This window comes from Gadus morhua, chromosome 8, assembly GCF_902167405.1.
Source record: "Gadus morhua chromosome 8, gadMor3.0, whole genome shotgun sequence".
NCBI classification, from domain to species: domain Eukaryota; kingdom Metazoa; phylum Chordata; class Actinopteri; order Gadiformes; family Gadidae; genus Gadus; species Gadus morhua.
Window position 1 is genome coordinate 14,557,257 of NC_044055.1, and position 71,062 is coordinate 14,628,318.

The 71,062-nt window shown below is 42.7% G+C and overlaps 6 protein-coding genes, 1 long non-coding RNA gene and 1 pseudogene across 8 annotated transcripts; 6 read left to right on the forward strand and 2 right to left on the reverse strand.

The window, feature by feature from the left end:
* LOC115549189 (interferon-inducible GTPase 5-like) overlaps positions 1-359 on the reverse strand; it is a 1,621-nt pseudogene extending 1,262 nt beyond the window's left edge.
* A 366-nt stretch (positions 360-725) lies between these two features.
* Positions 726-4,972, forward strand: LOC115548652 (interferon-inducible GTPase 5-like). The gene is made up of 3 exons (XM_030363421.1): positions 726-749; positions 1,316-1,646; positions 4,344-4,972. Exons 1-3 carry the CDS (start codon positions 726-728, stop codon positions 4,970-4,972), a joined length of 984 nt encoding a protein of 327 aa, XP_030219281.1.
* Positions 4,973-8,248: 3,276 nt separating this feature from the next.
* Positions 8,249-12,786, forward strand: LOC115549180 (interferon-inducible GTPase 5). Its single transcript, XM_030364235.1, has 4 exons — positions 8,249-8,382; positions 8,468-8,536; positions 10,027-10,577; positions 10,694-12,786. Coding segments are annotated over exons 1-4 (1,251 nt in total). The 5' UTR covers positions 8,249-8,380; the 3' UTR covers positions 11,323-12,786.
* A 3,271-nt stretch (positions 12,787-16,057) lies between these two features.
* LOC115549197 (neuropilin and tolloid-like protein 1) lies at positions 16,058-20,915 on the forward strand. 2 transcript variants are annotated; one of them, XM_030364255.1, is made up of 4 exons: positions 16,058-16,516; positions 17,089-17,148; positions 17,478-17,612; positions 18,352-20,915. In XM_030364255.1, the coding sequence occupies exons 1-4, from the start codon at positions 16,492-16,494 to the stop codon at positions 18,747-18,749; spliced, it is 618 nt and encodes a 205-aa protein (XP_030220115.1). In that variant the 5' UTR covers positions 16,058-16,491; the 3' UTR covers positions 18,750-20,915. The 2 variants fall into 2 exon arrangements, with proteins under 2 accessions (XP_030220115.1, XP_030220114.1); XM_030364254.1 differs by having other exon boundaries at positions 16,059-16,516; positions 17,089-17,612.
* Positions 20,916-20,932: 17 nt separating this feature from the next.
* On the reverse strand, positions 20,933-23,880 carry LOC115549207 (uncharacterized). The gene is made up of 4 exons (XR_003977716.1): positions 23,304-23,880; positions 21,847-22,686; positions 21,487-21,688; positions 20,933-21,217 (listed from the first exon to the last, which is right to left on the reverse strand). It is a non-coding gene; the product is annotated as an uncharacterized LOC115549207 (long non-coding RNA).
* Positions 23,881-29,825: 5,945 nt separating this feature from the next.
* Positions 29,826-37,120, forward strand: LOC115549181 (interferon-inducible GTPase 5-like). Its single transcript, XM_030364236.1, has 3 exons — positions 29,826-29,960; positions 30,640-31,187; positions 36,090-37,120. Exons 1-3 carry the CDS (start codon positions 29,869-29,871, stop codon positions 36,698-36,700), a joined length of 1,251 nt encoding a protein of 416 aa, XP_030220096.1. The 5' UTR covers positions 29,826-29,868; the 3' UTR covers positions 36,701-37,120.
* A 6,044-nt stretch (positions 37,121-43,164) lies between these two features.
* On the forward strand, positions 43,165-49,276 carry LOC115549190 (interferon-inducible GTPase 5). The gene is made up of 3 exons (XM_030364244.1): positions 43,165-43,282; positions 44,016-44,512; positions 47,624-49,276. Coding segments are annotated over exons 1-3 (1,134 nt in total). The 5' UTR covers positions 43,165-43,280; the 3' UTR covers positions 48,259-49,276.
* Positions 49,277-54,021: 4,745 nt separating this feature from the next.
* LOC115549187 (interferon-inducible GTPase 5) lies at positions 54,022-56,727 on the forward strand. The gene is made up of 3 exons (XM_030364241.1): positions 54,022-54,151; positions 54,544-55,091; positions 55,423-56,727. Coding segments are annotated over exons 1-3 (1,161 nt in total). The 5' UTR covers positions 54,022-54,149; the 3' UTR covers positions 56,034-56,727.
* The last annotated feature ends 14,335 nt before the right edge of the window (positions 56,728-71,062 follow it).

The window sequence follows — 71,062 nt, forward strand, 5'->3', positions numbered from 1 at the left end:
TTCAAACCAAGAGTGCTTCAGGTACTGATCAGCTGGGAATTTGGAGGTTCCTACTCCCGGTAGATCCCATAATGTAACATTTGGGTATATAGGATGTGGGTAAGACTCAGGCTTGGTCGTTTCCACACCAGTAGGGGCCGCTCTCTCATCTGCGTTGTCTATTCCCCTGAAGGCATTAACAAATGCGGACTTTCCAACTCCGCTCTCTCCTGTGATAGCAATATTCAGTGGAATTTTATTTGTATCTTCCAAATACTTGATGTTGATTATCGACACAGCTGAGACCAAGTCAACTTTTTCCAGGGCGTTTTTAAGATCTTCAATCACTTTTGATTCCATGGCACTCCTTTAAGAATAAGAAAGACAAAATCCAGTCTTTATGCTCATTCTTGCCTGACAGGTTAGTCAGAAACACACAACTACACAGCAACCACAGTCATGTTGCTCTCATTTTACATGTCTTGGTTTATGACGCTGTATAGGCCTGTGTTCTAACAATCTGAATCAGAATCACTAGCTGCAGGCCCTCTTTATAATAGTACACCAATGTTTTATTAAATATAATTTAATTTAACAATACAGCTGATGATAATATATCTGTCTAAGGGCCAGCGTATTTTCCCTGAATGTAAAGTGAATTACATTTTAATTAGCTATAATAACATAATTAGGTACATGATTTCATGGTTATAGCGAATCACGCATTTGAGAATTCTGTGTGTATGATGATCAGACACGAACTCGTGCAGGTCTGGACCATCAGCTTCCGTGGTCAACACAGTCTCACTCCGAGAACGTCAAATACCGACTGTTGGCAAAGGCCCTTTAGCGTCGGTGACTGACGGGAAAGGTACCCTTTTTATTCGGTCGGTGACGGTAAAGGTACCCTTCGGCGTCTTCTGCATACGGAATGCGGGGTGCCTCACTACGTCTCTAATAGACGATGTGAGCATCTTTCCTATTGGATAGTTTTTAGGATATTCTTCTGTGAAAATGGCGGACATACTTTTTATCCTGGGTGGAAAATATGATATTTTAGAATAGTTACACCATTAAAGGTGTTTATGTAAACATTTTTACCGAGAAATGTGCATTTTACTTTCATAATCGTCGTTCGGCGAATGTGAAGGATGTTTGGTTTGATAGATATGACGAAGAATATTTCATCGGGCGATAATGGCCGGCGTACAGGCATCCCGGGCTCACGAAAATAGGTGACACTGTCACGTTATTTAATCTATTGAAACGTGACGCTAAAGGGCCTTTGCCAACAGTCGGTATTTGACGTTCTCGGAGTGAGACTGTGTTGGGTGAGGAGGAAACGACCTTGAAGCCTATGCCGTACCCACATCCAAAGCTCCAAAATGTTACATTATGGGATCTCCCGGGAGTTGGAACCACCAAATTCCCAGCTGATAAGTACCTGGAGCACTTTAAGTTTGAACACTTTGATTTCTTTATCATCGTATCAGCTGATCGCTTCACAGAGAATGATGCCAAGCTTGCTAAGGAGATCACGAAAATGGGCAAGAAGTTCTACTTTGTCCGCTCTAAGATTGACCACAATCTAAGTGATGCAGAAAGGAGCCAGAGGGACTACAATAAAGAAAATAAACTTCAGCAAATCAGGAAAAGCTGCATTCAAGGTAAGCTTTTTCTCAGTGACTCAGTTTCCAATATTACAAGCTTCAATCTTAAGAAGAAATAAAGCAATTAATCGTGAATCATCACAGCAAATTGTGCGATTAGTAAAAAAATAATAGTCGATTGACAGCACTAATATATATGTATGTATATATCTCATCTCATCTCATTTTCGTCCGCTTATCCGGGGTCGGGTCGCGGGGGGAGCAGCTCAAGCAGGGGGCCCCAGACTTCCCTTTCCCGGGCCACATTGACCAACTCTGACGGGGGGATCCCGAGGCGTTCCCAGGCCAGTGTTGAGATATAATCTCTCCACCTAGTCCTGGGTCTTCCCCGAGGTCTCCTCCCCACAGGACGTGCCTGAAACACCTCCCAAGGAAGGCGCCCATTGGGCATCCTTACCAGATGCCCGAACCACCTCAGCTGACTCCTTTCTAAGTAAAGGAGCAGCGGCTCTAATCCGAGTTCCTCACGGATGGCTGAGCTTCTCACCCTATCCCTAAGGGAGACGCCAGCCACCCTTCTGAGAAAACTGATCTCGGCCGCTTGTACCCGCGATCTCGTCCTTTCGGTCATCACCCAGCCCTCATGACCATAGGTGAGGATAGGAACGAAGATCGACCGGTAGATCGAGAGCTTTGCCTTGCGGCTCAGCTCTCTTTTCGTTACAACGGTGCGGTAAAGCGAACGCAATACCGCCCCCGCTGCTCCGATTCTCCGGCCAATCTCACGCTCCATAGTACCCTCACTCGCGAACAAGACCCCGAGGTACTTAAACTCCTTCACTTGGGCTAAGGACTCATTTCCTACCTGGAGTAAGCAATCCATCGGTTTCCTGCTAAGAGTCATGGCCTCAGATTTAGCGGTGCTGATCCTCATCCCAGCCGCTTCACACTCGGCCGCCAGCCGATCCAGTGAGTGCTGAAGGTCACAGGCCGATGATCCAATGAGGACCACATCATCTGCAAAAAGCAGTGACGAGATCCTCAGACCTCCGAACTGCAACCCCTCCCCACCACGACTACGCCTCGATATCCTGTCCATGTATATCACAAACAGGATTGGTGACAAGGCGCAGCCCTGGCGGAGACCAGCACCCACTGAGAACGAAACTGACTGGCTGCCGAGGACGCGAACACAGCTCTCGCTTTGGGAGTACAGGGATTGGATGGCCCTGAGGATAGACCCCCTTACCCCATACTCCCGCAGCACCTCCCACAGTTTCTCCCGGGGGACCCGGTCATACACCTTCTCCAGATCCACAAAACACATGTAGACCGGATGGGCATACTCCCAGGCCCCCTCCAGGATCCTTGCGAGAGTGAAGAGCTGGTCCGTAGTTCCACGTCCGGGGCGAAAACCGCATTGTTCCTCTTCAATCTGAGGTTCGACAATCGGCCGAACCCTCCTTTCCAGCACCTTGGAGTAGACTTTACCAGGGAGGCTGAGAAGTGTGATACCCTGGTAATTGGCACACTCTCTCTGGTCCCCCTTTTTGAACAGGGGAACCACCACCCCGGTTTGCCACTCCTTTGGCACTGTACCCGACTCCCACGCGATGTTGAATAGGCGTGTCAACCATGACAGCCCCTCAACACCCAGAGCCTTTAGCATTTCTGGCTGGATCTCATCAATCCCTGGGGCTTTGCCACTGCGGAGATGTTTAACTACCTCAGTGACCTCCACCAGGGAAATTGACGACGAAACACCATCAACCTCGAGCTCTGCCTCCAACATAGAGAGCGGGTTATTCGGATTCAGGAGTTCCTCAAAGTGTTCCTTCCAACGTCCGACGACCTCCTCAGTTGAGGTCAACAGAGTCCCATCCTTACTGTACACAGCTTGGATGTTTCCCCGTTTCCCCCTCCTGAGGTGCCGGATAGTCTTCCAGAAACACTTTGGTGCCGACCGAAAGTCCTTCTCCATGGCCTCTCCGAACTTCTCCCACACCCGCTGCTTAGCCACCGACATGGCAGCAGCTGCAGCCCTTCGGGCCTGTCGGTACCCTGCAACCGAGTCAGGAGTCCTCCAGGATATCATATCCCGGAAGGCCTCCTTCTTCAATCGGACGGCTTCCCTGACCACCGGTGTCCACCACGGTGTCCGAGGGTTACCGCCCCTTGAGGAGCCTAAGACCCTGAGGCCACAGCTAGCCGCCGCAGCTTCAGCAATGGAGGCTTTGAACACCGCCCACTCCGGCTCAATGCCCCCAACCTCCACAGGAATGCCAGAAAAACTCCGCCGGAGGTGTGAGTTGAAGATTCCTAGGACGGGGGCCTCCTCCAAACGTTCCCAGTTCACCCGCACTACTCGTTTGGGCTTACCAGGTCTATCCGGAAATTTCCCCCATTCCCTGATCCAACTCACAACCAGATGGTGGTCGGTTGACAGTTCCGCCCCTCTCTTTAAAATCGTATATGTATGTATATGTATGTATGTGTATATATATATTTATATATATATATATATATATATATATATATATATATATATATATATATATAATAATATATAATAATATATAAAATATATTTTTTTATTTATCACATAAAATATATATATTTTTTTATCACATTTAAATGTTTCTAGAAAAGAAAAGATGACTGACATTTAATCAGCTATGCTGAGTTCCCGTATAGTCTGATAGTATTCCCTCATGCCTTTCTAACCACGTTCAACCTGTATTCCATTTCCAACAGGACTTGAAGCACTTGGTATGACGTCTCCTCGGGTCTTCCTGGTGTCTAGTTTTGATCTCCATTTGTACGACTTCCCCGCCCTCCAGGAGACCATGGAGAGAGAGCTTGATGCACTCAAGAAAGATGTTCTGATCTTAGCCCTTCCCAATGTCAGCATATCCACCATTCACAAGAAGCAAGAGGTTTTCCTTTCACAAATAAAGTACTATGCTTTACTGTCTGCAGCTGTAGCAATTGCACCTATTCCAGGGCTTTCCATTGGTGTTGATCTAGGCCTTCTAGTCATTCTTCTTACAACCTATGTGTTGGTGTTGGGTCTTGACGTAAAGACGCTGTTGAAACTTTCAACTACCTCAAGCATCCCTTTAGCAGATATAGAGGCAGAGTTTAAATGTCTTTGTTCTGGAAAGGAAATCGATAAAGGGCTTATTATTACTATGCTTGGTTCTCTATCATTAATGATGTCGGCTGCAGCATTAGAGGAAGGTTCCAGATTTATTCCTTTTTTTGGATGGCTGATAGCCGCTACAGTTTCTTACACATCCATGGTGTTCTTTTTGAAATTTGTTCTTGACCGCCTATGTGATGATGCAACAAATGTTCTGAAAAAAGTAAAACACATTAAGTAATGTCAGGTAATGCCGTAGCCTGAACAATGGACACTTAAACTAAAACAAATGTTTGAAAATGCAAAAGAGGAAAACTAATTAAATTGTCAGTAATAGAAAGTGTGTTTGTTCATCTTCTGAGTTTATTTTAAGTACAGGTGAAACATGATGTTGGGAAAATCATTTGGTTAAAATATTTTTTTAATGGGCATGCTATGTCCAGGCCTGCTCTGAGTAGAAGTGATGTCATTGTGCTCATGCGTGTCTCATTTTTATGTTTACCCATATATGTGGTAAAGGTCATTGTTTCCTTTTGATTCTACATGGCACCTCTCATAAGCACATGTGGTATAGCACGTCTGTTTTAATTAATAAGCTGGATTTTAATCACAGTATCTCACTGCTCTACATATGATATAATTGTAATGTAGAGCAGTGAGATACTGTGATTAATGTGTGATGTGTTAACTATTTACTTTGTAATCTACTGAGAATTCAGAGAAGGAGCATAAGTGCATTTACTTGATGGGGGGAGGTGTCCAATTTCTAGGCCCGGTGCATAGGGTGTTGTGATTGGTCAGGGCATGCAGGGGGAATTCAATCATTTTAGAAATATAACCTGAATTCTTTGTCAAACCGATGCAATTACGTGTTTGCAAGGGACAATAAAGTATTTTTCCACCCCAACAGTCACTCATAGAGAGTGGATTCTTTATTATTTTTTTTTATTCTAACAGATTACAGTTTTACAACAATTACAGCTACTGTTATGGATAACAATCAAGCATGACAGTAACAAATTACATGACTTTGTCTGGCTGACGTTCTCTTTCATCTCATCACTAATCATATTATGTTGAAATGACTTATTGTATATGTTGTGAAAACAAATTAAATAGTAATTCCTTTCGCCAATTGGAAATATAATTTTCTTGTTTTATTTTGGATCAGTTGGTTTATGACGAATAAAAAAGTAACCATGAAATATTTACATTAAATTAAATTAAAAAAGGTTTTGGGATTAAAAAAAGTTAATATTAACCAATTTAAAGGTCCCATGGCATGCTACTTTATGGATGCTTTAATATAGATATTAGTGGGCTCCTAACACAATATTTGAAGACGTTCCCTAAATTCAACCGTGGTGCAGAATTAAGGCCAATACGAGCCAGTCGCACATTGAGCTTTCCCCAAACGCGCCGTTTCGGTGTCTGTAGCTTTAATGCAAATGAAGAGGAGAGAGCCGGGTCAAGGAGGAGGTTGAGGGTGTGGCCCAGAGCAGCTTGCGGCAACGGTACAATGCGCTCTGTTTACAGTGGATGTATCCAATGGAAGGAGCACACAGTCTTTGGCTGTGTTCTGTAAATATTCTCAAACACTCCGGGTTCTCCGCAGGGAGTCCTGGAGTTCTGTGTCTAAATAATATCATATTATACATAGATATCTATATCATCCCAGCCAAAAAGCTAAGTACACCTCCAGACGATATTATGAATCGCAAATGACTGCGTTGGGTTCTCTTACGTCTCTGGTTCTTCCACATCAATCTAAAGTAGACTGAACCGTGCGCTGCCCGCTGCCGGCTGCCCGCTACCAACACAGTCTCACTCCGAGAACATCAAATACCGACTGTTGGCAAGGGCACTTTAGTGTCGGTCGCTAACGGGAAAGGTACCCTTCGGCGTCGTCGGGTTCAATTCACTACAATGTAATGCCATCCCCGGAGATGTTTGACTTTCAGAGCGGGTGCTCAAGCAGCCCATTCACTCCTGTATCAACCCGACTACGGCTCTAATAGACGCTGTGAGCATCTTTCCTATGGGATCGTTTAGGGCTGGGCGATATGACGATATATATCGTGTGATGATATAAAAATGTCTATCTTTTCATATTATCCTCTATCGTTTATATCGTCTTTTCGCGAATCACACTCTTTACGGTAATATTTTACGTCATTTGGACGACGCTTTACATTCTTCCACACGGCACATGAACGCAACACAAACAAACATGGAGGAGGGTGAACATGACAATTCTGAATAGGAGAAGGACTCCCCCGAACAGCTCTTTGGAGTGCTTCATCGGGTCTTCAACATGAGCCTTAGCCTCCAGAAGGTCCTTGTGATATGGAAGACGTCCTGCCTCGTTACAGTGCCTAAGAAAACGCAGCCCAGTGGTTTCTCGGACTACCGACCTGTGGCACTGACGTCACATATCATGAAGACCCTGGAGAGACTCGTCTTGGAGCAGCTCAGGCCTATGGTCAGGCCGCACTTGGATCCCCTCCAGTTTGTTTACCAGCCCCGGATTGGAGTTGATGATGCCATCATCTACCTGCTGAACCGCGTCTATGCCCACCTGGACAAGCCAGGGAGCACTGTGAGGGTCACGTTCTTTGACTTCTCCAGTGCTTTCAATACCATCAGGCCTGCTCTACTGGGTGACAAGCTGACGGCGATGCTGGTGGATCCACCCCTTGTGTCCTGGATTGTGGATTACGTCACTGGCCGACCACAGTACGTGCGCTTGCGGCACTGTGTGTTGATGAAAATTGCAAATATTTTTTTAATTCATATATTTATGGATTTATATTACGGTACATTTATTTAAAACAAGGTACATATGTGTGTGGATCAGAAATGTGTTTGTGAAACATATTTTTGTTTATGGATACATTTTACATCTATACATACCAATATCCATTTGTGTGTGCATTGAAATGTAATAAATAAATATTGAATTGTAAATATAACCCACTAAGAGATGTCCACTTCTTACTTTTATTTTATTTTTATTGTATTGTATTGTATTGTATTGTATTGTATTGTATTTATTTATTTATTTATTTATTTTTTATAATCTTATCTTATCTTCTATGCTTGTAGGGTTAGCTTGTAGGGTATTTATATTTATATTTCTAATGTATGGAGCCCCTGGACAACATCAAAATACATTTAGATGAAAATTGCAAATATTTTTTTAATTCATATATTTATGGATTTATATTACGGTACAATTATTTAAAACAAGGTACATATGTGTGTGGATCAGAAATGTGTTTGTGAAACATATTTTTGTTTATGGATACATTTTACATCTATACATACCGATATCCATTTGTGTGTGCATTGAAATGTATTTGTGAGAAGAGAGTAATTTATATATAAATCACAAAATACATTTGTGAATCCTTCTCTGTGCATTCATTATTAATGAGACGGTTCTGACCCCACATTTTTCTAGTTTCAGTTGTGTTTTCCTCGTCCAGCCGTGGTTTCTTGGAAACCACGTGTGTTAACTATTATCTCGAGGCCCCTCCTACCCACTGCCTCCTCTTAAAGGAGCTTTCCTGTCACATTCACATTCTGTCTTTTAGAGACGCTTGTACCTGATCAACTTTCAAAGCATCCACATCAACAAAGGAACAAAATGTGAGGACTGCCCTGGAAGTGAATATACGATTGAAAACATCTATAGGAATGATAACCTAACCCTAACTCTGATGTTGATTCTCAGGAGTTCCGAGAAGAGCAGCTGCCCTCCAACTGTAGTTTCATCAACTTCATCAAAGGGACCCGACCTAAAGTGAGTAGTGTTTGAAATAAGTCTAACACCTGTCTGAGTCTCTTGTGGAGGAGCACTGGGTCTTCTCCAGTACTGGACACTGGTTGATCACAGATATTTACTAATTGTGGTTTGTGTCCAATTTAATATTCAAAAATTGCAGGTTGTATTAGTAAGCTTAGAAGCAAGGAATTGAGGAGACTGTCAATGTATAGTCCAATGGATGGATATGTAAAACCATTTAACGGACTGAATAGCGGCTAGATGAAAACATTTTTATTTTCTTCTTCATTTGTAGATATATTTATTTATGCAAATTTACATCCGCTTGTGTTCACCCATACATTTATTTTTGCAAATTAAATGTATAACTCTGCATTTATTTATACCCTTATTCCCTGTACTAATATTGTAAAAAGGAAAAAGACACAAAAACAACCACAATGGTTGTGTTGTGACATTTATTTCTAAAATAAATACAACCAATATATAAATACAATCATATCTCAGTAAATGACCAATAGTAAAACAGAGCGGAACATGACTGTGTTTTAGGGCTGTCAACGAATATTCGAAGTTCGAATATTCGTTCGAAATGTATCCAAAAACGCGAATTCGAACGTGAAAATTAATATTCGAATGTGAAAAAACACTCCCGCGGTACAAGCGCCTCTATCTGCTTTGTGAATGAGCCTCTGTCTGTTCGCGATGTCCCTCATAATATTCGAATGTGAAAAAACACTCCCGCGGTACAAGTGTAACAGACTAGTATTGTGAAGAGCGAATGTATTTTATCCCCTCGGGGTTTCCGTACTTGGATATAGGTATTCCAGCTCGGCTATGCCATTCAATAAGCATCCGAAGTAGAGCTCAGGGAGCTAGTAGTCTGGCTGGTGAAAGCTGCTATAATGCAATGTTCTCGGCAAAGTCCGAGACAGCTTTTTTTTCATGAATCCGAACGGTGTTTAGTGCTGGCCCTTTCGCTGGCATGGTGGAAGACGTAGGCGACATGCATTTTTTTCTTGATCGATTTCAATAGGCCTTCTCGATAAATGGTAAGCAAAGCAAGGAACGTTACCACTAGCATACTTTGTAACATTCAGAAGCGGGCGTCTTCTTCAGATTACTATAGTTTGCGCGCTTGCAGGTGTGGTGGTGAAATGCAAGCGATACAAAGTTGTGGCTTTTCATGATTAGGCCTCCACGTTACTGGGCTGTTTATAGGATATATATATATCCCACTAATTTGAACCATGGTTTTGTCGCATTATTGACATTGACGGCAACTGCGTAAAATAGGCAACCAGATATTCGAATAGTTCGAATTCGTGATTTTTTTCCAAACGAACATTCGAATGTCATTTTTGAGCAATTTTGACAGCCCTACTGTGTTTCCCTTTCTGTGTAGTTGAGTGTTTCTCCCTGACCTCCCAGGCAAAATAATAATAACTTAATAATAACTTAATTTTTCTGAATATTTTGAATAATATGAATAATTCTTATTCTTAAAGGAATGCCAAGGAATCCAAAGTGGTAGAAGATATTAAAAAGGCCATTGAAAACAAGGACTTTTTGTTGGCTGCATCAATAACACAAAAGTATTTGGAAGACACAAATAATATTCCACTGAACATTGCTGTCACAGGAGAGAGTGGAGTTGGAAAGTCCACATTTGTTAATGCCTTCAGGGGGATAGACAACAGAGATGAGCGAGCGGCGCCTACTGGTGAGGTGGAAACGACCATGAAGCCTGAGGCTTACCCACATCCAACATACCCAAATGTTACATTATGGGATCTCCCGGGAATCGGAACCACCAGATTCCCAGCTGATCAGTACATGAAGCACGTTGAGTTTGAAAAGTTCGATTTTTTTATCCTCGTATCAGCTATTCGCTTCAATGAGAATGATGCCAAGCTGGCTAAAGAGATCAAGAAAATGGGCAAGAAGTTATTCTTTGTCCGCTCTAAGATTGACCACAATCTACGTGATGCGCAAAGGAGTCAGAGGGAGTACGATGAAGAAAAGATACTTCAGAAAATCAGGGAATACTGCATTCAAGGTTGGCTTTTCTGAGTTATTATAGTGACTGTGAATGTGAATTATTTCCACATTTTTCAAAGGAGCCACACAAATGTATGACCACATTAAGTTCAACATGTATTCCATTTCCAACAGGACTTGAAAAACAAGGTGTGGAGTCTCCTCAGGTCTTCCTGGTGTCTAGTTTTGATCTCCATTTGTACGAGTTCCCCGCCCTCCAGGACACCATGGAGAGGGAGCTTCCTTCACACAAGAGAGATGTCCTGATCTTAGCCCTTCCCAACGTCTGCAAAAGCACCATTAACAAGAAGAAAGAGGTATTCCGTTCACAAATAAAGTACTATGCTTTACTGTCTGCAACTGTCGCAGCTGTACCTATCCCAGGGATGTCCATTATGGTTGATGTAGGCATTCTGGTCAAGGTTCTTCAAGGCTATTTGTTTGGGTTTGGTCTTGATAAAATGTCGTTGGAGAAATGTTCCAGTGCGACAAATACACCTTTAGATGAATTAAGGGCAATGTTGAATTGTATTTGTTCTGGAAAGGATGTAACAAAAGAGTTGGTTCTTTTAATGCTGAAATCAACTACAGTTGCTCTGATTGGTTTGGCAGCAGAGGAAGGTTCCAGATGGATTCCTTTTATTGGAATCCCAATAGCGGCAGCACTTTCTTTCACTACAATTTACACGTTTTTGAGTTCTATTCTTAACAAGCTATCTGTTGACGCAGAAAATATTGTGACGAAGGCATTGGGGATTAAGTAATGTCAGGTCATGCTCTAGCGTTTAGCAATGAGGAACAATGAACGCTTCAATTAAAACAAACCTTTTAAAACGCAATAAGAGAAAACTCAATTCAATAGTCATTAGTAGAAAGTGTTTTTATTCATTCCTCACGAGTTTAGTTTAATTACTGGTGAACCATGAAATTGGGAATATGATTGGTTATAATGGTTTTGACGGTTATGATATGCCCAAGCATGTATTATCCACAGCAGGGCTAACGGGGCCAGTGCCCAGGGGCCAAGGGCCACGACAGGGCCCTGAACCCAAAGACCAATGGGAATATAATAATTATATATTGATGATTAGATATTTTTAGTCATTGGACGAGAAAATTGATACATTTTGTTATATTATAATAGATAACAGCTTTGTAACAATTTCTGCTAGTGAAATGGATAACAATGAGGCATAACAAGAGCAAATCTTATTTCTCTTGTCTTTCTATTTCATCTCATTATCAATTACCATGATACATTGAACTTACTTTTTTGTTTGATCTGATGCCATGTTCAATTGTATTTCTTTTAGCCAATTAATGGAGCAACTATTTTTGTATTTTTTTATTTCTTACATTTGTATTAAGATGGATTAAACCATGACAAGGTTTTGTGATTATTAGCCTACAGCAACAAATGAGATACAATCGCTAGCACTTTGTCATGCTTTTCATGAACTTACTTTTTTCATGCTTTACATTGAACTTACTTTTTTGTTTGATCTGATGCCATGTTCAATTGTATTTATTTTAGCCAATTAATGGAGCGATTATTTTTCTATTTTTTTATTTCTTACATTTGTATTAAGATGGATTAAACCATGACAAGGTTTTGTGATTATTAGCCTACAGCAACAAATGAGACACAATCGCTAGCACTTTGTTATGCTTTTCAAGCACTTTGTCATGCATTTCAACTATTTCCACACAAATTTCCCAACAAACACTGTAAAGACTGGTCTCAGGACGCAACCCATATTTTGCAACAGCAATTTGATCGAACATTGAATGAATTCAGCTTGGTAAAGGGAGTAATATACATATTTCTGCCCACATGATATATACATATTACCGTCCACGCTTCGCGTCGGTGTCCGGTTTGCCCTGCCGGGGCTTTTAGCTTACTGTTTTAGCTTAATAAGGTGACGAGTGGATTTTAATCACAGTATCTCACTGCTCTGTGCCTCTGTCTACATATGACATAACTGTAATATTTAATATGTAAACTATTTACTTTGTAATCTGAGAGTTCGGAGAAGGACCATAAGTGCATTTAGTTAATTGGGCGAGATGTCCAATTTCTAGGCCCGATGCATAGGGTGTTGTGATTGGTCAGGGCATGTAGGGGAAATTCACACATAATGGAAATATAACCTGAATTCTTTGTCAAACCAATTGTAATTACGTGTTTGCAAGTGATAATAAAGTCTTTATCTTTTAAATCTTTATCTTCCCCTACTGCTCGTATTTTGTTGAAGGGTTTAAGTATTTTTAACAGTCACTCATAGAGAGCGCGTGGATTCATTATTTTCATTTTTTATTCTAACAGATTCTAGCTTTACAACAATTATAGCCACTGTTATGGAGCACGACAGTAAAAAATTACATGACTTTGTCTGGCTGACTTTCTCTTTCATCTCATCAATATTCATGATATGTTGAAATTACTTATTGTATATGTTGTGAAAAGAAGTTTAATAGTCATTTCATTTGCCAATTGGAAATGTCATTTTCTTGTTTTATTTTGGAACAGTTGGTTTATGGCCAAAAAAAAATAAGCATGAACATTTAAAATTTAATTTAATGAAAAAAAAAAGTGAATATTAGCCAATTTCAGCTTGGAAACCACAAATCAACATTGGACGAGTAGAAATGGGTCACGTCTTAGAAGTTTCTGCATTCATTTTTTTTCGCATAGCACCACAAGATATTAATTATTGAACAAGATATCATTGCATCATTTCCTTTTCTTTTTTTCTGCAATGATATTTTTGGGGTATTTTACTACGCAATGTGTCCGGTCAGATTAAAGAGAATGACAGAAATAAGATGTAAGTTGGCTACTGCAATGATTAAGGATATCCATTAGCTGTAGTGATATCTTAGCATAAAATATAACAGTTCATTCACTCTCTTTGAGTGATTTTATGTCAGGTTATGTGCGGTTACGATTTACTGGCCTGGAGAAAGGATGCCAATTGAAACAAATATTTAATAATTTTTTTTCCCCACGCCATGTTTCAGCTGTAGCCTACCTAAAGCAAATTCACAGTCACAAGATGAACAAAACATTTATATTACGGGTTACGGTCCAGAGTTTATATAATTCTAAAGATACTTTGTTGAAGGGGAGTTTAAAGCAGCATTTAGGCCTATTTGTCAAGATTATCTTGATAGACAAAATAAATTCATGAAAGGAACAAAAAAACACAAAAACAAATAGGCCTATTCCGTCCCAAAGAACGGAATAGGCCGTTCTTTGAGCCATCCATGGGTCACCCGAAAATCAAAGTTTTATTGAACTAATGAATCGCTATTCATACCTTCATTACTTTTTTCGCCGCGTCCTGCTACACGGCCCAACACCCCCATCTAGTGGCCACTGGACGCCAGTGGTCCTCATTCTCCCGACACACCTATCGGCAATCTGCAATCTGCAATCTCCATTCCCTACTTCAGCCGGGCATCTCCAATCAGCCGGAGGCCGCCAGTTCGTCGTTTACAACTTCCCAGTTCGTATCGGTCCTACCAGCATTTACCAAGAATAGTTCGTTTTCCCTGTTCTCCGCGTAACTCTCTTCCATAGTTCTCCGTCCACTCGTCACTCTGCCTATGTCGACGAACCCCTGCCTGACTCTCTGCCTTTCGCCGATATCTCGCCCGATAGTTGCCTGTCGCTGATTCCTTGACTGCCTGCCTGTCGCCGAGTTCTTGCCTGCCTGCCTGACTCCCTGTTACTGGATCGCCTGCCTGACTACCGCTTGCCTAGCCCGAGCTTGTCGTTTACCCCTTGTCCCAATAAATCCCTCTTCCTTTCACTCCGTCTCTGCCTCACCGTGTCCAGGATTTGGGTCCCCTCGACATGTCCCTTAACAATACTAGAATAAATATTGAAAGCAGGGAGACACACAAACACAACTTGTGATGGTTTGTGAGATTCATTTCTAGAATTAAACTGAATGGAAACAGATAGGCCCATCAGAATTTTCTGAATTATATGAATATTTCAAGATATAAATACTATTGAATTGAACATTGCTGTCACAGCAGAGAGGGGAGTTGGATAGTGACATTTGTTAATGCCTTCTGGGGGATGGAGCACACAGATTAGAGTGCGGCCCCTACTGGTAGAAAGGAAACGACCATGTGGCCTGAGCCTTACCCACATCCATCCAATATACCCAAATGCTACATTATGGAATCTCCCGGGAGTTCGAACCATCCAATTCCCAGCCTACCTGGAGTAGGCGCTGTTTCTTTCATCATTGCTTCAGAGAGCATCGCTTCAGCTGATCACTTCAGAGAGCATGATTCTTTGCTTTGTCCGCTTTGACAACAGTAAAGGTTTTGTGATGCATTCGTTCATGACGGCCGATCTACTGACGCAGAATTTTTTCAGATTTCAGCATTGGTCGTTCACTCATGTCAGTTAATTCTTTAGCCGTGTAACAAATAACGCTGAAACCTAAAAAAAAAAAAAACATTTTAAATTGCAATAGGGGAAAACGTAAAAAAAATCGGGCTATCCTTAAAATATATTATTCACCTGGTTTTATACCTTGTCAAATCCCCAACATGTATGACATATTTAGCATATAATTGTTTTGAAAAAGCATGTCATTATATCTGATATGTTAAATACTTACTTTGACAAGCAAAGAACAATTTATTGTGGAAAAAACATGCTTGCAACTTTACCTTGCTTCTCTCTATCACAGCCTAGGGTGCTTCCTGAATTGATGGTTGACAACAAATGTCTACAGTTGCCTTAATACAGCAGGCTCGATCAACGTACTGGCTCATACCCCACTCTCCCCCAAAATGAATTGTTTGTTCATCTTGTGAGTTTACCTTAAGTACAGGTGAAACATTACATTGGGAAATTATTGGTTACATTTATGTTTTAATGGGCATCCTTTGCTCAGGCCAGTAAATGGTAACCGGACGTAACCTGACAAAAAGTCATTCAAAGAGAATGGCGGAGACAATGAATGAACTGTTAGATATTTTACTACAGCTAATGGATAACATTAAGCATTAGGCCTACAGTAACTAGTAACTCATCATCAATAATATGGTTTAATAGCCTCCGTGTATATGTTGTGAAATGTATATATTTTAATTTCATGCCAAGTTCAATTGCATTTCCGTTAGCCAATGAATGGACGGATTAAATTCTGATATGTGCATTGTTTTTCTTGGATAGCTTGCTTTGTATACAAAAAAAAAAGAAAGTATTTTCCCGAAAGAACAGCAAAAGAACTTGGTTATGTTCAAGGTTAGGGTTAACCCTCCCTCCCTCCCTCCCCGGCCGACACATAAGCAGAGCGCGCAACGTATATGAGTATATGAGTAGGCCTATATACGTATGAGTTTAGCCTTCAGTGCTTTCCTCCAGAAAGCCAAACACATATACGTATATAGGCCTACTCATATAGCCTACTCATATACGTTGCGCGCTCTGCTTATGCGTCGGCCGGGGCGTGCGGATCAATTTTTTTTATCAATAATGCCAACCGTGCTAATAATTAAGAGAACAACATATAGGATAGGCCTGCCTAATTATGCAGGTCTTCAGGCCAACTTTATTAAACTCCAATGATTGCCTGGTTTGCAATGCGCTGTTGACGACTGCATCGTTTTACAGGATTATGATGTCCAAAGGTGGAGCAAAAAGGTGAAGCGGATGGGAGCTTAATCCGGTCGTCTTTCGGGAAGATAAAGATGACTGACGGTTTGCAAAGCGGAGTCTTTGCTTTCGGACTTGTACAATCTAGGAACAACTGAATGGGCAGCAGTGGATGGTTTTACTCAGATTTATTTTCTAGTTTTGATAAGCATGTGGCGACCACGCGATTTGATTGTTCGTAAGTTTAGAATTACTTTCATGGCAATATTTAAAAGATAGGCCTAAATAAGACGTCAACAGGGACATGGCGAAGCTTCTGCTGCATATTGGTAAGGCTATATTTCAGTAAAAAATTAGGTCTATTTCCGAATTAAAGTGTATATTTGTTTGGTTAAACTTTTAACCAGTGCACCCAATTTTCTCCTCTTGCCAATTGCTCCTATTTCCCCCTTCTCTCTTCTGCTCTCCCCCTCAATCTCTCTCTTCCCTTTTCTTCCATCCCACTCATTCTCTCTTCTCTTCTCCCCCTCTATCTCATCCTGTCCTACTCCCCCTCCCTTCCCCCCCACTCCTCCTCCCCTCTCCCCTCCCCTCTCCTCTCCCACTCCTCTCCCACTCCACTCCTCTCCTACTCCTCTCCTCTCCTCTCCAACTGCCCTCCTACTCCACTCTTTTCCTCACCCACTCTTCTCCTCTCCTCTCCCCCTTCCCTCTCCTCACCCACTGCCCTCCTCTCCTCACCTCTCCCACTGCCCTCCTTCTCCACTCCTCTCCCCCTACTCCCCTCCTCTTCTCTCCCACTGCCCTCCTACTCCCCTCCTCTTCTCTCCCACTGCCCTCCTCTCCTCACCCACTCCTCTCCCACTGCTCTCCCCCTCAAACTGCCCTCCTCTCCTCTCAGCGATAACTACCCTCATGTCAGACTTATCCGGTGCCACAACAACGACAAAAAAAGCTCAAGGTAACCTCGGAGACCGTAAAAAACGGACAGTATCATTTATGGAATAGTAATAATAAGATACCACAAATGGGTGCTTTTAAAGACAGGAAATTCTTTTTTTGCTATGTGTTGTAATTGATTTAGAGGTAAGGTTGAAGCAGTGCTGCATTTTGTCTTCAAGTCTCTATGGATATGATGAGGTGAGGGTATGTGCCTTTCACCTACAGCGGCCCTCTTGGCTCTAAACGGTAGCCGGGTGCGGTTTAAAACCAAGATGGCCGCTACAGGTGAAGACTGCCCTTCACAAGGAAGGTTGAAGCTGTGTGTTTGGCCTCCTGTGGGCGTTCTAGTGAAAAACAACTCGGGGGTGACTCCGGCCGGGCAGTGCGGGGACTGGGTGAAGGAGCTCAGCGGCGGCTCTTTCACCTCCCCCAACTACCCCGAGAAATACCCCGCCGACAGGGAGTGCATCTACATCATAGAAGGTGAGGCTGCCCACTGTGGTACAGGTGTTTTTGAATAACGTGAATGTTTTACATGGATGAGGACAATCACGTTTTCTGGGTGTTTCTAAAGCTCTTTGACCCGCGGTAAAACGCTCATTGTGTCATGCTTGCAAAAGGCACACATACACACACACATACACATACACATACATACATACATACATACATACATACATACATACATACATACATACATACATACATGCCCACACACACAGTATGCAAACATACACACACACACACACACACACACACACACTGTGTCGCACATCATTGCTTTCTATCTCTTCTCTTTCTCACACACGCAAAACACCTCTCTCTCTCCCTCTCTCCCTAACCCTCCCGTTCTCTTACTCCCTCTCTCACCCTGTGTGTGTGTCTCTCTCGCTCTCTCTCTCTCCCTAACCCTCTCATTCTCTCACTCCCTCTCTCAACCTGTCTCTCTCTCTCTCTCTCTCTCTCTCTCTCTCTCTCTCTCTCTCCCTAACCCTCTCATTCTCTCACTCCCTCTCTCAACCTGTGTCTCTTTCTCTCTCTCTCTCTCTCCCTAACCTTTTAGTTCTCTGACTCCTCTCTCACCCTGTGTGTGTGTGTGTGTGTGTGTGTGTCTCTCTCTCTCTCTCTCTCTCTCTCTCTCTCTCTCTCTCTCTCTCTCTCGTTCTCTCTCACCCTGTGTGTGTGTCTCTCTCTCTCTCTCTCTCACCCCGTGCCTCCCCAGCGTCTCCCCGCCAGTGCATCGACCTGTTCTTCCTGGAGCGCTACTCCATCGAGCCGTCCTGGGACTGTAAGTTCGACCACATCGAGGTGCGGGACGGGCCCTTCGGCTTCTCGCCCATCATCGGCCGCTACTGCGGCCAGCAGAGCCCCGCCTACGTGCACTCCAGCGGCCGCTACCTCTACATCAAGTTTGTGTCGGACGGGGAGCTGGAGGCCACCGGCTTCTCCGCCCATTACAACTTCACCCAAGGTGAGGGGTCAGAGGGGACATGGCGCCGGAGAGACGCCCACGGCAGTGGAAGGAAGAATACCTTTGTTTGTTTGTTTACTTTTAGCTTTGCCTGCAGCGTTGTTGAGGTTCCACGATGGCGAGAGAAATTCATTCATTCCAGAGAATGATTGGGTTGTGTTTTTGCGTTAAGCCCTCAGTCCTCCCTTTGCTCCCTACTGGGCCACAGATGAACTTACCTTGTACTGTGTGTTATCATCCCTCCTCTCCTCACACGCTCCCTCTCAACCGGCCGTCTCACTTCTGGAGCATCACTTCCAGGCCATCATACACTTGTTTTACTGTGGCAAAATGTTTAAACCTCCACTGGTTCAAAGCTCAGGCAGAACCTACAAAGGCGAACGCATTGTATCTGTTTAAACAATCAGAGGGCCCCTCATGCAAAAAAAAGAAATGGTGGTGTTCATTCCTATCTTTATTTGGACTTCATATTTACTTGGCACGGACGCTTCAGCTAGTTAGCCTTCCTCGGCTTCCTTCCTTTTTCAACATTTTATGTGATGTCAATAAGAATACAGAATAGGAATATGAATATAAACCATGAGACAGTGGATAAAATTGCCATTGCCTCATCTATGCGTGTGCTCACATACGCATTTTCACGCACATACACCGGCATGCGCACACACACACACACACACACACGCACACACACACGCACACGCACACGCACACACACACACGCAGAAGAGTTAATGAAAGCTTGTCTTCAGGGATGGGCGGCTTAAAGGGAGACCCAGGCAGAGTCTTTACTACCAGCACATTTTTATAAGCCACCTCCATTGACCGGAGGACAACGATTAATCTGATCTCCCATCCTCCATCTCTCCCTCCATCTACCCCTCCTCTCATCCCTCCCTCCACCCGTCTTTCTATCCCTCCCTGCCTCCTTCTTTCCCCCCCTCCACCCCTTTCTCCATTCCTGCTTCCAACCTTCCCTCCACCGTTCTGTCCTTCCATCAACCTCTCCCTCCCTCCAAAGCCCTCTCCATCCCTCCCTTCCCCCTTCCCCGCCCTCAGACTCCCTCTCTGTCCCTCCTTCCATGCGTCTCTTCATATCTCCATGTCTCCACCCCTCCCTCCATCTCATCCGTCAGGCTTCCACTTGCCCATGCCTCTATGCTTCTTATCTATTCTGTCCTTCCATCCTTTCACTGGCATGCCTTACTCTTATTTGATTAGGTATCATTTTTTGTTCATTAAAAACACACACACAACAGCAATGAGTAGTGGATAAATCTCTTCAAGGGAAGCGTCACTCTCTCACACAATATGATCAGAGCACTGCTTCTTATGAAGAGTTGCCGTCTGTGCAAATTGTAGACAGGCAGACATTAGTTAAAATCCAGTCTGCGTATTGCATCTGATAGATGTTTTTAACTTTATATCAAATATCAGTTGTGATCAGAACTATCAGGCGATATAGCCTTTTAGGCCTACAAAGCTAAATAGATATTATGCCCCAGACACAACGGCTGTAGTGTTTTTTATTTGAGGGATGCACAAGGTAATGCCAACATTGTTGAGGAGATAATGTAGGATATAATAATAATAATAATGGCAGCAATGACATTAATATTTCTAATGATATGAACAAATTAATAATAACAAATCAAGCAGGAGAGAACTCCATCCGCGACGTATGGTGACGTGTGTCCGACGCTACAACACACGCATGTATTGTATTGAGTTTTATATTATAGCCTATTGTTACATGTGACAGGCGTATGAAGCCGTACTCGTTAATATAAGGAAATAGCCAAGCATGATTTACCATAACCTACTTGCACTGTGTCTTTAAGAGATTATTTTTTCATCAGATGATTAGACAAGGCAGTTGTTCGTCTGTTTACATCCAATGTCATGAATCCTGCATGCCTTCTTGACAAATGCTAATCTCCTACCTAATTCCACTCATCAGGAGGGAATTAATTTGCTCTCACACATACGCAGACAGACGCTCTTGCACGCATGCAAGCAAGCATGTACACACACACTCATACTCAGTGACCAGCCAAAGCAAAGGTAAACCCTTGGATGGATTAACAAGGAGAATTCTGGGTGATTGTTTCATCTGTAATCTCAGCCAGCACATCTTTTTCTATTGAAATGTACCCTGTTGAAAAAATCTATTATGATGATGCTATTAGGTATTTACAGCGTATCTATGGATACCTAATTACTGATGTATGCTCATGAATAGGCCAACCAATGTGTATTTTTTTCTAAATAAAGATTCATAATACTTTGAACAATGAATTGACACACAGATGCACTTCCACTCACCTTACCCTAGCTATTTAATTGTATTTATTTTTCATTACAATTTATTCACTTTAAATAAATTATAACGTAAAATTATAGGATGAACAGGAATTGTAGTTGCTCAACACCACAGGAACAGTTAAAAACAGTCTTAACTCACGACTCCAGACGTTCACGGAATGAGAAGGGGGAGGAAGGATGGTGAACTTGCATGTTAGTAAAGGCAGGCGCAGGAAAAAAAACTGTTCAGTGTTCTGGTGACATCTTTAGGACTTTGGGGACACCTTTAGGACTCAAACCGCTTCACCAGCATCTGAATCAAATAAGGAAGAAAGATAAGGGACAGAATTAAATCAACATTCATTTTTATGATAAGCTTCCAAATGGTTTCCAGTATAGACAGAGGAGTGCAAACCCATCACCATCACAAGGTGGCAACAATACAAAATGGTGCCAAGATACAATCCTATGCAAAACAATGACATATTTTGACCTAAAAGGCTACTGATTCCTTAAAGTGACACATTTGCACATCAAACTTCATCTTTGACAAATGGGGTCTTACATAACTAGGTTTCTTACCTTCAGGTTTCTTCTTGAACTTGTATTTCTTGTTGGAGCGTGCAGCATTGAGGAGAACCTTCTCTTTCACTACATACGTGTAGAAGTCCTCATATCAGAACATCATATCGTAGAGCTCACAGACAGTCCCATCTTCTCGCTCCAGCACCAGCACAGTGTCGTGGAAAATCTTCAGCGCATTGCTGAGGAAGGACAGGTAAACCTAAAAGACGTAAAGAGAGTCAATGATCCTGTGTGCTGGCACTGTTTGCATTATCATCATTTCTCTAATCCCTGTTTCATGTAATAATACTTAGATGAAAAAAAAAAGTTGAGTGCAATTAAAATGAATTAACTGTAGATCAAGGGGGTTGCCTTCACCATCCTGGTCATCCTTGAACAGCCGCCATAGTGACTTTGGGCACCCGTCCTCTCCCAATGAGAGAAAGTAGGTCTTGATAGGAGCCCAGCTGTCGTGAAGCCTCTTCACTGCAGTCCACAAGCTCAGCCATCTTGTGGGCACATTTCTAAGCAGGGACTGGTACTCTATCTCAACAAAGGTGTGAATTGACTTAAGTCTCCTGCGTGTTTTGCACTATTATGAACGATGTGGGCCACACAGTTTGCCTTCAAAATGCAATTGTTGTTCTCTTTCAGTTTCTGGAAGACAGAGTTGAATCTCCCGTAATTCACACTAGCATGGTCAGCGGAATACGCAGATATCATGTCTAGTCCCAGTCCGTTTTCTTCCAGCTTGGTGACTATCTGGTTGTGGATCGCGGCAGATGTTTCATCACTGTCATCATAGAAATCAAGGACTTTCGTCTGCACTCCCAAGTCTGGCGTCCAGTAACGCACTGACAGTGGGAAGAGCTTGGTGGTCCCATGATTGGAGGCGTCTGAAGCCACTGAGAAGAATGGCGTGTGGGCTGTGGAGACACACACACGATGGGGTGAACTTAAAAGAGATTCTTTAAAAACAGATATTATAAAAAAATACAAGATACTGCTTTACTGTTTTGATCATTATTGATTTTATATAAATATTATCTATAGAAATATTTATACCTTTTCAAAAATTATAGTTGTTTTGTTTGTTTAGTTTGGGAGATAACGAATAGTGAAATGTTGCTCACAATCATGTAAGGATACACAGAGCCTGGTTTCACGAAGGCACGGATGAGCAGCATTATGTTAGCTAACGAATGCAATTTCAGTGACCTGAAGGAAAAGTTGACTTTTAACATACCAGCAGAAGAAGATGATTAGCTAACATTACCTAGCTAACGTTACACAAATAGCTAACACACAACAATGGGTGCCATGCCGTAATTCCGACGCCTCATTGTTCCGACGTCTCAATGGTCCGAAATATTTCCCATTAGATCGACATGCCACTATGCCGACGGTTCAATGTTACGAAAACGGAACCCATTGTTCCGAAGGGCCGTTTGTCCGATAAGTCAAACAAGAGGCGCATTAGGCCGACGGTTCAATATTCCAAATAGGCCTACATATAAGAGCTGTATATCTCTCTCTCTCTCTCTCTCTGAGAGCAAAGTGACATAAAGAGAGTGAGAGAGAGAGAGCGCAAGAGAGGTATAAAACTCTTTATATGTAGGCCTATTCGGCATATTGAACCGTCTGCCTCCTTTTTGAAAAGTCAGACAAACGGCCCTTCGGAACAATGGGTTCCGTTTTCATTGAACCGTCGGCATAGTGGTATGTCGATCTAATGGGAAATATTTCGGACCATTGAGACGTCGGAACAATGAGGTGTCGGAATTACGGGCAGGCCCCCAACAATGTTACATCCATGAACATAACTTTAACTTTACCTTTGGTTGTTGCCTCTCGTTGCTCATTCAGTGGTCTTCTGAGGACCTTCAAGCAATCTTTGACGGAGGCAGGGGCAAGTACATCCGTGACAATGGCTTCTGCCTTCGTCCGACCACAGGCCATCCTCTCGGCAATGTCCGAGTCTGGATAAATCGTTGTGGCTAGCTTTGCGCCACAATCTCCTGCTCAATATGATGTAGCGTGTTGGACAGTGTGATAGACACTCGTCACCTCTGCAGCAGTCACTTTGTCAGCTAGAAAGTCGTTTTTAGGTCTCTTTCTGTTGGACACGTTTCTTGTGAGTCTCCGTGAGTCTGTGTCGTTTGACATCGTATTCCCCTCCATGTCCGATTGAGAAGGACGTTTTGCAAAGGTCACAAAAAGCCCTCTCGGTATCCCCCTCAACACCTTTCAGCCACAAATATTCATTTTCTCAGTCTTTCTTGTACTCACACCTTCTCACCTTTTTAATTGGAATAGGCAGTCTCAGTCTCTTCCGCCATTTTTCGATTGGAAAGTGTGCATCTATCCCAGTGTGTGTCTGGTATGCACGTGCGTCCGCCTTCAAGACAACAACAAAAAAGTTGACAACAACCTAGAGACGATGAGGATGATTACTACAATGAGGTAATTAACAAGTTCGACGTGCATTTTGTGCCGAAGCGGAACACCATCCACGAATGTGCGTGTTTCCACAGACGTTCCCAGCTATAGGGGGAGAGTGTGGAGGCGTTCGTGAGACATCTTTATGAACTGGCTGAATACTGTGACTTTGGTATAGCAAAGGATGAACACATAAGACATTGCATCGTCATTGTAATACTGGATAGCGAAGTGTCGCAGAAGCTTCAACTAGAATCGGATTTAACTCTGGAAAAAGCAATCAGCATGACTCGTCAGTTTGAACTAATTAACCCTCCTGTTATGTTCCGGGTCAAATGTACCCGTTTTAAAGTTTGAAGATCTAGGAAAAATAGTTAAAAGTATTTTTTCAGTATGAAACTTCTTCTGCTTGCCTTAATTAGTGTAATCAACATATAATGTGAAAATAGTTCATCTCACATATTTGCAACCACCCCCTGCATGTTTATATCACATAGATACTGTTCGGGTCAATTTGACCCAGCAGTAAAACTGGAGGTAAAAGGGTGTCAGAAATATCAGACTAATTCTTTCTTTACAACTGTGAGACATATCAACAAGTGGACACTCAACAGGGGAGGGTCAAAACATATCAAATATTCTCTGCATGGGAGTCCTACCAACATTACACTCAGGCAGGCAGACCTTTACAAAATGAGCAGCAGAAGCAAATGGATGACAGTCCAGGAGGCTCGGGACTTCATCACTGATCATGACAGTGAAATAGAGGAGGATGTTTCTGAAGACGAAGACGATCTTGAGCTAAATTCAGATTCTAATGAATCTGATTTTGAACCAGATGAGGGAATTGCTATTCCTATTCCTTCTAGCAAGACATTCATGTCAAAACATGGTGAAATACAGTGGTCTTCATCCCCAAATATGAGTCAGGCGAAACTGTCTGCAGAAAACATAATAAAGACAGTGCCAGGGCCCACTAGGATGGCAGTGACGCGTGTGACTGACATCAAGTCAGCTTTTGAGCTGGTCATGCCAAATTCAATACAGAAAATCATTCTGGAAATGACTAATCTATGAGGGAGGCGTGTTTTTGGGGAGAAGTGGAAGGAGCTGGACAAAACACATTTAGATGCGTATTTGGGGCTCCTCATCCTGGCTGGGGTCTATAAGTCCAAGGATGAATCGACAGCCAGTCTGTGGGATGCAGAGACAGGCAGGGCTATATTTCGAGCCACAATGTCTCTGGAGACTTTTCACATATTCTCCAGAGTAATCAGATTTGATAATCGAGAGACAAAGGCTGGTAGACGGGAGAGAGACCAGCTAGCAGCTGTTAGGACATTGTGGGACTACTATTGTGGGACTATTGTGGGACACTACTCTATAACCCAGGCCCTAATATCACAGTGGATGAAAGGTATAATAATAATAATAATAATAATAATACATTTAATTTAGAGGCACCTTTCAGGCCTAACCCATAATAAAGTGGTGAAACATAAAAATAAAAAGTTCGAACAAATATCGTTTTTTGTAATGAAAAAAACGATTGAATTATCCTTATTCAACCATTACCTTTTAGAGGTAAGGAACACTATTGCACTAAATATTGATAGAATAGTTACTAATGGAGTTAGTAATGACATGTTCACACTGCTTGTTAGGATTTTTTGGGTTTAGGACATCTTTTGGATGATAAACATGCACCTGGTCAAATTGACCCGGGAACACCATTGCTGTTCCTGACAAACGAACATAACAGGAGGGTTAAAACGCAAAATGCCGGCGCCACCTCCATGGAACATGAAGTAAGTGCAGTCACACGCAAATTCAAGCAATTTAAGCCGTTTGAGAAGAGGCATACTACAGGTGGCTATCAACAATTTAAAGGAGCACCAAACGCAACGCGAGACAACAGCTGTTCTAGGTGTGCGAGGACGCATGAGGCGGGGGAATGTCCTGCAACAGGAAAACGCTGCCGTAAGTGTGATAAGATTTGTCACTTTGAAATAGTGTGCAAGACTAAGTTTTTCCAGGCTGTAAGAACCACAACTGATGTAAGTGAGGATGAGGGCTGTACATGGTTCCTTGGTTCTGTGTCGGAGGATAGGGATCAAGAGGACAAATGGTTCACAGATCTGCTAATTAATGGTGTTACTGTTCATTTCCGAATCGACACTGGTGCAGATATAACGGTAGTAACAGAGCACAAATACCAAAGCCTGCCCCAGCGTCCGCTTTTGTGTAAGACTAAAGCAGCATTTTCAAGTCCTGGCGGAGAGCTTGTTTGCAAGGGCAAATTTCTGACTAATTGTGCAAGAAATGGACAGAAATACACATTCTGGATATATGTGATGTCGGGCCCATTCATATCCAACCTGCTTGGAGGAGACACAGCAACCAAAATGGGGCTAGTGATGGGGCTAGTGCACAGAGTGAGTGGGGTTGAAACATTTGAGGATGTGTTTGGAGATATTGGACTTTTGGACTGTGACCCAGTGAAAATAGAACTGCAGCCAGATGCTAGACCTTACAGTATCGCCACACTGCGCCGTATACCTTTTCCCATCCTGCCCCAACAGGAAGAGGAACTGAAACGCATGCAGTCCTTAGGCATCATTGAAGAGGTTAAAGAGGCTACAGACTGGTGTGCGCCGATGGTGCCGGTGATGAAAAAGAAAAAGAAACCTAGAATTTGTGTGGATCTTACTAAGCTTAACAAGCCTGTGAAAAGGGAGAGGTTCATGTTGCCCACACTGGAGGACGTCGCACCAAACCTCTCAGGTGCTTCTCCACTGTTGATGCCTCAAGTGGATTTTGGCAGATACCACTTGATGCCAGCTCCAGGAGGCTCACGACTTTCATTACACCAGTTCTGTTTCCGGAGGCTTCCCTTTGGCATTACGTCAGCCCTGGAAATATTCCAGCAAAAGATAAGTACCCTGTTGAGAGATCATTCTGGCACCGTTGGGGTAATGGATGACATCCTGATTTTTGGTAAGGACAGAGAAGAACACGACTGTAACCACAGAGCAGTTATGCAGACGGTCAGGGCTTCGGGGCTCAAACTGAATAGAGAAAAGTGCCAGTTTGGAAAATCAGAGATCAAATACTTTGGACTCATCGTTGGAAAAGATGGCATCAAACCCAGCACTGAAAAAGTCAGAGCCATCTCAGATCTGTCCAACCAACGTCACAGAGCTACGCCAGTGCACTGGGATGATCAACTACCTGGATCGGTTTCTCCCAGATCTGTCTTCCATCATGCACCACATTAACAGCTTATTGAAAAAAGAGACTGCGTGATTATGGGGAGAAGCACAGGAAGAAGCTTTCAAGCAGGTAAAGACTATGCTAACCACTGCACCGGTCCTGGCAAATTACAACCCCTCCAAGCCAACAGTGGTTAGTGCAGATGCCAGCAGCTTCGGTCTGGGAGCCGCGCTGTATCAGGAGCAGAGGGACGGCCTCAAGCCGGTCGCCTTTTGTTCAAGATCACTGACTGAGACAGAGCGGCGGTAATTTCAGATCGAAAAGGAATGCCTTGCTGGTGTTTGGGCGTGTGAGTGGTTTGTGAGGTATCTACAGAGCATGGAAAACTTCTGTTTGCAAACAGACCATAAGCCGCTCGTCCCCCTGATAAACTCATACGACCTCGACAAAGCACCCGTAAGATGTCAGAGGTTATTAATGCGCCTGACGAAGTTGAATGTTGAAGCTGTTCATGTTCCAGTGAAGCAGATCATCGTGGCCGACACCTTGTCCCGCAACCCTCTGCGAGAATGTGGTGAGTCCGACACAGAACACGAGGTCAAAGCTTATGTACAGAGGGTGATATCAACAAGACCAATAACAGCTGACAGATTGGATAATATCAGAGAGGCTACTAGCCAGGATGTCATTCTGCAGACAGTTGCCCGCTGCACAAACGAAGGCTGGCCTGTAGAGCTGACTCATATTCCACATGCGTTGCAAAAGTTACATGCAGCCAGAGCCCATCTTTCCGAAGTTGAGGGACTCCTTCTGCACGACGACAGGATTGGTGTTCCCTTATCACAGCAAAATAATGTACTGTCTCAGGTACACCAAGGTCACCAGGGCCTCACTAAGTGTCGACAGAGAGCAAGCATGACATGTGTGGTGGCCAGGAATTGGACGAGATGTAACTGAAATGATCAAAACATGTGAGTTCTGCCTGAGAAACAAACCTACTCAGAGGAAAGAGCCGTTAATGACCACGCCGCTGCCATACGGACCGTCGCAGAAAATAGCAGCAGATATTTGCGAACAAGCTGGTAAACAATATCTTGTAGTGGTGGATTATTATTCACGGGACATTGAAATTGCACATCTGCCTACCATGAGTAGCCAGCAAGTTATTTCTCGCTTAGAGAGCATGTTTGTCAGGTGGGGGATCCCGCTCGAGCTTGTATCAGATAACGGCACCCAGTTCACTTCGGCAGTGTTCAGGCAATTCAGCGAAACGTATAACTTTGGACATGTCCAGCCCCCACTATCCACAGGCTAATGGGGCGGCGGAAAGAATCCTGCGTCAGCCTGATCCTCACCTGGCACTGATGAGCTACCGAGCCACCCCGATTACTGCAACAGGTCTGAGCCCTGCCCAACTTATGACCAGTCGACAGATCAGGACGACAGTCCCCATGCTGCCTAAGCAGTTGCATCCAAGTCCTATTGACCATAAAGCTGTTGGTCAATAGAGACGAGCAGACAAAGAATGCCTATCGTTTCTTCTACAACAGGCTTCACTCAGCACAACCTTTGCCTACTCTCCAGCCGGGTCAGAGTGTCAACGTCAAACTGGATGGAGAAAAAGCCTGGAAGACTCTGGCTAGAGTCATTGGAAAAGCACCGGAGCCCAGGTCCTACTACGTGCGAACTGAGCAGGGCACGGTCGCCCGCAGGAAGCGGAGACATATCCAAGAAGTGCCACAGTGCCACCTAAACCATGACTCTTCTTGTGACATGGGTCCCACTCCCACTTCTCCTGTTGCCCCTGACACTCCAGCTACAGTAGTACCCATCAGCCCACAGTTTTCTCCAAGGAGAACCTTGGCAGGGAGAGAGGTTAAGGAACCTGTCCGGTTCATGGACTATGTTTCAAAGTAGAGACGTTTATCTCCTTTGTTGTGAATGTGCAGCATTTTGACATTTTTATTTTCTGGTTTAATGCAACTTAAATCTTAAAAAAAAGAAAAAAAAAAGGAGGAAAGTGAGGGGTGTGAGAGACAATATTGGTTATAAGAAATTGTAAAGCAATACATGATGTAATTGTGTTTAAACATTGCGACGGTTTCCACTTGTTATTACACTTGACTTATGTTAAGAAGTGGCATAATTATGTTTGTTATTAAGCCTGTTGGGCAATCTAAGGAGATGTGTTGTTGATATGGCTATTTCTATGTTAGCCACTAGAGGGCGAAACAGCCTCGTGGATGGGAGTTCAAAGGTTAGTGACCTACGTGTTGGAGTCACATGATATAGCTCGGTATGCAATGTCCGTGTATGACTTTAAACCGAAATATTAAACAGTCAACTCTTCAGCATGAGTCCCTGAGTTAATCATAACCACAAAGTTAGGACTCATGGCACGCTATAATCATGAAATCATGTAATTATGTTATCATAGCTAATTATAATATAATTCACTTTAAATTCAGGGAAAATACACGACCTGGCCCGATATATTATCATCTGCTATATTGTTAAAATAAATTATTATTTAATAAAAAATTGGTGTATTATTATAAAGAGGGCCTGCAACTAGTGATTCAGATTCAGATTGTTAGAACAGTTAGGCCTATACAGCGTCATAAACCAATACATGAGCAAATGTATTTTAATTCCAGTTGTGTTTTCCTCCTCCAGCCGTGGTTTCTTGGAAACCACGTGTGTTGACTTCTATCTCAGTGGCCCCTCCTACCCTCTGCCTGCTCTTATATGGGCTCTCCTGTAACGTGCACTTTCAGTATTTTAGAGACGCTTGTACAAAATCAACCTCCAAAGCATCGACATCAACAAAGCAACGAAATGTAAGTGCTGCCGTCCAAATGCATATTCAAGTGAAGAATATCTAAAGCAATGATATGTATTGAGATTGTATTGTATACTGTAAGGGGTTTCTTGATGAGCTCCACTGCAGTTTCATCAACTCCAACAGAAGGAACCGACCTAAAGCTATTTAATCATTGTTGTTTTATATTGCAGGTTGTATTAGTTAACAGAGTAGTAAGGACATTGAGGACTTAAATCCGTGGATATGAATGGGTTATTTTTTTATATTTTACTCTTAATTTGTAGATATTTAATTCTATATAGACCATATTGTGTTCACTTCTACATTTATTTCTGCAATGAATGCTTCAATGAATATTTCCATACTTCCATATTTGTGTATTTCAACATTTATCTTTTCCGGTATTCCCCGGACTAGAAAATATGTTGCAAGTAGGGAGCAACACAAACACAAGCTTGTGACGATTAAAACCGTAATGTTTGTGTTGTGACAATCATTTCTAGAATGAATATGAATCGAAGAAAGTACATTGTGTGCATGGGAATGTGAACAGCATTTCGACACACATCTGATAGCTCAGTATATGACCGAAAGTAAAACGAGAGCAACATGACTGTGGTTCCAGTTGAGTGTTTCTGACTAACCTGTCGGGCAACAATAAGTATGACTGAATTCTGTCTTTCTTATTCTTAAAGGAGTGCCATGGAATCAAAAGTGATTGAAGATCTTAAAAACGCCCTGGAAAACCTTGACTTGGTCTCAGCTGTGTCGATAATCAACATCAAGTATTTGGAAGATACAAATAAAATTCCACTGAATATTGCTATCACAGGAGAGAGCGGAGTTGGAAAGTCCGCATTTGTTAATGCCTTCAGGGGGATAGACAACGCAGATGAGAGAGCGGCCCCTACTGGTGTGGAAACGACCAAGCCTGAGTCTTACCCACATCCTATATACCCAAATGTTACATTATGGGATCTACCGGGAGTTGGAACATCCAAATTCCCAGCTGATCAGTACCTGAAGCACTCTTGGTTTGAAAATGTAGATTTTTTTATCATTGTATCAGCTGGTCGCTTCAGAGAGAATGATGCCAGGCTTGCTCAGGAGATCAAGAAAATGGACAAGAATTTCTACTTTGTCCGCTCTAAGATTGATAACAATCTAAGTGATGCAAAAAGGAGCCAGAGGGAGTATGATGAAGAAAAGACACTACAGAAAATCAGGGAAAACTGCATTGAAGGTTGGTTTTTCTCAGTTAGTGAATTATTTAATAATATTGTTTGGAATGTTTTAGACCATTTTGTTTTACATACATTTCAAAATGATCTATCTTTGAAAATGATAGTGATCGGGGCTTCCGGTTGAGACACCGACACGATGGCAGCATAGAGTAACAGCTCCCGAGTATTTAAAATTCTCCATGCTCCATAAACATCGAATTACATTTAAGAACTGAACATATTGAGTTAGAGGGGCAAGGATGTCAGCTAGGGGTAAAAAAGAAGGAAAATAAATAAAAAAAACAGGGCAAACTGGGACTCAAAGTGGAAATGCTAACGCGGCTAGTCCTGACAGAGAACCTACGGCTAACCTAGCTTTGATCCTCCAAGACTTAAGAGACTTTCGACAGGACAATAAATTCCAACTGGAGGAAATCAAAGGAGAAATAACAAAAACTAACAATAGACTGGAGGAGGCCGAAGACCGAATCGAAAAGGCAGAAGAAAGATTACTAAATGTCGAGGGTGTTCTGTCAGAAATGTTAAAACTCCATGCTCAAATGGAGACACAATTAACCGAACAGGAGAGCCGCTCACGACGAGTAAATATCCGCCTATATGGGATTTCAGAAGGGGCCGAAAAGGATAGTGCATCAGTGACTGAGTTTGTAGAACAACTGCTGGGTAATAACCTCGACATTGCTGATACAACAACTCTACAAATCGAGAGAGCCCATCGCTCACTTGGACCTAAGCCACCGCCACACGCACAGCCAAGATCTATCGTTGTCAAATTCGCCAGCTTCTGAACCAAAGAGATGGTACTTCGCAAAGCATGGCAAAAGAAGGGCTTGATGTTGGAAGAAACACGTATTAATGTTGACAATGATTACCCGCCACGCATTCTGCAAAGGCGAAAAGAATATACCGAAGTAAGAAAAGCTCTCAAGGAGCGAGACATTAAGTTTCAAACGTTGTTCCCTGCCCGGCTGAAAGTGAAATTCCGGGAAGGAGAGAAGATATACGACGCCGTGGAAGAGGCAACGAAAGATTTGTCTAAGAAGGGATTCAACGTCGTGCCTGTCAAGCAACCTGAGACAATGATGGAGCGCCTACACAAACTAAGTTGGCAGAGAAGTGGACGTGCGCGACAAGTGGAAAGCACCAGCTCTGGAACCTCTCACTACAAAGAGCGGCTGCAAGCCTTCCGAAGAGATGATCCACCCCGGAACGTGGACAGTGGATAGTACCCTGATGCAAACAGATTATCCAACTGATTCAATCTCCCGCCTTGGTTTGGTGAGTTTGATTATGTGACTGTTTTGCCCATAATAGAGCAATGTGACTATTTATGACCTAGCGACTAAGCTATATTTCTAAGAATCGGGACTATGGACATGGAACTCTGCTACATGGTCACCTCTGAGGGCCCTCCCACTTACCGAGGGGGGGGCTTTCCCTCAAAGCCACCTTTTATAATCTGGTGGAGGGTCACAAACAAGACCCATACCGTGGAAGACGTTTTTATGTTTTTATTTTTTCTTTACTTTGTTAAATGTTCAAATGTTGTTTGTTTACAGTTGATCTTTACTGTAAAGGGGACGTTTTTCACGCAAATGCAGGACATGACTATTGAAGTAAGCCTTAATGCAAAGTATAAGATTAGCCACATATAATGTTAATGGTTTAAATAACCCAGTCAAAAGAGGGAAAATTTTGTCAAAGCTCAAAAAAGACAAAGTCCAAATAGCCTATCTCCAAGAAACTCATCTAAATGCCACTGAACATGCCAAACTAAACAGAATGGGTATTAAACATGTATTTTCATCATCTGACAAATCAGGACATAAAAGAGGGGTAGCTATACTGCTACTGGAACTATATCCCAATAGCCGAGATTATACTTATTACTCCTCTCCACATGCAGTATACACTAGAATAGATTACTTTTTCACTTTTAGTAGAGACCTACACAAAATTGAGAGGTGTGACATAGGCCCAATCACTCTTTCAGACCATAGTCCTGTATTTATTGCTCTGTCCTTGAACAGAGAGCAACGATCTACACTATGGAGACTGAATTCAAATATATTGAACAATCCAGACACCAAGGAGTTTTTATCAGCAGAAATTAACACATTCTTCGAACTAAATTTACATCAATACTGGCACATAGAATTGACAAGATTCTACCTAATTTAATACATGCAGACCAGACTGGTTTTATAAGGGAAAGGCAAACACAAGACAATTTGAGAAGAACCCTTCACATTATTAATCACATCATACAAAATGGCACAGAGGCAATGCTTATAAGTCTAGATGCAGAAAAGGCCTTCGACTCTGTCAGGTGGTCTTTTCTGTATAAAGTATTAGAAAAGTTTGGCTTTCATAAATCTATCATTGACACATTTCAAGCCCTTTATGACAGTCCTTCTGCCAGGATTAAAGTTAATGGTGCCCTTTCAAAGGCATTCACCTTGGAACAAGACAGGGATGTCCAGCCTCACCCCTGCTTTTTGCTTTATTTATTGAACCACTCAGCCAATGGATACGACAGAATTGTGAAATTAAAGGATTAAATATACATTTTGAGGAACACAAACTAGCATTATTCGCGGATGATGTATTAGTCTACCTAACACAGCCTTCTCTGTCATTCCCTAAACTAATGACTGTTTTAGAAAAAATATGGTGCTCTATCAGGATATAAACTAAATGTTCAAAAGACACAAGTGCTTACTTTTAATTATGATCCACCTAGTTCCTTGAGAGAGAAGTACCAACTGACATGGGAGGCAGAACATATACGATACCTTGGTGTTAATCTCCCAAAAGATATTTCAAAACTCTCCAACTTGAATTACGGGCCGTTAAACAATAACATTAAATCTGACATACAGAGATGGAGCCTCATTCCATTCTTAAGCCTTCATTCCAGAGTAGAATCCATAAGAATGAATGTGCTGCCGAGATTGTTATACCTTTTCCAAAGTCTCCCAGTGGAAATACCCATGAAACAGTTTATCGAATGGGATAAAATGATATCAAGATTTCTGTGGCAAAGTAAGAAACCTAGGATTAGGTATAAAACTCTCCAGTTTTATACCTAATCCAAAGATTGTGGTGGACTAGGCCTTCCTTGTCTGCGTGACTATAACTATGCAGCCCAATTAAGACCTCTGGTATGATGGTGCAACCCATCATATTCTGCGAGATATGATATAGAGAGCAATATGTCCCATCAGATTCCTTTAGCAGCTGTTATGGCAGACAATAGATTAATGAACAACATGATGGTTAAAAACAACCCCTGGATTAACACCACTTTGAAAACATGGCAGAAGACAATAAAACTCTGTGATTTGGAAAATACACTAAAAATACTAAGATGGTGTGCTTTTGACACAGATTTCTCTCCTAATAGTCTGGACTCCAGATTTAAGACTTGGATCAATGGGGGGCTTACGACTTACTACAGCTTTGTAAATAAAGGAACACTTAAGAGCTTTGAATTGTTGCAACAAGAGCATGGACTACAACGCCAAGATTTCTTTAGGTATCTCCAGGTTAGACACTACTTTCAGGAAAATATAACCAGAGCAATAGAAGGGCAAAAGACAGGTATTTTGGAAGTACTCAAAGGAGCAATCAATTCATCAATATGCAAGAAGATTGTGTCTAGACTATATCAAGGGTTGCGCCAAGCCAGTCCAGACAACACTCTATATATTAAGGAGAAATGGGAAAAGGAAGGTGGTCTTTTAATATCTGAAGAAGATTGGGAATGCTTATGCAGACTACAATGGAGAACAACATCCTCAAATACTTGGCGAGAATATAGCTGGAAAAATTTGTCCAGATTTTTTATAACACCACTACAACAACGGACCCAATTACCTAGTACAGCCTGCTGGAGGGCCTGTGGAGCAAATGAGGCCAATCATTTTCATATCTTCTGGGATTGCCCAGTACTAACTTCATACTGGCGAGACATACACTTCCACCTGGAAGCAATCTTTAAAGTTATCATCCCATGTAGGTTTGACACTTTATACATAGGAAACATCTCATTTGACTCATGGGATTACAGAGATAAAATTTTGTTACTTATACTTCAGGTGGCAAGCAAAAAAGCAATCTCAAGAAGGTGGTTAAAACAAGACTCTCCTACCATATGAGAATGGTTGGAGGTGGTTCATGTTATATATAAAATGGAAAAGTTAACCTACTCCCTCCGAATTCAGACTGACACATTCTCTAGGATATGGTCTAAATGGACTGGGTATATTGAACATATAGGCTTACGATCAGATTTTGTCTGAAGCATTCATTTTTTTTTTTTTGGCTGTATTTGTATATATCTATATATATATGCTTGTCCTTTTTCTTTTTATTTAATCTCTCTTAGAGAGGCATAGTGAAACTCCCCCTTGTCTGAACTGTTCTTATTGTTAAAAAAAAAAAAAAAAAAAGGGCCTGGAAAGAAAACTGTTATTGATATGAGGTAGTGACACAGATGAAAAATCCTTGTAGTTATATTTTTGTATTTGGTTTTCTTTCCTTTTTATTGTATTTTGTTTTTCCTATATATCAGGCACCTGTAAATCATAAGAGAAACTATGTAAAAGGAAAAGTATCCTACGATGTTTGAAACTTGGTGGCCTCAATAAAGAAAAAAAAAAGAAAATGATAGTGATCCAGATATTTCCACATGTGTTCATCAGCAGGAAGAGAACTGTTGAAGAGCTTATGCAGTAGCAGAATGTTGACAATTTATCTGCTATGCCCAGTACAGAGGATCCTTTATTATTACCTTTTTTTATGAGTCGTAGTAAAGTCAGATAAGGTTCAGTTAAAACATGCATTACCAATAGCCTTTCTAACCACATTATGTTCTACCTGTATTCCATTTCCAACAGGACTTGAAGAACAAGGTGTGGCGTTTCCTCAGGTCTTCCTGGTGTCTAGTTTTGATCTCCATTTGTACGACTTCCCTGCCCTCCAGGAGACCATGGAGAGAGAGCTTCCTTCACACAAAAGTGATGTTCTGACCTTGGCCCTTCCCAAATTCTGCAAAAGCATCATTAACAAGAAGAAAGAGGTCTTCCGTTCACAAATAAAGTACTATGCTTTAATGTCTGCACTTGTAGCAGCTCTACCTATCCCAGGGCTTTCCATTGCTGCTGATTTAGGAGTTCTGGTCGGTGTTGTTGGAAGCTATTTGTTCGGGTTTGGTCTCAATAAAAAGTCGATGGGGAAACCCTCAAGTGCCAAGCTTCTGGAGAATCTAAGGGCAGTGATGAAGTATCTTTATTCTGGAAATGATTTTACTAAGAAGCTTGTGGTTTTAATGCTGCGTTCTCTACCACTTGTTATGTTGTGTGAGGCAGCAGAGGAAGGTTCCACATGGATTCCCTGTCTTGGAATCCCAATTTCCTTCACTTTCATTTACACATTTTTGAGTTCTGCTCTTGACAGCCTATTTGTTGACACAGAAAATTTTCGGATGAAGGCATTTGAAATGAATTAATGTCAGGTAATAAATTAGCCTTTAGCAATGTAGAACAATGAACATTCCAACTGAATAATTAATGTGTAATATGCAAAGGGAAAAAAAAGGTAACTCTATAGTAAATCATATAAAGTGTGTTTGTTAATGTCTTCCAAGTTGATCTTCATTACTGGTAAAACATGATGTTGGGATAATGATTGGTTATTTGTTTTGATTGGCATGCTATGTCCAGGCCTATATTATCCTATTCCTATATATTTGTACATGACATAACCTGAACTAACGGTCACTAATAGAGAGTGGTGGAGAGTGGACACATTCTTTGATATTTTACCTAACAGATTACAGTTTTACACCGATCAATGAAACCGTTCATGTAAGCATTGATTAAACTCCTAAATTGTTTGACAGCCATATTATTAAACAAGTAATTAAATGCTTGGTTTTCAACCCCTCAATGAATAGATAATTAAACCAAAAATGATAATAGCTTAACATACAATGGGGTGGATCATTTAGCACCAGGGGTTTCAACAATTCACAATTTACAATTAGGGCATTTAGCTGACGCTTTTATCCAAAGCGACTTACATCGTTTAATACACACATTGACACACCAACGGCAGAGTCAACCATGCAAGGCGACCGCCAGCTCGTCAGGAGCAGTTAGGGTTAAGTGTCTTGCTCAGGAACACATCAACACTCAGCTAGGAGGAGCTGGGGATTGAACTAGCAACCTTTCGGTTACAAGACAACTGCTCTACCTCCTGAACAAATAGAGGGTTCTGAGTGACTGAATCACCTGCTTTTTGTCTGTAGTTTGTTTTTCACTGTAGTTAACTGCGGAAAATCGCCACGGAAAGATCTGATACTTGATTCTGATAGTCTCAAAGCCATGATACAATATAATGGCTAACCGTCCTCCCCTGTCAACTTGTAATATGTTGCCCCCCCCCCCCCCCCCCCCCCCCCCCCCCCCCAACGTTGTCGACATGGTCTGTGGTAACATTTCTGCTGCAATAACGTATTGTATTAGTACAGTATAAAACTATTATTAGAAAGGCTGTGAAGCCTTGAATTCACTTTATACAGGATTCAGGATTTGGCATCAGTTTCAACGCTATCGTTTAGAACTAAGATGGCTGCTACTGGTGAAGGTCCCTACAAGGTCCTGGTGAAGCTGTGTGTTTGGCCTCTTGTAATTGTTCCTAGTGAAGAACTCATGGGTGACTCCAGCTGGGGATTGTGGGGACTGGCTGAAGGAACAGAGGGTCAATTTCCACCTGGCCCCAACTGGGCAGCAATTGATTTCCACATATGGGCACTTACTTATGTTCAGACAATCTGATTAGATAACTTAACGCATTTGCTCTCTCAGGCATTTAAGAATCGGGTCGTAAATGACCTAATCTGAGTGAAAATTCCTGTTCATTTGTGATCATTGTTCTCCTGTCTGTTTTTAACATTCAGCAGACTTGGCCCTTTGTCATCTCCGTGAGAACTGGCCAAAGAGATAGTATCCTGCCAGAATCTGGGCCATTAAGGGGTCTTTTGGTTTGAGGACCGTGCAATTTTCTGGCAGATGTTAGGAGGGGCCTCTGAGATCATTTTTAAACACGTGGTTTCCAAGAAACCACTGTTCGAGGGGGAAAACGGAACTGAAATTAAAAGACAGTTAAATCAGTCTGACCCTTTTTTTTATCCGTATCAAAATATTTTTCCCACTTATTGAAACTGTATAAATGAAAGGGTATAATGAAGCCCCAATGCTCCGATTTTATTTCAGACAATTGGTTCATTACGCATAATACAATTGAGTCTGCTGTTCAATGCCTCAAAGGTCCATAGTCAGCTCTATAAAGGTTGTTAAGTTCTGCAGGATGATTCAAACAGTTAGACTCTAGGTGTCACGGTTAGCGGGTGGCAGGCACGCAGGTAGGACCCAATATCAGACAGTTCAATAAAAGGATAATTTATTAACGCAAAAGGCAAGGAACACGGGTGACGTGGGTAACACAGGGAACACTGGGAACACAGGTAACACACAGGACATAAGTCACCACAAACTAAAATGATCCGACAAGGAATAAAGGAAAGACAAGGGCTTGAATACCAAACACACACAGGGCACACAACGAGTAACAGCTGAAACACATTAGGGGAGGGAGCAGTAATCACACAGGAGGGAAACTTGACCGGACATGGGGAGAAACAAGACAGATAACAAAGTAAAACAGGAAACACACCAAAACAAGACAAGGAAACCGACAGACCATGACAGTACCCCCCCCCTTAAGGGTCGACTACCAGGTGACCCACGACATGCAAAAAAAAAAAGTCAAACCCAAATAGGGTGGGTGGGGATTGCGAGGAGGAAAGAACCAAAAAAAATTCAGGAGGCGAAGACAAAGGCGAGGTAGAGGGCGGGCCCCTTCGGAAGGTTTAGAAGGTGGGACACTTATCATTGTTCTTCTGTCTGTTTCGGAATACACAGTTGGGATTGCACCGTTGATGCCAACACTTTCCACAGGCCACACCGTTGTTCTTTTTGACATTCAGCAGACTTGGCACTTTGTCATCTCCGTGAGAACTGGCCAAAGAGATAGTATCCTGCCAGAATCTGGGCCATTAAGGGGTCTTTTGGTTTGAGGACCATGCAATTTTCTGGCAGATGTTAGGAGGGGCCTCTGAGATCATTTTTAAACATATGGTTTCCAAGAAACCACTGTTGGAGGGGGAAAACGAAACTGAAATTAAAAGACAGTTAAATCAGTCTAACCCTTTTTTTTATCCATCTTATTGAAACTGTATAAATGAAAGGGTATAATGAAACCCCACTGCTGCGATTTTTTTTCAGACTGTTGGTTCATTACATAATACAACTGAGTTTGCTGTACAATCCAAGAATTGTTATAACTTTTGGAGCCAAAAAGTCAGGAAAATAGTAATACTATCGAATACAATAGCTTTTTCTCGTAGGACCCCTGATAACATACTTTTCAAAGTTACACACACACACACACACTCACACACACACACACACACACACACACACACACACACACACACACACACACACACACACACACACACACACACACACACACACACACACACACACACACACACACTCAGAACAGCTCAGCTATTCTATATTTGATCTCAAATGTATTCAAACTTGATCACATTAGCTATTTGTTTAAAGGTCCCATGGCATGAAAAGGTCACTTTCTGAGGTTCCCCAACATTAATATGAGTTCCCCTAGCTTGCCTATGGCCCCCCAGTAGCAAGAAATGGCGTAAAACGAGCACTAGGTGTCCGGCTCCGCCTTTGAAAAATAAAAGCTCAGACAGAGCGAGGTCACTATGGGGACAGGGGGGTGTACAGGAGAGGTGACTACATGACCGATAATATATAGGGGTTCGAGGTCTGCTCAGGAACGAGGGGGGAGAACTTTCAGTATATGTGACTCTACAATTCTGAAACATCCAAAGTATTCCTGGAGGCCTCCTAGAGCCGGACGCTACTGGCTACCGACGTGAGGGGCTTTTGCAGGTAGTGTATGTTTGGCAGCTAGTGTGCAACAACATGTTCTAGTGAATCCCTAGGGAACAAACACCAGCGGCTTTCGGTTGACCAGGCTAATCTCCATTTGTAGCCCCTCAGTGTGTTGTCATGAGGAGACTGTGGGAGAGGAGAGAGAACCTTCTGGAAGGAGGAGTTCAATAATCACCGCTATTGAGATTACATGGTGCATTGCCTTGTAATCAACAATTACTCACTTTTTGAATAAAATAAGCTTTGATTTGCAGATTGTTAGTGTATTCTTTTGCTCTCCCACCTCATCATGTCTCATCCTGCTGTGGTATAAAGTCTGCTGGGCAGGAGGCCCTTATTATAAACCGTTTAGCTTCCAACATTGTCATAAATCAGTCATCAACATGACCTAACACAACACCATATACCTGTTAGGAATGTCTTTTTTATTAACTGTGAAACATAGCCGAATAGCCGATAATTATATTGTTTGGTAGGATTTTGTTGATAAGGAAATAGGGCAATATGTTTCTGTATCCTCCATACGGTTTGTGAAAGGGCCAGGCGTTTTTAAAAGCGGCTGCTGTTGCTGTCGCCGCTGGGCTGCTGCCGCCGAAAGTTTCAACACGGGGAAAGCTGAGCGGTAGGGCAAAATCTGTGCGCGCTCATGCGGGCGGCAACACTTCCTGGTCCTACAGCCGCGATTGGTACCGCCTCCCCTCTGCTGCCCTACCCTCATTGAAATTAATGGAGGTGGCGAGTAGCTGCGCGGCGGTGTGAAAGCAGCTTTACTGTGCGTTCACACCAAACGCGACGGGGCGACAAGATCCCTTACAAAGTGAATGTAGAGATGCGTATCGGGCGAATTTTTCGCGAGAGAAAACCGGCGACAAGTTTTGATTTGTCGCGCCACACTTTCGCCGTGCCCAGGCGAGCGTGTTCGCGAGGATTTGTGGCGCAACAAATTCTCTCGAGTTGAAATATTTCAACTTTGACGCGAATTTCGCGTGATGACAGCCAATCAGCGTTCAACAGCGTGGCAACTGAGTGACATGTGTAACGTAACAGCCAATCAGCGTTCAACCGTCAAACTCAGTGCAGTGCAGTCCGGGGTGAACTGCAGCATGGAGGAGAAAGTGATTGGTGCCGTTTGCAACTCCCGGAGCTCTATATATAATAGTATATGATATAATATGATTGTATATGTAATATCACGGCCAAAAGCTCTGTGCACCTCCGGATGGCCGTAGCGCGGGGAGCTCTCATAGGGATTGGGCTTCTCGGGGTTTGTTTACCGGAGTTGCTATGGTTTCCGGTCTTGTGTGTTCCAACGGTTTATTAGGTAGGCCTATCTAATAAATCTCTGCTTAATCAATACTTCATTCACTGCCTCTTCCGTGGTCATTACAATATTATGAATAGACTGTCGGGTCTAGGGTTCTCGAGGGTCTTTCGTGTGTTGAGTCCTCCGACATCTCTCCCTCTTCCACAAAGGGTAAAGACATGCAATGGTGGTTATCTTGTTGTGGCGCGACAAATTCGACAAAACTTGGACAGCGACAGATTATGATTTGTGGCACGACAAAACTTCGGCGACAACGCGAACGGGCGACAAATGTCGCGTTTGGTGTGAACGCACAGTTAAAGATACGGACAACGAAACGGCGCGTTTGGGGAAAGCTCAATGTGGCTCTTAGAGGCTTTAATACTGCACCATGGCTGAATGTCGGCAACGTCCTCAAATATTGTGCTAGGGGCCCACTAATATCTATATTCAAGCATCCATAAAGTAGCATGCCATGGGTCCTTTAACTCTTCACTTTAGTTGTTCCCAAACATTTAAAATGTTCTAAATGGTGGGCATGACTACACAGTTTCCTCCATTTAGACTCTGTTCAAATCTCTTCAAAAAGATTTAAGCCGTTTAACATTACCTTACGTCTTAAACTATGTGGCTTTACTAAAACAGATTTTCTACAGATTTTCATCTTCTAGTTTCAGTTGTGTTTCCCTCCTCCAGCCGGGGTTTCTTGGAAACCACGTGTGTTGACCATAATCTCAGAGGCCCCTCCTAACCCTGCTCTGATATGGGCTTTCCTTTTACTTTAACATTCATTCTTGAGCAATGCCCTTTGCTACACACCACCTAGGTGACAGGCCACAATCTACCTAGGTTAGCTCCTCCAATTCCAGGATATAGGATGGCGATGTTTAAACCGGTTTATTGCAGAGTTTTGAGTACATAGTGCATAGAGCAGGTGATCCATGCTGCCATGTGGGTTCCTGAGTCTGTGTGTTTTTAGAAAACTCTTGTACCAAATCCTCTTCCAAAGCATCATCATTATCAAAGTACCAAAATATATTTTATTCTTATTGAAAATCAAACCTTGTTACTCCCTTTCTGAACTGTCTCTGGCTCACCTTATGTATACATTATCATGTCTAGTTCCCACTGATTCTTAGGCATATACGTTTTTGTATTTTAACTGGTATTCATATAACATAAATGTACCACAGACCGATAGTCCAGACCTGCAATAACTGTGTGTGTACGCGTGTCTGACGCACCTCGTCATACAGGCAGAGTCGAATTCTCAACTGCTTTATTCTTTACTACCCATTGTTTCATATAACTATATATAATAATATAATTAACTTTACATTCAGGGAGAAATACATGACCTGGCCCTAAAACAGATCTATAGTAATCATTGTTAATGTAATATAATATATCATAATATAAATAACCTGTTTATTAATAAAGCATTGTTGTATTATTATATGTAGGGCCTACCAATAATGATAACAATTGTCGCTATTTGTTTTTAAACAAATTACTAAAGGCCACATAGATGAATGAACTGTCTTTTAATTTCAGTTGTGTTTCCCTCCTCCAGCCCGGGTTTCTTGGAAACCACGTGTGTTGACCCATCATCTCAGAGGCCCCTCCTACCCTCTGCCGGCTCTTATAGGGCCTTTCCTGTCATATTCACTTTCAGTCTTTTAGAGACGCTCTCACAGAATCAACTTCCAAAGCATCAACATCAACAAACCAACACAATGTAAGTGCATATATGATTGTTAATTTCGAAAATAATGATACATATTGATATTGTATTGTTTATTTTATATTTGGGCTTATCCCAGCTATAATTGTAGGGATCAAGTTTAATGTTATATTATTGTAGATTGTATTAGTCTGCTTTGTAACAAGGCATTGAAGACATTATGAAAGTATAAATTAATAGATAAATGTGTCCACCTTATAAAGAAATTACTAAATAACTGTTAAGGCAAATAGTGATATTTTCCTATAACTGCGTCAATGTATTTATTTTATATATTAATTTCTACCGTGTTTGTAAAATTCTCCATTTCTTTTACATTTATTCCCCCTACATTTATTTATAACCGTATTCCCCGGACTAGAACAAATGTTGACTGCAGGAAGCAACCACAAACACAAGCTTGGGACAATTTAGACCACAATGTTGTGACATTTATTTCTAGAATTATATGAACGGAAAAAAGTATGCGTTGTGTAGATGGCAAATTGAGGCGCTTACTGAATAGCAATTCACATATCTTAGTATATGCCCCAGAGTAGAACGGAGTGGAACATGACTGTGGTTAGCTTTCATTGTAGTTGAATTGTATCCACTGTGTGACTGCAGCTTTTTGTTTCCTGTTTGATAACAATCAAGTTTTAAATTAAAAGGATGAGGCCTAAATTCAACTTACCTTGCACGCAAGAAAGTGAATACACACTGAATTTTTTTTTTTTTTTTCTTGTAGGACGGCCAAGGCAATGACTGAAAAAATCAAGAAGTATTTGGAAGAATATCAGAATGTCAAACTGGATATTGCTATCACAGGAGAAAGTGGATCAGGAAAGTCCACATTTGTTAATGCCTTCAGGGGGATAGACAACAGAGATGATAGAGCGGCCCCTACTGGTGTGGTGGAAACGACCATGAAGCCTGAGCCTTACCCCCATCCTATATACCCAAATGTTACAATATGGGATCTCCCGGGAGTTGGAACCACCACATTCTCAGCTGATCAGTACCTGGAGCACGTTGAGTTTAAAAAGTATGATTTCTTCATCGTCGTATCAGGTGATCGCTTCTCAGAGAATGATGTCATGCTGGCTCAGGAGATCAAGAGGATGGACAAAAAGTTCTACTTTGTCCGCTCTAAGATTGACGACAATCTACGTGCTGAAAAAAAGAGCCAGAGGAACTACAATGAAAAAAATACACTTCAGCAAATCAGGGGATACTGCATTCAAGGTTGGCTTTTTCTGAGTTGACTTTCTGGGTTGTATGTATACATATATATATACATATATATGTATGCATATATATATATATATATATATATATATATATATATATATATATATATATATATATATATATACATATATACATATATACATATATATATATATATATATATATATATATATATATATATATATGCAATTGCAAAAGTACAATTAGCAAAGCTGTGTTTACTTCCTGTGGCGGCTGACCCATCCTGGCTAAAGATGTAAAAGGACAAGGGAGGAGTTTTAGGCTGAACGTTTCAATTTAAAAAGTTGCCAAACAGATTTTTGGAGAAAACTAAAGTATTCTGCGCAGTTTGCAAAGCTGAATTGAATTACTACAGAACAAATTTGTCTTTGAAATATCACCTCAAAGCAAAATACCCTACAGAAACTACAGGGCTTTACCAATCTAAATTACAGGAGAGTGGTATTCAGCGGATAACGTAACCTGCCCTGTTTACACCTACCCGATAGTGGGCCCCGATGGTGCCCGATGGCTAAATCAGCAGCTATCGTTATAACATCGGCAAATAGCGTGGTTGCATCGGGAAACACCGTTACTCTTCCCGGGAACATCGTTAGACAACGGGAAGAAACAGGAAGAAATGCTCAATGATCGGGCAACAACGGGCAACATCGGCAAAGAACGAACATGTTTGTTAATTTTGGGTCTATCGGGGTAGAATCGGTTACCAGGTGTTGCTATGGGCTAATCGGCTATAATCGGGAATAGAACGGGAGTATAACGTAAGACATCGCAAATCGTTCGGGAATTTTCCTGGGCACATCGGCTATATTCGTTAATCTTCCGCGCTTTATCGTGTTTTATCGTCTTTATATCGGCAACCTCAACACACAAAAGACCCTCGAGAACCCTAAACAAATAACGATTGTGAGTGACCATTGTGGGAAGACCCTCAATCTGCCACTTGGGTATAAATAGGGGGTGATGGATGATGTCCTACTTTTATAATTACAGGGTACTTCGCCCATTTAGAACCGGCGTTCTATTATTATAAAATCGCTATTGTAATATAAATAAATATATAAATAAATATCAGTCTAAACCAGTCTCCCCTTTGCCTTCTCCCGAAATGACGCCAAATGACGCCAAACGCGTCATTTGACGTGTTTGGCGTCATTCGAAATGACGTCAAATGACGCCAAACGCACTTCGGGTGTCTTCCCTGGCATAAATCGTTATGTTATCGTTATAACATCGGGTATGTGTAAATGCTACCCCGATAAATTGACCCGATCATACATTTTTAGCACGATGTCACCCGAATCACCCCGAATTCCACATCGGTGGTCCATCGGCCATTAGCGGCCATTAGCGGCATGGTGTAAACGGGGCATAAGTGAGAAGATACCTTATGCTTTGGCTAACTGGAGAAACTGCCGCCCAAATAGCATAATAGAAGGCGATGGACTGAGAAAATCATTCAAATTGCAGCGGGAGACACAATGTACCCTTGAAAGGAACCATTCTGTCAAGACACACTGTGGGCCCTATTTTAACGGTCTGAAACGCAAGTGGGAAGCGCAAAGCGCAAGTAGCTTTGTGGGCGGTTCTACGGCGCTATCGCTATTTTACAGGCGGATAAATGACACTTGCGTCGCGGCGCAAGTGTCAAAAGGGTTGGTCTGAAGCAGCCTAGCTACCCGTAGGTGTGGTTTGGGCGTAACGTCCAACAAACCAATGAGAGTGCCAGCTCCCATCCCCTTTAAGAGCCATGAGCGCATTTTAATCGGACGAGTGGATATTTTGAAAGCGCGTCTGCAGTCTCCGATGAGACAGATCCACATGCATTTCAAACAGCAAATGGCTCAGTTTATTGCCAAATAATATGGCCTAATTCACACATGGAATAAGGGGTTTTCTTCCACAACTTCAGAAATACTGAGTCCTCAAATAAATTTCGGCAAAGAAAACGTATATGATATGCGGTAACTGTGGTTCTATTTAATATACGCAATACATTATAAACATTGTTTCTTATCAGTATTGTATGCTATCCTAATATGCATGTGTCCCCGCGGTAATAGACATTGCCATTGATTGTATTATGCGTTACGTGTTTAGTTTGCGTGTGTTTAAACAGAGCACACACGCGCGCCCCTATTCATTCATTCTTTTTAACACTCACTCGCGGTAAAACGTTTTTCACGATGAAATACTCATCAATCCTAAAAGTTATGGGCATGTAGGCCTACACGATGTCTGTGTCAAGAAAATATGTGTTTGCTGTACGGTGTTTGCAGATGCATTGATTTAAAAGTACAACTTATTACCGCTGCATCAGCTGTTCTTTCCCAAATAATTTACCAAGAATGTGCGGCTAGGTAGATGGGAGAAGCAAAGTGTACGCGCGAGGTGTACAAGCCATCCGTATGCATCGCATGCGCCCTTAAAATAGCATCTGAACAACGCGCCACTGACTTTAAACCAGGTATTCCCTGGACAGTTAGCGCAATGGTATTCAGAAACGGCAAAATGCCGTTTGCGCCAGAACACGCCTCCTCCTTCCGCCGAACCGCCCCTTGGGGCGCATGATCAATCCCTAATTTACCGGCGAGTGGCGGTGGTGGGAAAAGAACGCTCTGCGCCAGTTGTAAACTAGCAACGACACATGCGCCAGTGACTAAGTCACTTGCGCCGGATGCAAGATAGGGCCCTGTATGTGTAGGCGAGAGGGCAATGATGATTAAACAATAGTATTTGAATTGAAATACTTCCTTTGTGTTTATTCTACATTAATTCACATTTTAATATCCATTATTTGTAATCTTAAGAAGAAATAAAGAGATCTTGATTCATCAAAGCAAATTGTGCGATTAGTAAAAAAAGAAATCAATTGAAAGCACTAACATATATATATATATATACATACATATATATATACACATACATAACACTTAAATGTTTCTAGATAAGAATAGAAGATGACTTTGACACTTGATCGGCTATGCTGAGTCACATGACACTTCGCTACAGTACAGTTTAAACCTGTATTCCCTCACGACTTTCTAACCCCATTAAGTTCAACCTGTATTCCTTTTCCAACAGAACTTGAAAAACAAGGTTTGGCGTCTTCTCAGGTCTTCCTGGTGTCTAGTTTTCATCTCCATTTGTACGACTTCTCAACCATCCAGGACACCATGGAGGAAGAGCTTTCTTCACTGAAGAAATATGCGCTGACCTTGGCCTTTCCCAACATCAACCAGAGCAGCATTAGCAAGAAGAAAGAGGTTTTCAGATCACAAATAATCTACTATGTTATTCTGTCTGCAGCTGTAGCAGTTGTACCCATCCCAGGGTTGTCCTTTTGTGTTGATTTAGTCGTTCTAGACGGTCTTTTTAAAAGCTATTTGATTGGGTTTGGTCTTGACGTAGTGACGCTCAATAAACTTTCAACTATATCAAACATCCCTTTAGAAGATTTAATGGCAGAATGTAAATGTACTTTGTCTGGACAAGAAATCACTGCAACGCTTGTTGTTAAATTTCTGACTTCTTTTGAACGGATGGGGATGACTACGGCAGAGGAAGATTACTCTATGATTTCCATTCTTGGAGACTGGATAGCCGCTCGAAGGTCTTTCGTTTTCTTGAAGGAATTTTTGAATAGTCTTCTTGATGGCCTATTTGATGATGCAATAAATGTTCAGAAAAAAGTAGGCATTAGCAAGGAGGAACAATAGCTTAAACTAAAACAAATGTTTGAAAATGCAACAGGGAAAAACTAATTAAATTGTCAGTAATAAAAAGTGTGTTTGTTCATCTTCTGATTATATTTTTAGTACAGGTGAAACATGCCGAAAATCATTTGGTTAATTTTTTTTTCAATGGGCATGATATGTCCAGGCCTGTTTTATCCACAGCAGGACTAACAGGGCCAGTGCCCAGGTGCCTATAGCCCCGGGAAGGACCTGGACCCAAAGGGTATTTTTAATATTAATTAATAGATATTTTAAGACCTCATTCTTTTGTCCTGTATGTTAAGGCTAACTAATTAATGTCACAGTAAAGTTAAACGTTGCCTGCCGTATGAATGTATTTACCATATGCTTAAAGGAAGCCATTATCTGGCCCATGTATCTCCATTTACTCCCTTTGACACCCCTGAGATGAACCCTGGTTAGTTATACTGACTTATATGTTAAAGTGAACTAGTTCATATTACAGTCAGGGTCAAACACTGCCTGCTTTTTGAATGTATTGCACAATCGCATACAGTGGTATTGTTTTCAATTGTTCTATTGCCTGTTTATGCTCTGAGTAGAAGTGATGTCATTGTGCTCATGCATGTCTCATTTTTATGTTCACCCATATATGTGGTCAAGGTCATTGTTTCCTTTTGATTCTACATGGCACCTCTCATAAGCACATGTGGTATAGCATGTCTGTTTTAATTAATAAGCTGGATTTTAATCACAGTATCTCACTGCTCTACATATGATATAATTGTAATGTTTAATATGTAAACTATTTACTTTGTATCTACTTGTATCTACTGAGAATTTGGAGAAGGAGCATAAGTGCATTTACTTAATGGGGGGAGGTGTCCAATTTCTAGGCCCGGTGCATAGGGTGTTGTGATTGGTCAGGGCATGCAGGGGGAATTCAATCATTATAGAAATATAACCTGAATTCTTTGTCAAACCGATGCGATTACGTGTTTGCAAGGGACAATAAAGTATTTTTCCACCACAACAGTCACTCATAGAGAGTGGATTCATTATTATGATTTTTTATTCTAACAGATTACAGCTTTACAACAATTACAGCTACTGTTATGGATAACAATCAAGCATGACAGTAACAAATTACATGACTTTGTCTGGCTGACGTTCTCTTTCATCTCATCACTAATCATATTATGTTGAAATTACTTATTGTATATGTTGTGAAAACAAATTAAATAGTAATTCCTTTCGCCAATTGGAAATATAATTTTCTTGTTTAATTTTGGATCAGTTGGTTTATGATGAATATAAAAGTAACCATGAAATATTTACATTAAATTAATTAAAAAAGGTTTTGGGATTAAAAAATAATAATATTAACCAATTTAAAGGTCCCATGGCATGCTACTTTATGGATGCTTTAATATAGATAATAGTGGGCTCGTAACACAGTATTTGATAACGTTCCCTAAATTCAGCCGTGGTGCAGAATTAAGGCCAATACTAAGTACGCCTCCAGGCGATATTATGAATCACAAATGACTGTGTCGGGTTCTCTTACGTCTCTGGTTCTTCCACATCAATCTAAAGTAGACTGAATCGTGCGCTGCCCGCTGCCGGCTGCCCGCTACCAACACAGTCTCACTCCGAGAACGTCAAATACCGACTGTTGGCAAGGGCACTTTAGTGTCGGTCGCTGACGGGTAAAGGTACACTTCGGCGTCGTCTGCAGAAGGAGAGGGGGTTAAATTCACTACAATGTAATGCCATCCCGGGAGATGTTTGACTCTCCTCAGCTGGACGTCTGGTACCGCCATCGCTAAGAGCTAGCAAAGGCTGTTCAGCAAAGTCACAACTTTTCTCGGTTTTGGGACCTCAGTGGTGGAACGATCTCCCCTCCGTTCTCAGGACCGCAGAGTCGCTCACTATCTTCCGAAAAAGACTCAAGACTCACCTGTTCAGAGTCCACCTCGACTCTGCATAGCCACCCTCCCCCTACTGGCCACCATTGTACACTGTATTGTATTGTGTTGTATTGTATTGTATTATAGTACTTAACTGTGTAGCAACTGCAGTAGCTGCTACCATTGCTGTAACACGAGGAATTGGTTAGCCTAGCGATTGTTGTACTTGGTTCTATGAACATCCTTTCTGCACCGACAGCGATATATTGTTTCACTTCTTATGACAAATGTACTTATTGTAAGTCGCTTTGGATAAAAGCGTCTGCTAAATGCCCTAAATGTAAAATGTAAGCAGGAAAGTAGTAAGCCCCGACAGGGCTCGCTCAACCATCTTGAATTTAAGAGACCATTCTCATTGCTTCGAGGAAGTCTGGTGGACTCCGTATAGAATAAATAAATACATATATATGTATTGCATATATATATGTATTTATTACACGACTCTTCTCAATGCTCTAGAACTCTCCGTTCACTTGCATGGGTCTTCCTGACTTCCGGCGGTGAATTATTTTTTCCTTGAGAGGGAAGCATGGACCTATTATGGGGCGAAGCAAGACCTTGAATAGTTCGATGAGCAAGACACCTCCGCTTCGCGTCGGTGTCCTGTTCACCCTGTCGGGGCTTACTACTTTCCCGAAAGATGCACACAGCGTCTATTAGAGACGTAGTCGGGTTAATCCATATGGGGTCAGAACAGTCTCATTAATAATGAATGCACAGAGAAGGATTCACAAATGTATTTTTTGATTTATATATAAATTACTCTCTTCTCACAAATACATTTCAATCCACACACAAATGGATATTGGTGTGTATAAATTTAAAATTTGTCCATAAACAAAAATAGTTTCACAAACACCTTGTTTTAAATAAATGTAATATAAATCCATAAATATATGAATTAAAAAAACATTTGTGATTTTCCTCAAAATGTATTTGGATGTTGTTACATTTATATACAAACTGTTAACTTGAATTTACGAGACGCTTTTCATTTGTGAACTTGTTTGCATTTGTGTGTAAACTGGTCTGTATGTGGATTTTTGAGAATCCTGACGTGGCTGGATTCACAAATGCATTTTTTTTTTATCTTTAACGGTGTGGGTGTCAGATTGACTCGGCTGCCAGATCGACTCGGGGTCCTAGATGCGCAATAATGACGCACTTCCTGTAAACGCTGTCTTTTAAATGCGCATGCGCGTTTCATTCATTCCCATGTTATTCCCAAGTATTAACGATCTTCTTTTGTTTTCTAATCTATGAATAACAATCTAATGTACAAATTATTGATGCATATACTTGGGTTACATACAAAAGAAGAATCGGCTAACTCCATTCACTGAACGGGGCGATCCACTTTATTTCCAGCGCTCCCAAAACAGAGTCAAAACAGCGACCCACACGCAGACACTTCCGTTCTCCTCCTTCAGAATAAGAGTCCTTAACAGGAACTTGGTTACATATGCATTCATCAGTGCTTTTAGACGTGTTTCCAATGGCTTTGTTGTGCGAAAAAACGGGCTGCGTTCAATGAAAACGGATTGAGCCTTCTTTTTATGTCCATGATTGAGCCCCGTTTATAAACAACCCTTCCGGGTTTGTCCATTGGCTTGTTTCGATACGTCATCTGTAAGCGCAGGACCCCGAGTCGATCTGGCAGCCGATTCAATCTGACACCCACAACGGCACCGACAATCCAAAAAAAACAATCGAAACTAGATGCAAAAAGTGTGTAGCTCAAAATGTGACACAGCTTTTACTTATTTGCCACCTACAGATTGTAATGTACTTAAAAAAAAACATGTTTCCCATTTCCCATAGACATTTGACGGAGGGAACCGGGAGGCTCGGAGGCTGGACTGAAGAGGTCGTAACTGCAGTCATGTTATAGGCAGAAAACGAGGGCGGCATCTGATTGGCTACAGAGAATTCCTTGTTGAAAAAAATGCATTTGTGAATCTAGCGACGTCAGGAGGGTCTCAAGAATAAATACAAACAAGTTCACAAATGAAAAGCATCTTGTTAATTCAAGTTTAACAGGTTGTACCTCCAGGATGGCAAAGAGCTTCTATCCCTGTGCAATAAGGCTCCTCAACAGCTTGACCACCCCACTCCCCACCCCCCTTCATCTCCCCCCAACCCCGGCCCAGCCCTCCCTGCCCCCCATGGACTGCACTCTAATACTTGATGCACCTTAACATGGAGATATGGAGATATATTGCTTTCATTATTTTTATTATTATTTTATGAATGATATTTATGAATCTATTTATTAATTGTTATTTATTATTATTTAGCTGTGTAAGTCTGGTTGCCTCTACTGTCTCGTTGTCTTTATGGCAATGACAAATAAAGTACTTTGAACTTTGAACTTTTTTGAACTTTGTTGTATATAAATGTGACAACATCCAAATACATTTTTGACAAAAAATAATATATTTATGGATTTATATTACATTCATTTAAAAAAGGCAGTGGATCAGAAATGTGTTTGTGAAACTTATTTTTGTTTATGGATTTATTTTACATTTATACATACCGATATCCATTTGTGTGTGCATTGAAATGTATTTCTGAGAAGAGAGTAATTTATATATAAATCACAAATTACATTTGTGAATCCTTCTCTGGGCATTCATTATTAATGAGACTGTTATGAACCCATACCCAAATGCTTGGTGGGAATTTATGAGTAGTTAAATGTTTGGTTTTAAAGCGCTCAACAGGCAGTTAAAAATAACCCTTCATAGATAATGAATAACTAAAGAGGCCTACATACAAATAATAAATGATAATAGTCTAAAGTAAACAGTTTTGCAATCTATATGTAACATGTTAGGGCCCTTGCAAACATGCAAAACCGTGCAGAACTGCACTGTATACCTTAAACCGTGTAGGCCTACTGGTCCCAGCATTTCAAACCATGTAGCAAAGGCAGAATTAGCTGGTCAAAATGCTGCTTCAAATACATTTTCGTATTTGTGACGTCACCCTGCTCATTTGTACGTCAGGATGCTGTCGCCAGAGGGCGCAGCCAGCCAAGTTATTTGACACGTTCACTCACGCGGCGGCGGCGCGGCAGTGGTTATTTAAATTTTAGTCTCCGCTAGGCCTTTAACTTTAACTTTTACAACAAAAGTAAAGAGCACTTGATCAGAGAGAGAGACAGAGAAGGAGAGGGGAGGGGTAAGAGCCACATCAGATGAGCAGCAGCACAGCGCAGACAGTGCGCGTTCTATGCAGCGCTGGTTCCCTTATCACCCCTCCCTCTCCTCCGGTTGACCGAGGCTAAAGCCACCAATGTTTTAAGAATAGACCCGGATCATGTAAAAAGAACTGCTTGAGAGTCGCCTTATTATAAAAAACTGATTCTTATGCGCATGTCTTTGTAATTGTGAATGTTCATAAATCATAAATGTACCACGGAGGCTGATGGTCCAGACCTGCACGAGTTCGTGTCTGATCATCATACACACAGAATTCTCAAATGCGTGATTCGCTATAACCATGAAATCATGTACCTAATTATGTTATTATAGCTAATTATAATGTAATTCACTTTACATTCAGGGAAAATACGCTGGCCCTTAGACCGATATATTATCATCAGCTGTATTGTTAAATTAAATTATATTTAATAAAACATTGGTGTATTATTATAAAGAGGGCCTGCAACTAGTGATTCTGATTCAGATTGTTAGAACACTTAGGCCTATACAGCGTCATAAACCAAGACATGAGCAAATGTATTTTAATTCCAGTTGTGTTTTCCTCCACCAGCCGTGGTTTCTTGGAAACCACGTGTGTTGACTTCTATCTCAGAGGCCCCTCCTATCCTCTGCCTGCTCTTATAGGGGCTCTCCTGTAACGTGCACTTTCAGTATTTTAGAGACGCTTGTACAAAGACAACCTCCAAAGCATCGACATCAACAAAGCAACAAAATGTAAGTGCTGCCGTACAAGTGCATATTCAAGTGAAGAATATCTAAAGGAATGATATGTATTGAGATTGTATTTTCATATTTCTGTATTTCAACATTTATCTTTTCCGGTATTCCCCAGACTAGAAAATATGTTGCAAGCAGGGAGCAACAGTGACGATTAAAACCGTAATGTTTGTGTTGTGACAATCATTTCTAGATGAATATGAATCGCAGAAAGTACATTGTGTAGGCCTACATGGGAATGTGAACAGCATCATGACACACATCTGATAGCTCAGTATATGACCGAAAGTAAAATGAGAGCAACATGACTGTGGTTGCTTTGTAGTTGAGTGTTTCTGACTAACCTGTCGGAGTATAAAGACTGGATTTTGTCTTTCTTATTCTTAAAGGAGTGCCATGGAATCAAAAGTGATTGAAGATCTTAAAAACGCCCTGGAAAATGTTGACTTGGTCTCAGCTGTGTCAATAATCAACATCAAGTATTTGGAAGATACAAATACAATTCCACTGAATATTGCTATCACAGGAGAGAGCGGAGTTGGAAAGTCCGCATTTGTTAATGCCTTCAGGGGAATAGACAACGCAGATGAGAGAGCGGCCCCTACTGGTGTGGAAACGACCAAGCCTGAGTCTTACCCACATCCTATATACCCAAATGTTACATTATGGGATCTACCGGGAGTAGGAACCTCCAAATTCCCAGCTGATCAGTACCTGAAGCACTCTTGGTTTGAAAATGTAGATTTTTTTATCATTGTATCAGCTGGTCGCTTCAGAGAGAATGATGCCAGGCTTGCTCAGGAGATCAAGAAAATGGACAAGAATTTCTACTTTGTCCGCTCTAAGATTGATAACAATCTAAGTGATGCAAAACGGAGCCAGAGGGAGTACGATGAAGAAAAGACACTACAGAAAATCAGGGAAAACTGCATTCAAGGTTGGCTTTTCTCAGTTAGTGAATTATTTAATAATATTTTTTGGAATGTTTTAGACCATTTTGTTTTACATACATTTCAAAATGATCTATCTTTGAAAATGATAGTGATCCAGATATTTCCACATGTTTTCATCAGCAGGAAGAGAACTGTTGAAGAGCTTATGCAGTAGCAGAATGTTGACAATTTATCTGCTATGCCCAGTACAGATGAGCCTTTATTATTACCTTTTTTTATGAGTCGTAGTTAAGTCAGATAAGGTTCAGTTAAAACATGTATTACCAATAGCCTTTCTAACCACAGTATGTTCTACCTGTATTCCATTTCCAACAGGACTTGAAGAACAAGGTGTGGCGTTTCCTCAGGTCTTCCTGGTGTCTAGTTTTGATCTCCATTTGTACGACTTCCCTGCCCTCCAGGAGACCATGGAGAGAGAGCTTCCTTCACACAAAAGTGATGTTCTGACCTTGGCCCTTCCCAAATTCTGCAAAAGCATCATTAACAAGAAGAAAGAGGTCTTCCGTTCACAAATAAAGTACTATGCTTTAATGTCTGCACTTGTAGCAGCTCTACCTATCCCAGGGCTTTCCATTGCTGCTGATTTAGGCGTTCTGGTCGGTGTTGTTGGAAGCTATTTGTTCGGGTTTGGTCTCAACAAAAAGTCGATGGGGAAACCCTCAAGTGCCAAGCTTCTGGAGAATCTAAGGACAGTGATGAAGTATCTTTATTCTGGAAATGATTTAACTAAGAAGCTTGTGGTTTTAATGCTGCGTTCTCTACCACTTGTTATGTTGTGTGAGGCAGCAGAGGAAGGTTCCACATGGATTCCCTGTCTTGGAATCCCAATTTCCTTCACTTTCATTTACACATTTTTGAGTTCTGCTCTTGACAGCCTATTTGTTGACACAGAAAATGTCCGGATGAAGGCATTTGAAATGAATTAATGTCAGGTAATAAATTAGCCTTTAGCAATGTAGAACAATGAACCTTTAAACTGAATAATGTGTAATATGCAAGGGGGAAAAAAAAGGTAACTCAATAGTAAATCATATAAAGTGTGTTTGTTAATGTCTTCCAAGTTGATCTTCATTACTGGTAAAACATGATGTTGGGATAATGATTGGTTAAATATTTGTTTTGATTGGCATGCTATGTCCAGGCCTATATTATCCTATACATATACAGGATATAACCTGAACTAACGGTCACTAATAGAGAGTGGTGGAGAGTTAACACATTTTTTGATATTTTACCTAACAGATTACAGCTTTACACCGATTAATGAAACCGTAATGCATGTCAGCATTACAGTAACACAATTTTTTTGTCTTTCTTTTTCATCCCATCAAGACATCCTCTGATCGTTAAGTTGAAACGAAATGTTGCGCGTGCCTCAGAGCGAGGACTTACTCAAAACACATCCATTATTACATCCATTATTACAAGCCTGTGTGCCTACTTGCCTTATGTCAGCACATATAAGCACATATCACATCCAACCCTCGTATCAAATCTGACCACGGTCGAGCCAGCCGCTACATTTTACATTTTACGTACGCCCATACTGCGACCTTTACGGTCACTGCACAGAGAATACCAGCTTCCGGTTTTCAAATTAAAATGAGTATTAAAAGGCAATTCTGACTGGTTGCGTTATTTATATTGACTTATTTATTATTTATTATTATGGGAGGACCATTCAAAGCTAATATAAAGAGGTGTGTCTTAATCAGCCGGTTTAGTCAAGTGATCCACCACTGATTTGGAGTCATAAGGTCACATGACCTGGGCGCTATTGAGAAAGAATGCTGTATTTTTCATAGAAATATTAATATAAATTATGAGGAATATTCACATGACTACACAGAATAATACAGCATTTTAGCTCTGTAGCTCCCAGATTAGCATTCATTTATACAGATTAGCCTTTACCTTAATCAGAAGCGACCACACAGGTCTGGGATCAGCTTCCTTTGCTGTTGGTCCAGAAGCCGATGATGTGGACAGGCGATGACCTGAATTAATCCAGGATGTGATGAAGGGTGCTGGGTCGAATCTCTCCAAAGGGGTCCATTAAGTTCCACAAAAAGGAGCGAGGAGAGGCTGTTTTCACGCAGTCTATTGCGGGTCTTGCTGTCAGTGTCATTACCGTCATCAACGGCCTCTGAGCCAGGGGTGGACTGGGACAAAAATTCACCCCTGGCATTTTCTGTCCAGACCAGCCCACTACATTATCAGCACTGGTGGGACGGGACGAACGGGAATTAGTACCCTGTATGTACTTTATTAAAACAATTTAATCAAGTACATACATCCGAATAATAGTACAGCACTGCAAATAGCAGTTGTTGCTTTTTTTTGTTTTTGTTTTTCAAGTTTGTGTCTCTTGTGCTGCTGACAAGAAAGGTGGAGAAACCTGAACAGGAAGTTAACAGACATCCTGCGGTCGCTGCATCTCCAACCCCCATATCTACATATCTACAAAACCCTTCTTAAATATCACACTTGATCCAACGCTAAATTCTCTCTTGCAGTTTTTAGTATGTGAATGTGAAAATCTTTCGGTGTAAGCCCAGCATTAGTTAAAACCAGACTCGGACAATAATAACAAAATATCCTGACAAAAATCTAAATAGAAACCTATTACAGACAGTAGCAGCATTAGAGCTGAAACTCATTTGTTTCAACTGTGACTGAATCATTGTGAAACCATAAATAGAGAATTGAATTTTTGTTATCTGTAGCTGCGAGAAAAAGTCTAAGAGATGAATTACAGGTCTGAACAGATATGCATTCTCATATTAGACAATAGACTTTTTCACACAGCCATAGATAAAAACAAAAAATATAAATGTATGGTTATATTTAGGTCAATATATATATTGCCCTACTTCCTCGTCCGCAGCCAGCCAGCTACACTCCTCACCAAATTCATGACCTGCAAGAAACAGCAAACAGAACTTGTACTCAGTATCTGTGTACTGAGTGACAAGTATATGTAGCCATGTAGACTTTTTGTGACGTAGTGACACTTAGTGAACAAATTTGTCCGTCATGAAGGATGACTTAAGTCTCAAAAGAGCCCTAAGGCCTACCTGCATAACTGTTAATTGAGCTTAAAAGAAATGCAGATGTTTCAAATTAAAATCATCAATATGAAAATCTTCAACCAGGAAATAAACCTTTGTTTCAATCTGAGACGAAACAAGTTGCATAGTAAACTCGCGAAGTCAAGACGAATCTCTCTCTCTCTCTCTCTCTCTCTCTCTCTCTCTCTCTCTCTCTCTCTCTCTCTCTCTCTCTCTCTCTCTCTCTCTCTCTCTCTCTCTCTCTCTCTCTCTCTCTCTCTCTCTCTGGAAAACCTGTTTGACAGGAGATGATGGTAGCAGAGAATATAAAGAGACATTTATGAATTACCAATTGTCATTTTATCACACATATAGTATGTTTCTTCACATAAACCTTTAAACATATACTAACATATTGTGTTCCTCTCATCACATTAAATAGTCATCACCTCAGTAAACAATAAATGAATTGAAAGATTACAATAAATGTAATGGCAAATATTGCAAATTAAACAAATTATTTCCTATTGGTTTACTTGTATTTTGTGCTAAAATTCAAAGTATCTCATCTGTATTTACAATACAGCATGATTCTGCATCTCCATTTACAGCTCATTAGTCCATGTCAATGTTTACTGATGCTATAGCAACAAGAGACGGCTGACGTTAGAAGCTGTTAGCAATGCTAAATCATCTGAACAATAACCCATAATATCACAATTCGGCATAGTTAAACAAAATCAATCACAGCCCTTCAACTCTGGGCTAATATGTTGTCACAACAAGTATGCAGTTAATTAGTTCACATCACATCACCTAATTTCATTGTACAACTGAGAACATCTCTTTCGTGCATATGACAATAAACACTTTGAATTCAATTGAATTTAATCACATTCAATGTAAAAACGTTTTGTTTTGGACATTTCTCAAAATGTAGCATAGCTAGCCCCAGGCTAACGTTACTTAGCATATTTGCCTCCACTCGCTCGTCTCCCGGCGCAGCAGCACCAGCTGGGGTGTTGACCCCGGCTCCAAATAGGTGTGTACATTTTGAACATTTAGCAGCTTCCACCTCCAGAGAGTCGCAGTTTTTCAGCGCCATCCGGGCGTTTCTTACGCTTATCCATTTTCAGCTCCGTACCGACTCCCACGACTCCGGCCCATGCCATGCGGTCCAGGCTGGACTGGTCATCTGGCATACCGGGCATCGTCCCGGTGGGCCGTTGACCCAATGTGGGCCGGTCTGGTCCGCTATGTTTTTTTTTTTTCTCTCTCTCTAAATTCCCTCTAATTGGGCCAGCCAATGGGCAACAGAGGGCTAGCAGTGTGTGGCCAGCATCAACACATATTATTGGTCTATGTTTGTCATCGTCAATCAATCATGGGCTGACAGGCTCAGAGAGCCCTGACAGTGCTGTCAATCACAACACAAACCAGGGTGGGCTGGACCGCATGGCATGGGCCGGAGTCGTGGGAGTCGGGACGGAGCTGAAAATGGATAAGCGTAAGAAACGCCCGGATAACGCTGAAAAACTGCGACTCTCTGGAGGTGGAAGCTGCTAAATGTTCAAAATGTACACACCTATTTGGAGCCGGGGTCAACACCCCAGCTGGTGCTGCTGCGCCGGGAGACGAGCGAGTGGAGGCAAATATGCTAAGTAACGTTAGCCTGGGGCTAGCTATGCTACATTTTGAGAAATGTCCAAAACAAAACGTTTTTACATTGTATGTGATTTAAATTCAATTGAATTCAAAGTGTTTATTGTCATATGCACGAAAGAGATGTTCTCAGTTGTACAATGAAATTAGGTGATGTGATGTGAACTAATTAACTGCATACTTGTGACAACATATTAGCCCAGAGTTGAAGGGCTGTGACTGTTGGAAGTTGTGGTTGATTTTGTTTAACTATGCCGAATTGTGATATTATGGGTTATTTTTCAGATGATTTAGCATTGCTAACAGCTTCTAACGTCAGCAGTCTCTTGTTGCCATAGCATCAGTAAACATTGACATGGACTAATGAGCTGTAAATGGAGATGCAGAATCATGCTGTATTGTAAATACAGATGAGATACTTTGAATTTTAGCACAAAATACAAGTAAACCAATAGGAAATAATTCGTTTAATTTGCAATATTTGCCATTGAATTTATTGTAATCTTTCAATTCATTTATTGTTTACTGAGGTGATGACTATTTAATGTGATGAGAGGAATACAATATGTATATGTTTAAAGGTTTATGTCAAGAAACATACTATATGTGTGATAAAATGACAATTGGTAATTCATAAATGTCTCTTTATATTCTCTGCTACCATCATCTCCTGTCAAACAGGTTTTCCTGACCTAATGAGAGAGAGAGAGAGAGATTCGTCTTGACTTTGCGAGTTTACTATGCAACTTGTTTCGTCTCAGATTGAAACAAAGGTTTATTTCCTGGTTGAAGATTTTCATATTGATGATTTTAATTTGAAACATCTGCATTTCTTTTAAGCTCAATTAACAGTTATGCAGGTAGGCCTTAGGGCTCTTTTGAGACTTAAGTCATCCTTCATGACGGAAAAATTTGTTCACTAAGTGTCACTACGTCACAAAAAGTCTACATGGCTACATATACTTGTCACTCAGTACACAGATACTGAGTACAAGTTCTGTTTGCTGTTTCTTGCAGGTCATGAATTTGGTGAGGAGTGTAGCTGGCTGGCTGCGGACGAGGAAGTAGGGCAATATATATATTGACCTAAATATAACCATACATTTATATTTTTTGTTTTTATCTATGGCTGTGTGAAAAAGTCTACTGTCTAATATGAGAATGCATATCTGTTCAGACCTGTAATTCATCTCTTAGACTTTTTCTCGCAGCTACAGATAATAAAAATTCAATTCTCTATTTATGGTTTCACAATGACTGAGTCACAGTTGAAACAAATGAGTTTCAGCTCTAATGCTGCTACTGTCTGTAATATGTTTCTATTTAGATTTTTGTCAGGATATTTTGTTATCATTGTCCGAGTCTGGTTTTAACTAATGCTGGGCTTACACCGAAAGATTTTCACATTCACAGACTAAAAACTGCAAGAGAGAATTTAGCGTTGGATCAAGTGTGATATTTAAGAAGGGTTTTGTAGATATGTAGATATGGGGGTTGGAGATGCAGCGACCGCAGGATGTCTGTTAACTTCCTGTTCAGGTTTCTCCACCTTTCTTGTCAGCAGCACAAGAGACACAAACTTGAAAAACAAAAACAAAAAAAAGCAACAACTGCTATTTGCAGTGCTGTACTATTATTCGGATGTATGTACTTGATTAAATTGTTTTAATAAAGTACATACAGGGTACTAATTCCCGTTCGTCCCGTCCCACCCCTAGTGCTGATAATGTAGTGGGCTGGTCTGGACAGAAAATGCCAGGGGTGAATTTTTGTCCCAGTCTGAGCTGTCGGCTGTGGGCGGGCTTTCACCGGCAGCAGTCCCCGCAAGTGCAGCGGTGTCGGTTGTCCCCAAGCTAGCATCTGCCGAAGAACTCGCCTCTTGCTGCTCCTCAGTCATTCGTCTTCGATTTCTTTGTAAATCCGAAATTTGCGAGTAGGTTTCCCTGTTTTCTTTTAGACATGACTGCAAAACATGTAATACGAAATTGCGCGGGTCCAGCGGCTCTCCGATGTCAGATTTTAAGTGACTTTTAAGACATAGCGCCCCCACGCTTCAATGGTGAGGACAATAATTGCAAGCAGGCCGGTATCTTTATGAAGATGATGAATCACCCTCATGCACAAATCATAGGTTAAAAATAGCCACATTTTACACGTGATGCAATACCAAAACAAAAAGGAAATGTATGGGAAAAAACAGCATTTTGCCAATATTTTAGAGACCGCCCCAAAATTTCACAAATCATGTTTTCAGGGGGGCTCGTGTCTCATTAAGGAGGGCTGAGACCCCCCTGGCCCCCCGTAGTTCGTACCCTGGCTACATTAGCCTCTTTAGCAAAACCAGCCCGAAAACAAACACAACTTTACATTGTATTGCATGCACAGCAAGACCATGCAATGTATCAATTGGTGACCGGAATAAAGTAGCAATGTGTTTAAGAAAAGTGTGTAAGAGCATTTAAAATCGACAAATAAAATGACCTACGTTGTACAAATATTAAAAAACCAGCCATTTTGTTGAGAGCGTCATCACTGCTCTCGGTCTACTCTCAGATTTTCGAAAGATGAAGAAAAAACGGGGGCGTGCCTTCGAGAAATGCCGCAAGAAAGCTGGGAGATCTTCGACTTTCAACTCGGAAGACTGGCGTTTGAGGATTCAGGAACGCACCATTAGCTTCTCCTCCGAGTTCCGTTTAACCCCTCCCCCTCCCTCAGAACGATAGTTATGTTATTATAACTCTAGTTCTATGATTGTAGGCGTAGCCGTCTAAGCTTCGCCTTATGGGCTTGTCCCGTGCGCGCGCCTGCGCGCACTGAAAATTTCAACTATGCACCAATCAGCGTGGGCACCGCCCACATTTCCCACGGTATCGTGTCTATATAAGGCGGTGTATACCGTCGCTCATCCTCCACGCTATTCTTTCAGCATTTGGAGGGTACAGCAGGTGGGAAACTAGACGGCTACGCCTACAATCATAGAACTTGAGTTATGTAAGGAATAATCACAGAGAGGCCGGGCAATAAACAGTTTGATATGCCCGGCTCGTGGACGGCTTACCTTTATCGAGCCGGGCATATCAAACTGTTTATTGCCCTGCCTTGAGGTGATTATTCTGTTTATTCTACTTCGCGCCGGCCAACATAATAAAACAATTCAAATACTTTAATAATTAGCCTTTTTCGTATTCGTATTGCATACTTATTAAATGTATACTCTGTTTACGTTCATCTCCCTCGAAAAGTAGTTCCCTTTAGAACTACGGTGAATAACGTTAGCTCAGCTGTAGGTAACTCGTTTCTATAGCAACCACACTAGGCTGGATCTGATCACTAGTTTAATAACGTAGTTGCTACATTTGTATCAAGTCAGTTTTAATGACGATCGATCAAACATGCACTCCTTGGTTTATTTTAACTATGGACCTCATGTTGGAAATGTATTTGATAGAAAACGATATAAGCGGCGTATTGATCTACTGTGCTCAGTCAGCAGCAAGTAGAACCGACAAGTCAGCGGGCAATATGCCGGATTAATGCACCCCTCCCAGCCAATCAGAATCGAGCATTCTTAAATGAAGTAGAATAAAATAACATAACTATCGTTCTATTTCATGTAGGCTACGCCGTCTAGGCTTCGCCTTATGGGCTAAGGTGAAGCTGCGAGCGGAGCCCGATCAATGTACTCCTGCTGGACCCCAGTCAAAACGACTTAAGTCACCAGAGCACATTAAGACTCAAAAAGCCAAGGATGTGTAAAACACAACAGCTTAATAAAAAACTAATTCCTCCTAGATCAAGCAAGGCAATGATCAAGAGAGAGTCTGTAAAGACTCCGGCTCTAATCCAGGAAAAGAAAAACCAGAGCAATACGGTTTCCATTAGGTCCGCTACCACCGGGGGCGGAGCTACGGAATCCGGTTCTCCAATAGGGGGTCTCTCTCGGCCGTTTCTTATTTTGAAAGAAACGGCGGGAGTGCCCTACTGGCAAACAAAACCACCTGACAATTGGCGGGCCAATAGAAAAAAACCCTAGCCTGTTTTTCATTTGAAAAATGGTGGGAGAGTAAGACTGGTAGTCAAGTCCAACTCGCCAGCCGGCGAGAGGAAATCCAATCACGCTGCTTTAAAGAACATGTCTACATTCTTAAGCCGTAAAAGGGGTCCCAGACTCCAGCACAGAGTTGCCGAGTGAACCCCTGGACATGTCTAACATGTAAAAACGGACAAAGGGGCCAGAGGAAGACCAAGACGCAGCCGCGCACATATCTTCCACCGAAACGCCCTTGAGTAGAGCCGTTGAAGCGGCCACGCTCCGTGTGGAGTGAGCTTTAACGCCCAACGGTGGCGCCAAGCCCTGCCGAGAGTAGGCTAAGCAAACACCCTCACATACCCAGCGAGAAAACCGCTGCTTAGAGAGAGCGCAGCCCCTGCTAGCGTCGCTATAACACACAAACAACTGTTGTGTGGAGCGGAACGCGGCCGAGCGATTCACGTACTTAGCCAATGCCCGCACCGGGCACAGGAGATGCAACTTCGCCTCCGCTTCACTAGAATGAGATGGGGGGTGAAAAGCCTTAAGCACAATATCCCTCGACCAAAAATAACTATAATGTTCTTCGGGAGGAACGCAGGATTAGGTCTGAGCAACGAGAAGGAGCTGTCCTCGTTTAGCAACAAGCAACTCGGGCTGACAGACAGAGCGGTTAGCTCACCGGCCCGCTTGGCAGAAACCAAGGCCAACAAGAGTGCCGTCTTAAATGACAGGGCATCCAAGGGGGCCTGAGAAAGAGGCTCGAAAGGATCCCTGGACAATCTGCGCAACACCGTGGGGAGATCCCAGCGTGGTGTAAGCACGCATGAAAAACAGGCCTAACCTGTCTAGCCCCACGCAAGAATCTCTTGACCAGTGGATGGCTGAAGATCGGTCCACCAGCCTGAACGGTACTGGCCACGGCGCTGACCGCGAGAGTGCGGCCAGCTCTGGAAACCACAGAGCTGAACGGTTCTCCGGGGCCACTAATATCAGGGACAGTCTCTCCTGTCTGACCCGTTCCAGAAGAGGAAGGATCAGCTGGAGCGGGGGAAAACGCATACAAGAGAGCCCGCGGCCAAGGTGTGTGTGCCAACGCATCTACCCCAAACGGGGGAAGATCCCGAGGGCTGAGGGAGAACCACCACCTGCAGTGCGTGTTCTCCCTGAGCGCGAAGAGGTCCACCTGCGCTGTCCCGAACCTCTGCCAGATCAGTCTGACAACGTCGGGATGTAACCGCCACTCGTCTCGGCGGGGACCGCCTCGAGACATGAGGTCCGCCCCAAAGTTCTGGGCGCCCGCGATATGCAGGGCTCTCAGACTGACGAGATACTGATGAGCCCAAAGCCAGAGCTAGACCGCCTTTCGGTGGAGAGCAGGGGAGCGGACTCCCGCCTGTCTGTTGATGTACGCCGCCGCCGACGCGCCGTCTGTCCTGATCAGAACGTGGCGGCCGCGCACCAGGTGAAAGAAATGCAACAGCACTTTCCTCACAGTGTCGAGCTCCAACACATTTATGTGTGCTGTAGGGGTCGTGCGCCACTCGTCTCCGACCGAGTGAGAGAGGCACGTTCCTCCCCAACCCGTCAACGAGGCGTCCGTGAAGACCACTACGTAGGACTCCACCCTTCCCAGGGGAACACCCCTGAGAAGGGCGGAGGGTCTTTTCCAATATTCCAGGTCTGGCGACACCGAACGGGGAACGAGGAGCACCCTGAGCTTGTGTCGCCTGGGGTCCATCCGTTGGCGAGCAAACCACCGCTGGAGTCTGCGCATAAAGAGCAGACCCAGGGGGACCACGGGGTGGGCAGCTGCCATCAGCCCTAACAGGCGCATGGTGGACAGTGCGGTCACGTTTCTGTGAACGCGAAAAACGGGAGAGCGCTGACAGGATGGCGTCTCGCCGAGGAGGCGAAAGCATCGCAGTCATGGTGGCTGAGTCTAGGCAAAGCCCCAAGTAGACTGTCTGCCGGCTGGGGAGCGGGGAGCTCTTCTCCCAGTTGATGGCAAAACCAAGGAAGGCGAGATGGTTTATCACCAACATGGTGTCCCTTCTCGCGGTCTCTTCTGAGTTGCTCAAAATAAGCAGGTCGTCTAGGTAGAAGAGAATCCTCTTTCCCTGACGCCTGAGCGGTTCCAACGCCGTCTCCACACACTTCGAGAAGGTGCGCGGAGCCAGGGAATAGCCGAACGGCAGACACTGGAACTCGTACGCCATCCCCATAAAGGCAAAGCGGAGAAACTTCCTGTGCGCCTGCCGAACAGGGACGTGGAAGTAAGCATCCTTGAGATCCAGGGATGTGAACCAATCGCCCTCTCTCACACTCCGGAACAACGCTCCGACAGTGAGCATTCTGAACTTCCTCGTGGCAACAAATCTGTTGAACACGCAAAGATCCAGAATAGGTCTCTTTTCCCCTGACTTCTTGGAAACCAGGAAGTAGCGGGAATAAAACCCTAGGTGAGACTCGTGGGGGGGAACGACAGTGATGGCCCCCTTTACCAAGAGACGTGCCACCTCTGCTGCCAGAGCCCTGCCCGCAGCCGGGTCCCGTAGCGTGGTCTCCACGGTCCTTGGCGCTGCTCTACCCGTCTGCGGCGGCTGCTGCTGCGGCACCGGGGCTGGAGTCGGAGGCGGCCCCCTGGAACGCTGGGACCTGCCTTGACCCCGCCTCCTCCCAGCCTGCTGGTGGGAGGAGCCCGTGAGAATCGCCCCGAACCGGGAACGATTCTCACGGACTGACTGCTGGTGCGCGAGCAACGCGGACAACCGGGGACCAAATAGGCCATCAGGCGCTAGTGGACCCTGGACGAGGCTGGCCCGCTCTCGTTCCGGCACCGCAGTGTGGGAGAGCCATATGACCCTTTGAATCATGGTAGCCCACGCCATATGCCGGCCGGCCGAAACGGATATCGGCTGGCATAGCTGGAGGATGGCGCTGGAAAAGCGGGAAACCGCCAGCCATCTCGCGGCTTCCTCCGGGCCATAGGCCTCCATGTCAGCCGAGAAGGAGACCATGGCAGAGGAGAGCAGGGCGATGTTGTTGACCGCTGCCGCGGACAATCTGCTTCTGGAGGCGGTCGGGGGGCAGCGGCTTTTCGTTAGGGCGCCATCCGGCGCCCGGACAGAGAAGCGCTGCCAGTGGAGGCTCCAGGTGAGGGATCCCCCTCGCTTACCGCAGCCTTCAGGGTAGAAGGGTCCCCACCTGCAGCAGTAAACAAGTGCTGCACAGGCGGGAACAAGGGGCACTGGGTAACCCGCCGGGAAGCAGATGGGGTGCGAAAGCACTCGCCCTGCATATCTTCAGATACGGGAGGCGGGGCCGGCATGGGAAACCCTTTGATGGCCGCCGCCTCACCCATGATCTCCCCGCGACGGTGGCGGTTGTAACCCGAGAGCGGGAAAAACCGGACGCCGAGTCGCCGTCCATGGAGGCGTCGTCGTCGGCGTCGATTATGCCATCGTCGTCAGGTCCACTGCAGGGGAAAAGAAGAGATGCCTGGAGAGGATCCCCTCTTCAGGCAGCTCCCGGCAGGCGACACAGGAGACGGGGGCCGCCATAGCAGCCTCGGCGTGGTCGGTGCCGAGGCACACAAAGCACGCCAAGTGCCCGTCACCCGGTGCCAGGGAGGCGGGACAGGAGGCGCATAGGAGTCCTGAAAAGGACCTAGCTCCAGGAGCGCTCTCAGGTGGCCCTGAAAAGGGGCCGTTTGTCCGCGGCCTCGCCCGAGCCGCTGCCACCGGCTTGGGAGATCCGTGTTGAAGTCTTCATCTTATTAATAATAATAATAATAATGCATTTAATTTAGAGGCGCCTTTCAAGACACCCAAGTTCACCTTACAGAGCATATAGTCATCATACATTTTTTAAAAAGCAAGACATTGTGGAAAAAATAAATAAATAAATAAATAAATAAATAAACACAAGCAATAAGAAATAAATAAAAAAAAAAACAATCAAAACAGTGATCAGTTAGACATGGTGTGCGAGTTTGAACAAGTGAGTTTTGAGTTGTGACTTGAAGGTTGAAATGGTGTCTGACTGTTTTATGTGTGGGGGGAGGGAGTTCCAGAGCCTGGGTGCTGAACAGCTGAATGACCGGGCACCCATTGAAGTGAGTCGTGATGTGGGGATACATAGTAGTCCAGCAGAGGTTGTTCTTAATAGTAGTTCTCAATTTCTCGCTGATAAGCACAAGTGCTGAAAGAAAAGGGAGGATGAGCGACGGTATACACCGCGTTATATAGACACGATACCGTGGGGAAATGTGGGCGGTGCCCACGCTGATAGGTGCATAGTTTGAATTTATGGGACCTTATGGGACAAGCCCATAAGGCGAAGCCTAGACGGCGTAGCCTACATGAAATAGAACCGGAACTAGCCAACAAGTGCCCATTCTCCTCATATTAGACATTCTCTGACCCTACTCAAATTAGTGCCAAAAGTCACGTGACAAACAAATGTCCTGTGATTCACACTACACAACAGCAGGTGGCGCTGTTGATCTTTTTTTCTCCCCAAAATCGTTATTTGATGCCGGCCAACCGTGTGTGGATTCTATGGAAAGCCAAGAAGGCCACTAATGCCCCTTTCACACCGCCGCCAAATCGGAGCCGGTTCCGGGCCAGTTCGGAGCTAGGGCCAGTGTTTTGGTTTCACACCGCCAAAGAACCGGCTCCGGCCCCTAAAAACCGGTTCAACTCCAGCCCCACTTTTGAGCTGGGCTAGAACTAGAACCGCTTTTACGCCGGGGGCAGGGGGCGGAGTTATCCGTACCTTCATAAACAGGAAGACCAACGAAGACCGGCATTTTTTAAAACACCGAAGTAAACAATGGACGTGAATCCGTGTATGGTTCGTTCTTTGAATATTCCGATTTAAAACAGTCCTTTTTTGTTTTTTCTGATTTTGTTTTAAATCGGAATATTCAAAGAACGAACCATACACGGATTGAATCGAAGACGAAATTGTTGTTGTTGTGTTTGAAACTGGCACAAGGGTTCTTCTTCTAATGGTACGGCCACACCAACCGCGTTACGCCCCGTGCCCACTACCTCCGTCCGTTGACTGATCTCCATTGACTTTGAATGGGGACGGACACGCAATGCATTGTGGATCCGTCCGTTCCGTTGGAGCCTTCGGCGCCGTCAGAAAGTTGAAAAATGTTCAACTTTTTCGGCAGCGACGGATCCGTCATCCAATCAGATCGCGTATGCAAATGTAAGCCCTGTGACGCGACTCGGGCTCTGACGATACTGGAAAGCGGGAAAGCGGGTCATCTTGCATCGCAACAAGCAGGAAGAAGCGGGAAGAACCCGGCGAAGCGATTTGATTGGCTGACGGATGCCTCTGCAAAGACTACTCCCCCATCAGTCAGCAACGCCTTCCCACGTCCGTTGACTGACGGAGGTAGTGGGCACGAGGCGTTACTCGCGTTGGATAACGCGAGTAACGCGCCTAACCTGACGCTTGATCATTGTGTGGTGGTTCAACGCGTCAACGCGCCAACGCAGCTAGATGAGTCCATGTCCATGCAAGTGAACGGAGCGTTCCCTCTTCGTCATAACTACAAACATCCTTCACATTCACCGAGCGAACATTATGAAAGTAAAATGCACATTTCTCGCTAAAAATGTTTCCATAAACGCATTTAATGGCGTAACTATGTTACTATTTCCACCCAGAATAAAGAAAGATGTCGGCAGTATGCTTCTGTCCAAGCTCACTACTCTCTGCGAGTGACGTCTGGGAAAGCGGAGACGTTTGCAGTGACGTCATGACGTTGCTCACGCCGGCTCCATGGCTGGCTCTGGCCGGTGTGAAACCAACTGGTTCTTAACTGGGATAAGGCTGGAACCTGTTTGGAACTGGCCCTAGCACCAGCCCGGAACTGGCTCTTGGTTCTTTTTGGTGTGAAAGCAGCATAACTGGCCCTAGAGTGGCGCGGTAAAAGTGCTAAACCGCACGGAAACCGTACGGAAACCGTACGGAATCCGTGCGGTTTGGCAGGAACAGCGACACCTACTGTTGTGTAGTGTGAATCACAGGACATTTGTTTGTCACGTGACTTTTGGCACTAATTTTCCGCCTTGCTGATCCACGCGCAAATGCCTTCAGATCCACACGCAACTTTCAGTGTTCCGTACTTGTAGAATTGTTTTGTGCACTTGAAGGATTTTTTTTTGTACTTTTGCGAAAGATTTTAGTTTGTTCTTAAAAGATTTTAGTTTGTACTTGGAGGATATTTTTTTGTAATTGAAGAAATACGTTTCTTTGTAGCCTATGTGTTAAACATAATGTATTTGTTTCTGAAGCAAAATGCATTAGTTTGTGAATGATGTTTTGTATTTGCAAACCACACTGTGCGTGTGTGTGAATCGTTGTGCGTGAGTAAAACACGTTTTGTGTGTGTGTGAATCGTTGTGCGTGAGTAAAACACGTTTTGCGTGTGTGTGGGGTTTTGGCATGATTCTAACTCCATAATATTGACAGTGTACGCTTTCGTGAACACTGGATTACGTCCATTTCAACGTAAAATAACGTGTTACACCTACATTATCCGCCAACCCGGTATCACGCCAAGGCGTAAAATAGATAAGTTTGTCCACATCGCAAGACGTGTTCAGGGTCAGGCTTTGCTCGAGCAAAGCGTCACCCTGAACACGCTTTCTTCTCCATTCGAAATGAATGGGGGAATAGCACCAACAGGGGGCGATACGTTCTCCTAGCATTTGGTGAAATTGTTACGTAGCCTATATTAATCGTTATTATCTGAATGGGAAATGCAATATTTTAGGACCGATACACCATTAAACGTGTTTCTAATGAAATTTCTAGGGAGAAATGTACATATTCCTTGCATAATCTTCAGTCAGTGATTGTGTCTGATCTTTAGTTTTATAGTTATTAGGAAGATTTCATCGGCTCGCTCGCATGTTTCAACGACGTCAGGTTGCTCGGGTCGCTGCTTTGGCTAAGCTAGCAGCTCACTTGTTTCCTGCGTTTGTGTTATTAAACCGTTACTTTATGTAAATGTAATGATATCATCTTGTTAGAAACACGTATATCTGGGAGCCAACCCAGTCGCCAAAAGCAAACGTTGACACTACGTTTTCGTGAACACTGGATTACGACGTCGCATTTCAATATAAAATAGCGTGACACACACACACACACACACACACACACACACACACACACACACACACAC

What these genes read in the sequence shown, in the direction of transcription:
- LOC115548652 (XM_030363421.1), top strand. Translation starts at nt 726, where the DNA reads ATGATCAGACACGAACTCGTGCAG. An exon ending in TCAGACACGAACTCGTGCAG is followed by an intron (nt 750 to 1,315) that starts GTCTGGACCATC and finishes GTGTTGGGTGAG; the next exon opens with GAGGAAACGACCTTGAAGCC. An exon ending in CAGGAAAAGCTGCATTCAAG is followed by an intron (nt 1,647 to 4,343) that starts GTAAGCTTTTTC and finishes CATTTCCAACAG; the next exon opens with GACTTGAAGCACTTGGTATG.
- LOC115549180 (XM_030364235.1), top strand. An exon ending in TCAAAGGGACCCGACCTAAA is followed by an intron (nt 8,537 to 10,026) that starts GTGAGTAGTGTT and finishes TTATTCTTAAAG; the next exon opens with GAATGCCAAGGAATCCAAAG. An exon ending in CAGGGAATACTGCATTCAAG is followed by an intron (nt 10,578 to 10,693) that starts GTTGGCTTTTCT and finishes CATTTCCAACAG; the next exon opens with GACTTGAAAAACAAGGTGTG.
- LOC115549197 (XM_030364254.1), top strand. Translation starts at nt 17,336, where the DNA reads ATGTGCCTTTCACCTACAGCGGCCCTCTTGGCTCTAAACGGTAGCCGG. An exon ending in GTGCATCTACATCATAGAAG is followed by an intron (nt 17,613 to 18,351) that starts GTGAGGCTGCCC and finishes GTGCCTCCCCAG; the next exon opens with CGTCTCCCCGCCAGTGCATC.
- LOC115549181 (XM_030364236.1), top strand. Translation starts at nt 29,869, where the DNA reads ATGGGCTCTCCTGTAACGTGCACTTTCAGTATTTTAGAGACGCTTGTA. An exon ending in CATCAACAAAGCAACGAAAT is followed by an intron (nt 29,961 to 30,639) that starts GTAAGTGCTGCC and finishes TTATTCTTAAAG; the next exon opens with GAGTGCCATGGAATCAAAAG. An exon ending in CAGGGAAAACTGCATTGAAG is followed by an intron (nt 31,188 to 36,089) that starts GTTGGTTTTTCT and finishes CATTTCCAACAG; the next exon opens with GACTTGAAGAACAAGGTGTG.
- LOC115549190 (XM_030364244.1), top strand. An exon ending in CAGGGGATACTGCATTCAAG is followed by an intron (nt 44,513 to 47,623) that starts GTTGGCTTTTTC and finishes CTTTTCCAACAG; the next exon opens with AACTTGAAAAACAAGGTTTG.
- LOC115549187 (XM_030364241.1), top strand. An exon ending in CAGGGAAAACTGCATTCAAG is followed by an intron (nt 55,092 to 55,422) that starts GTTGGCTTTTCT and finishes CATTTCCAACAG; the next exon opens with GACTTGAAGAACAAGGTGTG.